Source organism: Eptesicus fuscus, chromosome 16, assembly GCF_027574615.1.
Source record: "Eptesicus fuscus isolate TK198812 chromosome 16, DD_ASM_mEF_20220401, whole genome shotgun sequence".
Classification (NCBI taxonomy): Eukaryota; Metazoa; Chordata; class Mammalia; order Chiroptera; family Vespertilionidae; genus Eptesicus; species Eptesicus fuscus.
The window spans coordinates 37,569,523-37,636,288 of NC_072488.1; the positions used below are offsets into that span (position 1 = coordinate 37,569,523).

A 66,766-nucleotide genomic window follows, 5' to 3' on the forward strand; every position below is an offset into this window, starting at 1 on the left:
ATATCTAAATCTTCTAAATATATACACACTTTAAACACACACACATATACATTTCACCCATATAAACCTAAGTAAGTCAGTCACTATGCTTTTCTTCCTCTATTCCCTCCCCCGTAGCCAACAGAAGCCTGCACATTGCCCAGGAGAATTATGATTCTCTTCACATATAACGAGAAAAACACAATTAACATTCAGTAGGTTTTTTTCTCTTCTAAATGGTGCTCTAGCAAATCAATAAGCAAGATTCTTGAAAAGTGAATTTGGAAGCGGACAGAAGAGAGGGAAAGACTACAGATGAACTCCACACCTGGACCACTGCCATGATCAGAGCACTTCAACATAAAGGGATGTTCCCAAACCTTTCAAAACACTCAGCACCATCAGGGGAATAATCTCAGGCCCATGATTCCCACAATCGACCCTGGACTCTGTTCCAGCATCAGAGCAGAGGTGATCCACTGTAAAGCCAATGAAGCTTTAAGATCCAGGGACTCTCCTTGCACTGGCTGCTCCATGGCTCTCGAAGGGCCCTAGCAATGGGTTCACATGGCCATATAGCTTTGTAAAATTGACAATATGTATGTGTGTATACAGTATATGTATGTAGTATGATATATGATATTATACAACATCTACACTAATAAAAGAGAAACATGCAAATTAACCATCACTCCGCTACACCCACAAGCCATGCCCACCAGCCAATCGGGAGTGAGTATGCAAATTAACCCAACGAAGATGACAGCCAGCCACGGAAATGAAGCAAGCAGGAGACTTGGGTTGCCCCCGGCGTTGGAGGAAGCCAAGCTTCCCACTTGCCCTGGCCGGCCCTGGCCTCCGCTCAAGGCTACAAAGTTTCAATTATAGAAGATAAATAAATCCTAGATACTTGCTTCCAGCCAGCCCTGACCTCCGCTCAAGAAGGCACTGAAAAAAAAGAAAAAAAAAAAAAAGAAAAAAAGGAGGAGCTGGGACCTTGGGTCACTGGGGAGGGGGGAGGTGCGGGGGGGGGGGGGTGATCAGGCCAGGATGGGGTGGCAGGGACTGTTGGGGGTGAGCAGACCAGCAGGGGAGCCAGTTTGGGGTGAGCAGGCCGTCAGTGGGGGTCAGTTGGAGGTGAGCAGGACAGCGGGGGGGGGGGGAGGTCAGTTTGGAGGTGAGCAAGCCAGCAAGGGGGCGGTTGGAGGTGAGCAGGCCAGCAAGGGGGCAGTTGGAGGTGAGCAGGCCAGTGGGGAGGGAAGGTGGGGACAAGCAGGCCAGCAGGGGGGCGGGGGCAGTTGGGGGTGATCTGGCTGGTGGGGGGACATTTGGGGGTGAGCAGTCTGGCGGCAAGGGGGCAGTTAGGGGTGAGCAGGCCGGCAAGCATAGTGGTTAGGGGCAATCAGGTAGGCAGGCAGGCAGGTGAGCAGCTGGAGCCAGCAGTCCCAGATTGTGAGAGGGATGTCCGACTGTCGGTTTAGGCCCGATCCCTGTAAACTGGCAGTAGGAAATCCTTCGAGGGGTCCCAGATTGGAGAGGGAGCAGGCTGGGCTGAGGAACACCCCCCCACCCCCCGTGTACAAATTTCATGTACTGGGCCACTAGTATAATATAGAACATGAGTGGATATATAGATTATGTACAAGTCACTAAGTCTACCTGTAACATATATTATACAACATACATTATAAATAATAAAATACATCTTACCTAATAATAGAGAAACATGTAAATTGATTATACCTCCACTATGCCCACAGCCAATCAGAGTAAGTATGCAAATTAACCCAACAAAGATGGCGGTTAATTTGCATACATACCTGGGTCCTGGGAACCTCCTCAGCACCCAGGTCACTACCAGCCAGCCATTGGAGGGGTGAGGAGGGGGTGTCCTTCCCAAGTCTAAAGCCTGGGGCAGAGGCTTTAGGCTTGGGAAGGGGCTGAGCCTGTGATCGGAGGGGTGGGCAGGGGGGGGCCCCACTTCCCAAGCCTAAAGCCTGGAGCGGAGGCTTTAGACGGAGCCAGCAATTGGAGGGCCTGGGGAGGCCGCTTTCCAAGCCTAAAGCCTGGGGCGGAGGCTTTAGGCATGGGCAGAGGCTGAGCCTGGGATCGGAGGGAAGGGTAAAAAAATCAATGGAAACATATCCTCAGGTGAGGATAAAAAGAAAAATAAAGAAGAAATGTCATATCTTATGAAAGGCACATCTTAAAAATGCCTAAAGAAAGTTGTCATTTTTTCATGGTGAAGGGACTGGAGTCCATATTGATGAAAATACCTTGGCAGCTGTGGTGACTGGCAGTGGCTGCAGCAGCGGGGTGATGGGGCTGGTGCCTTCCCCTGATCAGCCTGGTTGCCTTCCACAAAGGGTTGCCAGTCTATGGCTTAGGTCCGCTCCCAATGGGGAGCAGGCTTAAGCCATCAGTAGGATATTCCCTGAGGGCTCCCAGTATGGGAGAGGGGGCAGGCTGGGCTGAGGGACCCCTCCCCAGTGCACGAATTTTGTGCACTGGGCCCCTAGTCCTATCTAATAAAAGAGTAATATGCAAATTGACCATCACTCCAACACACAAGATGGTTGCCCCCATGTGGTCAAAGATGGCTGCCCCCATTTGGACACAAGATGGCCGGCACAAGATGGCCAGTAGGGGAGGGCAGTTGGGAGGGAGCAGGCCTGCAAGGGAAGGCAGTTGGGGGCAATCAAGCCTGCAGGGGTGGGCAGTTAGGGGTGACCAAGCCTGCAGGGGAGGGAAGTTGGGAGGGACCAGGCCTGCAAGAGAGGGAAGTTAGGGGTGACCAGGCATGCAGGGGAGGGCAGTTAGGGGTGACCAGGCCGGCAGAGGAAGGAAGTTGGGGGTGACTGGGCCTTCAGGGAAGGGCAGTTGGGGGGGACCAGGCCTGCAGGGGAGAGCAGTTGGGAGGGACCAGGCTTCAGGGGAGGGCAGTTAGGGGTGACCAGGCCTGCAGTGGAGGGAAGTTGGGGGCAAACAGGCTGGCAGGGGAGCAGTTAGGCGTCAATCAGACTGTCAGGGGAGTGGTTAGGCGGTGATCAGGCTGGCAGGCAGAAGCGGTTAGGGGCAATCAGGAAGTCAGGCAGGTGAGCAGTTGGGAGCCAGCAGTCCTGGATTGTGAGAGGGATGTCCCAGATAGGAGAGGGTGCAGGCTGGGCTGAGGGACAACCCTGCCCCCACCCTCCATGCATGAATTTTGTGCACCAGGCCTCTAGTATAATAAAAAAAAGCATAATATGCTAATTAGACCAAAAGACCTTCCGGACAACCACGTCATGACACCCCCTGGTGCCAGGCCAGCCAAGGCAGGTGTGATTCGATTGGTCGGGAGCCCGGCCATTGCCCCATGATCGCCCTGTAGTGGTAGGCCCAGGCCACTGGCTGGTGGGTAAATCAATTGGGGGGCTCCATGATTGCCCCAAAGTGGAAGGCCCAGGTCACCTACTGGCGTGCTATGGTGAGTGGACAGGGCCTCCCTCTGCAAGGGAAGCCAGGTGCCAGAGGGAAGCTGGTGCTGGCAGCTGGGGAAGGAAGGCTTACTCTTGCACAAATTTCATGCATCGGGCCTCTAGTACACATATAAATATAATGTATATACAGTTACCCTTCCACAACATGGATTTGAACTGTGTGGATCCACTTATACATGGAATGTTTTTTCCTTTTTATTGAATTTATGGGTTGACATTGGTTAACAAAATTATACAGGTTTCAGGTGCACAATTCCACAACACTTCATCTGTACACTGTATTGTGTGTTCACCACTGCAAGTCAAGTCTCCTTCCATCACCATTTATCCCCCTATACCTCCTCCGCTGCCCCTCACCACCCCTCTCTACATGGATTATTTTCAATCAACAATTTGGAAAAATGCACAGGCAAACCATATAGCCAAGAAATATTGAAAATTTAAGAAAAAGTTAGGTATATCATGAATGCATAAAATATATGTAGATATTAGTCTATTTTATCATTTACTCCTGTAAAATAGTCACAAATCTATTATAAAAAGTTAAAATTTATCAAAACTTACAGACAAAAACACTTACAGGTAATACATGGCTCCATTTTCAGTCAAGAGAAATATAAACCAAAGTAAAAATGCAGTATTAAATCAAAACGGCATAAAATTAACTGTAGCACATACTCTACTACTGTAATACTTTCATCGCCACCCCCTGTTGCTATTGCTATGAGCTCAAGTGTTGCGAGTATCCACTTAAAATGTCATGTGAAGCTAATAATCTCCACGTGAGCAGTTTGTCTCTCCAGTAAGTTGCCTATCATGGTACAGAGTGATCTCTTGTGGTTCTCATGTATTTCTCATTGTGCTTAGTTTAATACCATAAACCTTGAATCACACCATGAGACCCATACAAGATGCCACTGGTTATGCTGGAAGGGGCACCCAAGAAGCAGAGAAAAGCCATGACATGACAAGGAGAAGTTGAATTGCTTGCTATGGACCAAAGATGGAGGCCTGCAGGTGCAGTTGCCAGCCATTCCAAGGTAAATGAATCCATGATACGGACCACTGTAAAAAAGAAAAGGAAATTTGTGAAGCCACCGCTGCAGCTATGCCAGCAGACATGACAATCTTGAACTTTTTGGTAAATACCTTTTTTTTCTGCATACTGAAAATGCAGCTTTTATGTTGGTGCAGGAGTCCCATAAGAAAGGCGTGTCTATAGACACCAATATGATTTGAGGAAAAGCAAAGTCATTATATGACAAAGCAGTAGGAAGGTAAAGGATCAAAAGCTGGAGAATTTAATGCCAGCAAAGATGGTTGAATACTTTTAGAAAGAGGTTTTGCTCTAAAAAATATCAAGATAAGCAGCTTCTGCTGACCAAGAGGCAGCAGACGAGTTCCCAGACGCCATTAAAAAAATCACTGCAGTCCTAGCTGGTTTGGCTCAGTAGAAAGAGCATCAGACTGCAGACTGAAGGGTCTCCGATTCAATTCCAGTCAAGGGCATATGCCCTGGTTGTGGGCTCATCCTCAGTGGGGGTGTACAGGAGGCAGCCGATCAATGTTTCTCTCTCCCTCTCCCTTCCTCTCTGAAATCAATAAAAATATATTTTTAAAAAAAGAAAAAGAAAAAGAATATCGTTGAAAAGAATGGATATCTTCCTGAACAAGTTTTTAACGCAAACAAAAGTTCCCTATTCTGAGGGGAAAATGCCACAAAGGACATTAGTTAGTACAGAAGAGAAGCAAAGACCAGAATTTAAGGCAGGAGGGGATAGGCTAACTCTACTGTTTTGCGCAAATGCAGTGGGGTTTATTATCAGAATGGCTCTCATCTATAAAGCTCAAATCATATTGGGATCTATAGACATGCCTTTCTTATGGGAATCCTGCACCAACTAACCTCTGAGCATGGAGGAGAAGAGAGAAATACCAGCTGCCAGTCTTTTGGTTGTACAACAAGGAAGCCTGGGCAGTGAGAACGCTTTTTCTGGATTGGTTCCACTGATGATTTATCCCAGAACTCAGGAAGTCCCTTGCCAGTAAGAGACTGCCTTTAAAGTTCTGTTGATACTAGACAATGCCCTGGCAATCCAGAACCCCTTGAGTTCAACACCAAAGACATCGAAGTGGTCTACTTGCTCCCAAACACAATGTCTCTAATTCAGGGGATCATGAGGACCCTCAAGGCTAATTCCACATAGTACTCTCTGGGGGAAAAATGTCAAGACTACGAAAGACAACCCCAATAGAGAGAACATCATGAACGTTTGAAAGGATTACATCATTGTAGATGCCATCATTGTTATAGAAAAAAACTATAAAAGACATCAAGCCTGAAACAATAAATTCCTGCTGGAGGAAACTATATGCAGATGTTGTGTATGACTTCACAGGATTAATGACAGAGACAATCAAGGAAGTCATGAAAGGGATTGTGAATACGGAAAAAAATAATAATAATAAAAGTAGGAAGATGAATGGTTTCAAGATCTGGATTTTGGAGAAATTCAAGAACTTATAGGCACCATGCCAAAGGAATTTACAGAAGACAACTTGACGGTGGTGAGTGCTTCCAAACCAGTGCCAAACAATGAGGAGGAAGATCTAGAAGAAGCCGTGCCAGTTAACAAGTTGGTGTTGAACAATCTGGCAGAAGGGTTTCGGTTATTCAAGACTGCTTTTAACTTCTTTTATGACATGGGCCCTTCTATCATATCAGCACTGAAAATAAACCAATGGTGGAAGAATTGGTACCATTTAGAACCACTTTTAGAGAGGTGAAAAGCAAAAAATAAATCAGACAAATTATGATGTGTTTTTGTAAAATTATACCAAGTGTGCCTGGCTCTCCTGCCTCCCTGTTCCCCTCCTCCACCTCTTTCACCTCTGCTACCCCTGAGAGAGCAAGACCAGCCCTCTCTTCCTCAGCTTCCTCAATGTGAAGATGATGAGGATGGAGACCTTTAGGATGATCCACTGCCACTTAGTGAACAGTAAATAATCGTCATGGTGTACAATTAATGTCTGTTGTGTATGTGTGTGTCTTTGTGTAAAAATCTAATAACTATTGGCAAGAAATGTATGAGATGTGTTTGTGTCATCATCATCTTCATTGAGTAAGAATTCATCATGTATCACCGTTTCATCATCGTGTGTAAAACTTGTATAAAAGTGGGTAGCCTATCCTTATATAGGTATAAGGTGAGAGATATCTATATATATAAAAGCCTAATATGCAAAGTGTCCCCTTGGGAGTTCGACTGACCAGAAGTTCAATCGCTCACTATGATGTGCACTGACCACCAGGGGGCGGCGTGGAATGAAGGAAGGCCCTGGCCAGCAGCTAGCAACCAGGAAGGGAGGCCCTGGCCAGCAGTCACTAGGGACCCTACCTGTGCATGAATTTCGTACACTGGGCCTCTAGTCCTATATAATACAACCATAATATGCAAATCTACTGAACGGTGGAACAACGGGTCATTATGATGTGGACTGGCCACCAGGGGGCAGACGCTCAAAGTTGCCCCTGGTTGGGGGCAGCTCCTGTGTTGAGTGTCTGCTCCCTCCTCCCCGCCCCCCAAGAGGGAGGCAACTAGTGGCAGCAATCGAGGGGCGGGGCCAGCCAATGGGTGGCACCAGGCCGCCAGCCAAGGTGGGTGCCAGCGGAGGCCACCCGGTCACCCCGCCCACTGGTCACCCCACAGATGGCCCTGATCACTGGCCAAGCCTAGGGACCTTACCCCATATATTGGGAACAGTCTCTTATATTTAAAAATTAAAACCTGGCAAGGCTACTCTAACACTGAAAAAACAGGATGATGCAGCGATGACATGCATGGACTCTGGCTTGCACATTTTGTGGTCAGCCCTGATTCTGACACTTATAACTGTGTGACAAAGCCAATTATTTAACTTCTCTCTGCTTCAGTTTTTCCACCCATAAGATGAGGAAAATGGTACTACTGCCTCAGATGGATCATGTTATGTACTACTTTTTATAATCAGGGCAAAAAAATGTAGCTGCCCATACAATAGCAAGATGCCTTTCACCTGTCTGAAAAGTATGGTCACTGGTGCATGCAGCGTCCTGGATTGCGAGAGAGATGTCCGACTGCCGGTTTAGGCCCAACATCCCCTGAGGGGAACCGGATTGCAAGAGGATGCAGGCTGAGCTGAGGCACCCTCCCACCCCATGCACGAATTTCGTGCACCAGGCCTCTAGTTTAACATAAAATGTGTTAGTTTTTTGTTGTTGTTTTATAACTTTGCTTTTAAAGAATTACATTACTATAAAATATGCCTCTCTCTTGTTATTGAAGGAATTGAATATTAGCCTATCATCACAGGCATGTGATTTTTTAAAAAAAAATTGTTTCCAATATTGTATTACGAATATAACTGTAATAGTGTATGCCATAAAAATTTTATAACGGTTCATTTATTAGTAGTGTATAAGCTAGGCTACCATGAAGCAATTCCACCAACCACAGTGTGCTACCGTACAACTATCATATTGCTGCTCCTTTATTATCAATGCATGGGTCAGTATACCTGTAAAAATAAATACAAATCTTTTACATATTATCTTTTCATTCTTAATGTTTAATATTAGTAATACACATAGCATCTACAGTGTTTTGTATCATATAAGACAATACTAATGTAAGTCCTGACAAATGATTCACCTTGTAACCAAGATGACGTAAACTTACAGTATCAATAAACAATGCAATACTGTAAAAGTATTTTCTCTTTTTTATTATTTTCTTAATAACATTTTCTTTTCTCTAGCTTACTTTATTGTAAGAATACAGTATATAATATGTATAACTTACAAATTATGTGTTAATCAATTGTTTATATTATTGGAAGGCTTCCGGTCAACAATAGGCTATTAGTTTTGGGGGAGTCAAAAGTGATATGCAGATTTTCGACTGTGCGGGTTGATACCCCTAACCTCCACGTTGTTTGAGGACCAACTATATTTCTAACAGTTACAGTTTAAGATTACAGCCTCTTTACTTTCCCTCCTCTTCTAGCATGCATCTCCCAGGACATATAGCCCTGGAGTGGTCGTGGGCATTGGGGAATCGAGCTAAGGAGAATTCAAGTTGGGGATACATTTGATGTGGGCTTAAGGGAATATTTGTGGCCATTTCCATGTGCAGTTCAGGGATAGTCAGCCACTCCAATGTAGGAATGCCTTCAACAGCCCATTCTGCCAGCTCACCCAGTGTCCTGACTGAAGGCACAGAGGGGTTGTCGTGCTAGGAATGTGATCTGGGCTCCCAGCACCAGAACTGGTCAGGGGATGGAGAAAAATACACACACACCAGGAATAGAATTTTAAAGCCAAAGCTAATGTAGGGAAAAATTCTTCCAACTCTCACAGCTTTGGTATTAAAGAAACTCAATTACGGTTTCCCCAGACTTGACTACAATTTTTAAAATACATACATCACTAATAATGAGTTTGTGACGTAGAAAGAAACTTTGCTGAACTATCAACAGCTTAGAAGGATAAATTTCAAACACATTAGAAGGATTACTGAATTATTGGCTTTCTGTTCTCTCCAAAGAAAGTGACAGTACAAAATTATTATCACATGAAGAGAAAATCAGTGTATGCAGAGCAAAGCTATAGGGGGAAAAAAAGTAGTATAAATGTGTGTCAGGAAACAAATTAATAAAAACATTGTTATTTTTCTGGATTCTCTATTTATGATATTTTTCATAAAATAGGTAGTTTGTAATTTATTTTATCACTCTAAATAAACATTCACTTTTATATTTAATTTTAATGGCAATTTTATATTATTTTTCTTAAAGGAGACCCCTCCAAAGTGTCAGGCTCCACAAAACCAGGATCCACCTTGAAGGAGAGGCTATTTGGGATTCTTTCCCCTACCTGCCGCTCACACTCATGCCTCCTTTCCCACCGCCTCTCCTCCCTGCACCTCCAAAGAGATCTTCACAGAATCCCTAAGTGGCGTGAGAAATGAGTGTCATAGACAGCCTTTGAATTATAATGTGGGTGCTGGAGCATTTCTTGGGTCCACCATTCATTTTATAGATGAGGAAACTGAGATCCAGAGAGGAAAAGCTATTTTCACAAGATCATAAAGCAAGCTGGTGGCAGAACTTAAATACAGAGCCCCGACTCCTAGACCAGGGCTCTTTACACAGATGCTTTTAATTTGTTGTTATTCCAGCGGTTTGCAAACCAATAAGTGCATAAAAATTACCTGGTGGTTTGAAATGCAGATTACAGGGCCCAATCCCCAGAGATTGTTTCATGACAGCTGGGTTTAGAAATCGGTGTTTTTAAAAACCTCTCCAAGTGAAGCTAAGGCAGAGATGAATCAGTCTAACTTACCCCAGCCTTCTTATTCCCCAAATCCTACAATCCCTCCTTCCACTTAGGCCCCCCCGGAATAAAACAGGGGGAGGGAGTGCCAGATACCAGCGCACTTCTTAGCTTCTTACCTTAGTCCCACCTCCCTCCAGATTATAAAGATAAATACCCAGTGAACCCCAAGAATTGTCTGGAGTCTAAACAGCAAATAGACCGCAGGTCACATACCAGGATTTTTTGAAAATAATTCCTGGTAGATTTCACAAATGTTTATTTGTCCTCCATAGGAAATGTAAAATTCGGACCTGTCACATCCAGTTTCGTCATTGGCCATGGGGATAATCACAGGGCGAGCCAGAGAATAGCTGGTGTGATTAATTTCTGACTCAGGCCTTTAATACCATCTTGACGCTAACTACCGGTGATCTGATCTGTTGGCTCCAGAAGTCTGGGGCCTCGTGAGACTGACAACCAGAACAGGACACGCGGACAAAGTGGGTGCCATTTGAGGCCTTAACAGTAATGGCCCCTGAACTTCACCGGCCTCTAGTAGCCCAAATTAGGAGAGGACAGTCTTTACCTATCCCCCAGGTAAAGTGAGATAATGTATATGAAACTCTGAAAATTCTCAGAAATAATGTAAGTGTTCCTACTCACTATTTATATGAGGTCCAGACCAGGAAGTCCTCCAAAGATGTTCTTGAGCCTGGAGTAATCAGTTGGTGCTCCCCTAAAGCACATAATCAGGGACTTGACTAATAACCTGGTCCCCAAAGAACTCCTCATGGCCCTCCAATTTATTTTAAATTTATTTTATTTTTGTAAGATCTATGAGGAAGATTATTATGCTCTTTGTTAGTAATAATTGAGCTTGCAAAAATGGTTTCCTATGGTGTGCAGGTCCTCAGGCACAATTCTGTGTGGGGTTCCCTGAGACATGAGGGGTCTCTTGGGGCTCAAACCAACCAGCCTCCAGGAGTTGCTGGCTTCTTTTGTTACAAAAGTATTACCATCCTAAAAGCATGTCTATGTTCTGTTCTGTGGCCTTTCTGCTTCTTTTCCATGTTCAGTGTTCCAAAACTAACTTCAGAAGAGGAGCTAAACGCTACTTTTCTCTCTAAGTAGACTTGGATTATTACTCCAAGAAGAAATGTAACTCCTACCTTTGTAAACCTAACAGTCCTGCTTCTAGAGGTAATAGCTATTTTTTTTAATTATTTTTTTTCATTTTTTTTTTTATTAAGGTAATAGCTACATGGCAGCTTGTCCAAGTGGTTTAGGAAATGCTTTTCTTATTTTAAGGGTAAGAATGAAGATCACTCAGATCTGTGATTCTGTCTTGGCAGAGAGTTTCAGAGTCTGGGAACCAGAATCTATTGGATAAACATTCATAGGCTTAATTTCAGAATCTCAAATGACAGAGATTTTCTCGCTGACTGCAAATGAGGACCCAAATGCTTAGCTAGGTTTGATATTTTAAACTATTACCCTTAAAATAATAATGAAGATCATCTCTTGATCTGCCTTATATCAAAATGTATTCTCAAACTGCCTCAACAAATAAAAGTTGAAGTTCCATCATGGAGAAAATGACCTAGTAAATTATCGGTAAACATTAGTTGATATGCGAAGAATTGTGCTAAGTACTTCGGTGCCAGAAAAATAAATGGGACAACATTTTCATCCAGAGGACCTCGCAATCCAGTCATGGAGACAAAACAAGTACACTGACGAATACAAGTAGAATATGAGAAGTACCGCAAAAGAAGTACAAACAAAACTATAGGGTTTCAGACGCAGGAGATTACTTCTAGCTGAAGGGAGTCTACGGAGATCTTAAAGGAGGTGACATTTGAGCTGGGTCTTAAAGCATGTGCACAGTCTTGCTACTGGATCTGCCTTGTATTTCTCCAATTACTCAATGTCGTTTTCTTGCCAGTGTAGCTCATGGTTCTGACTTGTGTTCATTTTCTATGGCTGCATAACACATCACCGCTGACGTGGTGGCTTGAAACAATACATATTTAGTATCATCTCGCAGTTCCCATTGGTCTGGAGTAGCTGGGTTCTCAGCTCAGGGTCTCACAGATAAAATCAAGGTATCAACCAGCCTGTGTTATCATCTGGAGTTCTTCCAAGTTCAAGTTCAGATTGCCGGAGAATTTTCTTGCAGTTGAAGAGCTGAGGTTCCCATTCTCTTGCTGGCTGTTGTTTGGGGGGATGCTCTTGGCTCCCAGAAGCCACCCTCATATTGCAGCCACTTGGTCTTCTCTCAACATGGCAGTTTTCTTCTTCAAAGCAGCAAGAGAATCTCTCTCCGGAGGGCAGACCTGAACCTTCCTTTAAAGACTCACCTGATTACTTCAGGCTCAGCAAGGGTAATCTCCCTTTTGATTAACTCAAAGTAATTGATTAGGGACATTTGCAAAACCTTTTATCCTTTGCTATCTCATGTCATCCCAACATCCATCATGTTCACAGGCCCCACACACTTAATGGAGGAGAATTATCCAGGTGTGTACATCAGCGGGGGCAGAAATCTTGGGGTCCATCTTGAGGCCGTTCTGAAAAATATTTTTAGAGTAAAAATTACAAGCTTTAGCACCCATGTGATAACAATCCTTACTACAAATTCTGTCTCTGTCTATAAATTTAAACCAATAGGACTATAAGAGTATATACATGTACTCTACATTACTACAGTATAGTGCATATATAACACTACACACACACACACACACACACACACACACACACACACACACACATTATTCCTGCAATGTGACATTGAACACTCCTCTCATTGAGTAGTGGAGTCCATGTCACCCACTTTGGACTTGGACAGAACGATGTACCTGCCTCAGCCAATAGAGTATGGCCGAAGTGATGCTAAATGGTTCTGAGACTAAATCATAAAAATAACATGCACTTTCACCTTGTCTCTTGTGACATTCACTTTTGGAACCCAGCCACCATGCAGTGAGAACACCTATCACATAGAAAAGCTACATGTAGGTGTTCAAGCTGACAGTCTCAGCTAAAGTCCCAGCCAAGAGCCAGAACAAACACCAGACATCTGAGTAAATAAGCTTCCGATGACTCCAGCCCTCAATTGTGGAGTCACCCCTCACCTTCCAGCTACCCCAGCAAGATGCATGTGGGAGAAGAGCCCTGCCCAAATCGCAGATTCAAGGGTGAAATAAATGAATATCGGTTCAAGCCACGTAATTTGGGGGTGATTTGTTCAGCAGCAATACATGACTGGGACAGGTGTGGGACGGCAAGCTGTGGACCTGGCAGCCCTGGAGTCCCCAGAATCAAGAGGAAACCTTCCCATGACCAGGAAGGTGGAAGTGTTGAAAACTCTGAGGCCCAGCATCCTAGCAACTGTGCAGCCTCCTAGTCTTCCCTGCTTTGATCTGGGGCTCCCTCCATGCAGCAGCTCAAAACGCTGTGCTCCTGTCCATAGTAAAAAGAGAGAGCAAGGGGGTGGAGAGATAAATGAAGAGCAATAGAACCAGAGAAAAAGATGCAGAGCAAATAAGAGGTTGACTTTAAAATTGTAAATGCAGGTGTAAATAGTGGAACACGGAGATTTTAATGAAAGACACCCCTACACACACACACACACACACACACACACACACACACACACACCTTTAGCTGCCAGCAAGAGACAACACATCCTCTACCCTCTCTTGCCCTCTCAGGTTTGGGAAAAGGAATTTGGCTTCCAAATGCAAACCGTATTTCCTGTTGCCATGCCACGTCCCTGGCTCTCTACAAAGCATATAATTCCAGCTGTTTGGCTGCATCTCAAGGGACACTGAAATAAGAAAGGCTTTCCACATGTGTTCTTGTTTATTTGGCTGGGTGTAGGAGGGAGGACTTCTGAAGGATCCAGAAATCCAGCATAGATGGGGCAATGTGGGAGGTTGCTCCGGATAGCAAGAGTAAATAGTGCATAAACCATACACACATACCCATTGCACACATACTAGTATGCCACACACAACACATACACACTGCACATATACACCTCTACCACACACTATACAAACCCACATCTACATACACTCTATACATACACACTACATATGTACACACATACACTGACACATATATACAGCCATCTAAACTTCAGGAGGAGGAACCTAGTGATAGGGTTGGATTTAAACACTTTAATAATCTAAGTAAAAGTGCAAATTCTACATTTATAATATTTTGCAATCATTTACTACAACCTCTCCACTTTATAGGCAAAGAAGCTGGGGATTAGCTGAAAGGAGGAACTGTGTTCTCATCCCCAGGCTGGAGCTTTTTCCTCAGATCTCAGTGCTAACGAAACCCTCACGGTGCCTCTCCTTGAGTTTTAGAAATATCTGTGTTGGTTAAGACTTTGGCTCCAGTATCCTTCCTCCCTTCCTCCCTTCCTCCCTCCCTCTACCTCCCTCCCTCCCTCCCTCCCTCACCTGTGCAACTGTTGTTTTGACTTAAGTAAAAAAATTTAAAGAAAGGACGGAATCTGTTGCTTCCGCCCATCCCCATGCATAAAACCACTGGCTCCCTTTTGCTGTAGCATACACAATCTCATCGTTTATTTTTCAATTTGAGCTCCAAATCCAAATCTAAAAACTCCAAGGATAAAGTTGCTGTGGAAGCTGAGGCTCAGAGCACAGTGAGAAAAGACAGGCCACCACAGAGCCTCTCTCTTCACCCAGATCTCTCACTTCCCCACACTCAGAGGTCACCCTTCGCTCTGATGCCTGGGAGCCCCTGAACCACATGACCCAGGAGGCCTGGCTTTCACTGCATCCTCTACCCAGGGCTTCCTGGGACTCCTCAGGAAGGCAAACCCTTCGGTGTCACTGTGGATGGCTGTTGCCAGGAGCCGTGCTGGTCACTTGTCATTTCATAGCCTGCCCCTCCAGGCCACCTGAGTCTGGTTAGACAAGGCACGTCCCCACCAAGTCAACTGACAGAACTTGTGAATCCTACGAGAAGAAACCCATTTCCCCTCACCCTTGTCTCCCAGAGGCTCCGCCACGTCGCAGGCAGGTTAACCATAATCTAGAGATGCAGCTCTGTCCACCGTGAGGAACTTGTGCACCTGTGACCAGGAAGGTTTTCACCATGGCACAGCCCCGACCAAGTCCCTCTGCTGGCTCTTCCCTTCCACACCATCCCCACCCCTCTTGGGCCAAGGACCCTCTGTGGTGGAGGGGCTTACAAGTGACTTGGGCTGTTGTTGGAGTCTGTCCTGGCTGGTAGATCGAGTTCCTCCAAGTTACCGGGCATAGGAAGGTGTCTTTTCCATTGTTGATGGGAGACCCTGCCAGATGGCAGGTGTATTCATCTGCTAGGGTTGTCATAAAATACCACAGACTGCGTGGCTTAAACAACAGAAATTCATTTTCTCACAGCGCTAGAAGCTAGAGGTACAAGATCAAGGTATTAGCAGGTTTGGTTTTTCCCGGAGCCTCACTCCTTGGCCTGTGGATGGCTGCGTTCTCTGTCTCCCCACGTGGTCCTGTATCTTCTCTCTCTTTTTTCTTTTGTCAGTCTTGATAGAAGTTTGCCAATTTTATCAATCCCTTTGAATAAAAAAGCTCTTTGTTGTGTTGATTTTCTCTATTGTCTTTCTGTTTCCAATATCATTGATTTCTGCTGTTGCCTTTACTATTTTATTCCTTGTGCTTGCTTTGCTCTTCTTTTTCTAGTTCTGGGGGGCAGGGAGAGCTTAATTGACTTGAGCCTTTTCCTCAGCAACAGGGAAGGGGTGCTGCAGGAGGAGGTAGAAGTCCAGGGTCCCCACGTGGTCTTTACACAAGATCACATAGTCAGTCAGTTGTGGAGTTGGAACTCAGGCCAAATCCCAGGGTCTTAAGTACTCCATCATAATGCTATAAACTGTGATTATAACTTCATGCAAATATTTATATAAATAGCCAAAGACTGGGGAGTTGTGAAGGCATTGAGAATAGTAACTCTGTTAGAGGGAAATATAATGACCCTTTTTGTTTAAAAATTATTACAAAGTACTTCTGCCTCCAGGAAGATGAAGTAGACATACGTGTCTCTATCTCTCCCACTAGATACTACTAAAAACTCCGGATAAAACAGATATAAGAAAACTCTGAAATATAGAGATAAGAAGGCAGACAGACTAGGAACCTCTGAGCCCGAGGTTCATATGTTTAATCTTTCTGAGCCTCAATGTGCTCTTCTCTAAAATGTAGATACTAACAGTACCTCATGAGGTTGTTGAGAGGCTTCAGTGAGGTAATGCAGGTTAAATACTTGTCACAGGGCTTGGTCTGTAGGAGGTGCCCAGTGTTGGGATCACCCTTGCTATCAGCTGTCACATGCAGTTGTGGCTCCAAACACTCGCTCTCAAGGCACGGGACCCAGTGAGTTGTTTCATCATCTTCAAGTGTGTATTTCCATTTGGGTTGAGTTCATTAGTGTCCGTGAGACTGTAGATTGTGAAGCTTCTTTCTGAAGCCCGTGTTGTCCAATTGCTCCAAATGACAGTCAGCTGGCTCCATCGGAATGCTTTGGAGTCCTTGTTACAAGTACAGATTTCCAAGACCCACCCAACCTACTGAATCGGAAAGTCTGGGGTAAACTTACTATAATCCCTGTCATTCTTAACATTCCTGGACTATTTCCCCTGTGCGTATCCCTTTGACTTCTTACTGACTTCTGAGATGTGTAATGCTTCTTTCTTACTTGCTTTTGAAATTCTGACCCAATAAAATTTCCTTCAAGCAAGGAATAAATTCTTAACTATCTAGATTCTCTAAAAAATAAAATAAAGAAATAAAAGGTCAAGTAATGACATTAACATTCTGTTTTGTTTCTAGTTGAAGACTAAATGATGTAAATTAAACAGCTTTCTAATAATACTCAAAAGGTGAATTAAGGGAGACCTTAGATCCACACGCTTGAATCAATTTGTGAAGGCTCAGATAACCCAGCCACTCTAAAATATCGTAATGCCAGAATATCTATGCTGAATATTTCCCATTTGTTCTTTCAAATACATTCACCTCTCTTTTTATCCTGCTCCGGGCTTCAGGAGACTGACCTTTATGGATTACATGGACTGCCCTCTGACAGTTGGGCTCGGCCAATGGGAGGCACCCCAGGAAATCGGAGAAATCATCAAAGTCAGGCTATTCATATCCTGCTCCTCCCTCCCAGGTAACTCCAGGTTGACTGTGTCTCTCTTCCAAAGGCTGATGCCCCTCTCCGGGAGCCCTTTCCTATAACTAGCGCTCTGGGTTTTATGACCTGGGCCCTCTCTCTAGCACTTCAGTTCTAGGAACGGTACCATTATTGCTAGCCCTGGGTACTGTGCCGTCCCTTGTTAGCTTCTCTTAACATGACCATGCCCTTGTAAATAGTCCCCTTATTAAATGCTCCTCACCATGTTCAAGACTAAAGCCTTGACTGACAGAATATCCTACCCATTTCTTCATTTTCTTTCAACATTCCAAGGGCAACTTCCATAAGCTTTAAAAATGTTTAAATGTATTTATTTTTATATTTTTCAATTGCAGTTTACTTTTAGTATTACATACTTTGTACTGGTTTCAGGTATACAGCATCGTGGTTAGATAATCATATACTTTACAAAGTGTTTCCGCCTGATGTTTCCAGCACCCACCTGGCACCACACATAGTTACCACAATATCGTTGACTGTATTCCCTGTGCTGTACTGTACCTCCCCGTGACTATCCTGTAAGTGCCAATTTGTACTTTCTTAATCCCTTCGCCCTTTCCACCCAGTCCCCCGCGCTCCTCCCCTCTGGCAATCACCAGTTTGGTCTCTGTGTCTACGAGTCTGTTTCAATTTTGTTTATTTTGTTCTTTAGATTCCACGTTTAAGTGAAATCACATGGCATTTGTCTTTCTCTGACTGACTTAATTCATTGAGAATAATACCCACTAGGTCCATCCACGCTGTTGCAAATGGTAAGATTTCATTCTTTTTATGGCCAAGTAATATTCCATTGTATATATGCACCACAGCTTTTTAATCCACTTGTCTATTCTGAGGCACTCGGATGGCTTCTATATCTTGGCTCTTGTAAATGATGTTGTGATAAACATAGGGGTGCATATATTCTTTTTAATTCCTGTTTTAGATTTCTTCAGATGAATGCCCAGAAGTGGAATTACTGGGTCATAAGACAGTTATATGTTTAACTTTTTGAGGACCCACCACACCATTTGCCATAGTTAAGCCTTTAATTTTTAAAAGTGAACAAATGTGTCATCAACAAGTTTACCTTTGTACTAATATCAACAGGACTTTTTTTTTCCAGGAAGAGATTCAATCAATAAAGCAAACGTATGGGAAAATATTCAATATTTAATTCCATTTTTGATCAAAAGACAAATTAGGCCAGCCAGTGTGGCTCAGTGGTTGAGCATCAACCTCTGAACCAGAAGGTCATGATTTGATTCCCCATCAGAACACATGCCCGGGTTGTGGGCTCGATCCCCAGTGTGAGGGATATGCAGGAGGCAGCCAATAATCATTCCCTCTCATCGTTGATGTTTCTATCTCTCTCTCCCTCTCCTTTCCTCTCTGAAATCAATAAAAAAATATTTTTTAAAAGGACAAATTAAGCAACAATAAACTTTTTTTCTGTGAGTCAGTTCCCACTATACTGGCAAAAATATAAAAAATAATGAGATTACTAGTTCGTGTAAGGACACAGAGAGTCTGGTACACTTTACTTTGTTAACAGGTATATTTTTTAAATCATTCACTATTCATACCCTTTGACTCAATAATTCTGCTGATCATTCAAGAGGAAACAATTTATAAAAACTAAAGGACAATATTAGTGTTTAAGTTAATTAGATCATCATTTTAAATAAACAAAAAATAACATTAGAAACAACTTAAATGTCCACTGATTAGAAAATTGTTGAGTAAACAAAAATATAAATAAGCAAATTAAGTAACAATGAGAGAAGATTCTTAGAGTACAATGCTAAGTTCAAAGGCTTTTGAAACTGTAGTGATGTTAAAATGGTACAGTTAAAAGAATTGATTTTTAAGATAATAGAATTATGGTTAATTATTTATATTTTTCACTTATTTTGCCTATGCAGCTAACTTTTAATGGAGTCAAAGGGCACCTCACTAAGATAATAATAATATATAATGTAGTATAATATATATACCATTTTACATGGTATTACATTGGGCACTTACCTATAGCATGGAGACAATGTGATCCTCATTTTATACATGAAGTGTCAGACATCACGGAAACACCAACCTGCCGACGCTGGCAGCCATAGCTTCCATATGGATGCGACCCCCAAATCAGGCAGCTAAACAAATGTCGGTGCGCTATGTGCCTGCCTGAACTGCAATGTACATATATATCAGGCATAACTTTGGGAGTTCCTTCTATATATACAACATTTAACAAATTGCTTACCCAGGGATTGCCCAATATTCTTAAGATCTAGTTATTAACCATTTATATCAACTTTCAGTATATGAGATATGATATAAATCATATGTTTTGAAAACTGCAGTTGTCATAAAAGCTGGTCTGATAGAATTGCTTTCGCCCTGGGACAAAAGCATTGATAGACAGAGTGACGAGTATTTTAGAGAATTACATTAATTCATGCCTTTACACACAGCCTGAAGAGGGAAGGATTGTCTTCCTCAGCTTGCTGTTGCTAAATGTACTACAGTTTTTTAGTAGAACTATTTCCAAAAGAGTGCAGTGTGAGTTTACTTTGTATTTAACAACTTGGATTTAAGAACTTGTGCAGCTTCATACTTGACCTTCCCAATAAGGCAGACAAAAGAAATGTTAACAACAAATAACAGTGGGAAAAAATGACTTGCCCTAGCCGGTTTTGCTCAGTGGATAGAGCATCGGCTCTCAGACTGTAGGGTACTGGGTTCGATTCTGGTCAACAGCACATACCTCCGTTGAGGGCTTGATCCCTGGCCCAGGTCAGGGTGTGTGCAGGAGGTAACCATCGGATGTGTCTCTCTCACATCTCTCTCTCTCTCTCTCTCTCTCTCTCTCTCTCTCTCTCTCTCTCTCTCTCTCTCTCTCTCTCTCTGTCTCCCGTTCCCTTCTCTGAAATCAATAAAAATCCGAATATATTTTAAAAGTCAATGGAAAAATAACCTTGGGTGAGGATTAACAACAACAAAAAGAATGACTCTTTCCTTCCCGTAAAGGTGTAAGAGAAATAATCATTAAAGATACAATCATTTTCCAAAAAGCTTTATTGCAGTTTCATGCAAAGCTTTCTAGAGCTTTCCACTCGTGTGGTGTGATGGCAAAGCCAAGAGAACTGAGCTGGCATCCTTCCCCTGTGACTCAGGCCGGGCCGCTCTTTTCAACAGCTCTCGTTAATCTTGTTAAATCGTAAGTGCCTCTTGGTTTTATGAGCCGGGCTCGCTCTCCCTCCCAGCCCTCACTGACCTTGCTGTCTTTGTGTGGCTTGAATGTCATCTCGCGGAAGAAGTGTTCAGTTAGTTCCAGGACACCAGCAGGCTGAAGAGTATGTGTGTGGCCCGCATCACAGGGGAGAAGCACAGGAACCAGGGTTCATATCAAGTGCCCATCGAATTCATTTTAGACCTGTGACCAAACATCATTTAGAGACTGAATTTTGGTGACTTGGTGTTGCCTTTTTGTCCTTGTTATTTAGAAGGGGGAAACAAGTTGGTCTTAGGGTTGGTTCCGCTATGTGGAGACGCATCACACATGGGAATAGGAAAATGAGCCACGCTGGACAGAAACCTAGCAGTATCTATAACACTATCTGATGTGCCTATTCTATAATCCAGAAATTTCACCTCTAAGTACTCAGATGCTTTGATTTTCACAAGAATGTGTCCTGATATTTCTGTTGCTCATAGCATGCTATGAATAATACACTTTTTGATGCTGAATCCAGCTCTAGAAGAGATAAATGTCCTAGAAGCTGAGATGAATTCCAAAGGCAGTGTCTAAGGATTGAACATAGGCACTTTAAAGTCCTGAAACAACCCACCTTTTGATTGCTCTCTGAATAAGGCTTTTTTTTTTTTTCCCCACTGGGTCCCATGCACTATGACAAGCTGAACAAAATGACTGCAGAAAGACAGGTCAGAATTGGCAAAGGGTCAACAGGGTGCCTGAAGGATTCCAAGCTATATCCCCTCCCTTCTACCATTGCTCCAGTTCCTACCCGTAGGCCCGTGGTCGGCAAACTGCGGCTCGCGGGCCACATGCGGCTCTTTGGCCCCGTGAGTGTGGCTCTTCCACAAAATACCTCGGCCTGGGCGAGTCTATTTTGAAGAAGTGGCGTTAGAAGAAGTTTAAGTTTAAAAAATTTGGCTCTCAAAAGAAATTTCAATCGTTGTACTGTTGATATTTGGCTCTGTTGACTAATGAGTTTGCCGACCACTGCCCTAGGCACTGCCCTCTGCACTTACTGCTGCTTCTGCCTTCATAAGCCTGTCATGTTTGGGGAAAGATTCTTCAATAGAGTCCTAGAGTTCAGAAAAAAATTCATTTGTCTCCCACCCCAAATACAAAAACCATTTACTCCAGGAAACATCTATGTTTCATTGAACACATGCTCGTTTTCAAGAGGATGGCATTAGTAACAGTCTGTGTTCCAGACACACGAATGTCTCTTCTCATTCTCCCCATTTGGTTTGGTGTAATAAATCAGTTTGAGTAGCTTCTCTAAGCAAGATCTGTATGTGGCATCATGAGTCCTCTTGTAGTTGTAAATTAGATTTTAACATCTTCGTATTTGCTTCGTGATTTAGAGAATTGTTATTCTGTGGGTTTATAGGGCAAGATTCTAAGATGGCTTTATGTCATATGAATAGGGGCAAGTCGTGTTGAAATATCCATAAGAGAATGTAATAGAATATGTGACAAGGGAAAGGACCTGTTAACATAAGGGTCAGTGATGGTGACATAATCAGCTCAGTAGCAAGAATGACCTTTATTCAGATCCCAAGTAGAATCCTTTAATCCCTCTGGCTCACAGGACACATTTGCTCTGCTTGGGAAGTTTACATGTCATGTTGCTGAATTTTACCCCTGCTGACTATTTTTGCAGAGAGCACTTCCTACCAAGATTTTGTACCAGCCTTTTGGAGCATATTTTCATATACAAATAAGGGTAGTGAGGGATTAAAACAGAATTTCTCAATTGGACTCAAAGAGGGGATTTCACCAAACTCCAGAAAAAGAATGTGAAACCAGTTCATCCCACTGGAGCTAAAGATCTTAAAGATAATGACTTCTATTGCATGAACTCTTCTAGACTACAATAGCATTGCTAAATAGGAGGAAATGTGTATTCTGAATCATCCAAATAAAACGTGCCATCCTTGGATTTCCTCCTTACCTAAGCCTGATCTTTAGAAACCAAGAAGTCTAAATTCCATAATATAGGAAGTGGTTTTAAGATACATTTAAAGATTTTTTTTAAATGTGTAGTTCCAGAAATGGTGATGAAAAAATGTTCTGCTCTCACTGGATTTCCTCCTTCCTCCCCACTTCTGTCCAAGTCCCCACATCCACCCAACCCCCTCTGAGGATAAGCCTGGGCCCTTACCTTTTACTCCTCTTGTGCCCTCTGGTGCCGCACAGTGTGGTGCCATCTTAGAGACCCTCGAAAGAGTGTCCAGGGCCTACCCTGCTCACACCTGCTGAACCCTCTTCTCCCTCCTTTACCTTCTTTCCATGGTGCCACCTGCTTTTCCCTTGGGCCCTTTTATCTGACATCTCACTCCTGTGACAGGCAGAGCACAGAACTGGTTGGCCTTGTCCTACATTTTATAGCCTTTCTTCCACCTACTAGCTCCCTGCCCTGAACTTGGAAGGAGCCCTTCTTTCTTCATATGCAGGAACTCAAGCCCAGTCATTGCCCCTCAGCATCTACTCCTGATTCTTAAATTTTTACAGGCAGGATTCATATTTGAATGCAGTAGACAACCCCAAATTATCCTCTTTTGACGTTATTCTTAATAAAGGCACCAACACAAAGTGAGGCATGCACACCACACACACACACACATGCATGTACCAAATAAAAAACTAAAACACTCGTGTGAAAGCACTTTGCAATGTCTAAGTGCAATGCCAATATTGTTTTGTTATTATTATCAGGCTATCCTCAACCCTCTCTATGAAGTAATAGCTAGCACAGCATAGCTGCCTAGTGAAGGGCTCTCATCCTGGAGCCACACTGCCTGGGTCAAATCTCAGCTCTGCTATGACCTGGTATTAGCAAATTACCAATTTCTCTACGCCACGGTTTCCTAATCTGTCAAACGGACTTAAAAAGGACCTGCCCCATAAGGTTGTCATGAGGGTTGGATGAGTTAACATTTGTGTAGACACAGAGGTGCACGGCCCTGACTCCCCTTCAAGGGAGAACTTGCTGCCCGAGGCCGAGCCCTTCCTGGGGAAGCCCAGGTTTGGTGGCTGAGCAAGGGGGGTGTGGAAAGGCGAGCGATCGGGTCTGGTGCAGAACACCCTGACAGGCAGCGCTCCCCTCAAGCTTCCTGCCAGGCCGGCAGAGACTTTGTTGAGCCTGCATCGCCGTTGGACTTCTCACTGCTTTCTCTCCCTTCTCTTCAAAGGTGGCAGTCCCTACTACATACTCCAAGCTCTGTCCCAACTACTGCTTCCGGAGACCTTAACCTGCGAAGGCATTGTCAACTATTCGGAGAAGTACCTGGAGCATAGTGAATACTACGTCAATCTTGTTACATAAGAATAAACAGGTAATTTAGAAAGACAGCTCCTTCATTGCTCCTCCCACTTAGAGAAGATGTTATAGCTAATGTTCAATATTAGGTTACTGAGTCTACTACTCAGGATGGGGAAACAGTAATACCACCAATACAGCCACTGTACTGCTATGCCTGTGCTCTGGGCTTTCCCCCTCACTTTTATATTTTCTGTGCCTGATCTTACCAATTCAATTTCTCATCACTTACAAGGGCGTTTTCTAACATTTTAAATTTAGTTTCAACAACGTTGGCTAATGTCTAACGTGACCTTACATATAACCCCTTTGGCACCTAGAATCCAGACCTCTCAGTCTTCCCATGTCAACCCAAGGAGGACGGACCGGTCTCAGGCTGTCACAGGAGGAAAACGAGTGGACTCTGGCCTTGGGACCCCGGAGTCCTCAACAGCTCTTCGCCTGCAGATCTGTGGCTGAGCATTTATTCCTCAACCCATTCATTCAGTCAATAAATCTTCACTTCTCACAGCCACGAAGAAGAAAGACAAGCTCCTGCTCTCCAGGCTCTGACCCTCTGGTGTGGAAAGGCCACACCAGGTAATAAACGAGACAATTAGAGATGAGGTAAATACTGTGGAGAAGACTGCACAGTAAAGAGCCCTGGCCAGGGCCTATATTAAGGAAGGCCGCTCACAAGACATTTGATTTAAGAAATTAAGGGTGAGAAACCAGAAAAGTGCCTGGGGAGGCAAGTTTCAGGCACGTGGAACAGCAAATGAAACGAGTGTGCTTGGCTGTTGGAAGAACACCAGGGAGGCCAGTCTGGGCTGAACAGTAGTAAGCTACGGAGAATGTGGTACCCAGGTGAAGTTGGAGAGATAGGGCCGGATCCTGGGGGGCCTTAAAAGCCATGCAATAAATTAGGATTTCATTCTAAATACCATGAGAACCACCAAATGATTTTAAGGAGGGTTGACGTTACACAATTCATGTTCTTAAAAAGATCACACTGACTAAACACAAGCTCAACATTGAAGAAGGGAACTGAATTACAATCTACTGAAAGTTGTGGGTACTCTGAGATTCCTGGGGGATGCTCTATGTTAGCATTGTGTAAAAAATGTCTAAGGGCTTTTGGGCCAACCTGTGGCTGGTTTAAGAGTTGCTCTCAGGGCACTAAGAATAAACAACACTGTAGACTGATTAAAATCATCTCTAGACCCGAAAAAAAAAATCATTCTGCCCATACTCAGAAATTGTACCCATACTCTCATCTCACTAAGCTCATTCCTTCTTATTTCTATTTATAGCGTATCACCCAGCATTGGCTAATCTGTATAAATCTTCTAAGCCAACGCTTTGTCGTAGCTTCTCTAGAATAATTGTTAGCTAGATCACTTTGGCTTGAAATGGGATGGTACTCATTTTTTGGCCTCTCCTGGGTGTGGCATCAGTCTGTCAATGGTGGCCTCAACAAAGACAGGAACTCCTGCCAAAGAACCATATGTAAATGGGACATGTTTGTTTTTAATTTTCTCTTTCAGACTGAGAACGGACTTACCAAAGACAAACTGTGGAGGAGAGTGCAGAGCTAAGGGAAGGAGTAGGGAGGAGTCTGAAGGGCCAGGAATGAGGGGGGCCAGCCTGTCCAGGGGAAAAGCGGGGATTACCAGGGAAAATGAGCTATTTGGTATCATTAAGTGCCATTGGACTGATGTGTAAGTTGGGCAGAATGGGCCAGGAATCCAGTTACGTGTGGGAAGATTCCAAATTGGTGTCAAGGAGAGCAACTGTTAGCAGAGAAAGCTTTATTTATTTATTTTTAATTTCTTTATTGATTAAGGTATCACATATTTGTTCTCATCCCCCCATTCCCATCCCAAACCCCTCCCCACGCATGCCCCCACCCCCCTGTTGTCCGTGACCACTGGTTAGGCTTACATGCATGCATACAAGTCCTTTGGTTGATTTCTGAGAAAGCTTTAAAGGACAGATAGTTAATACTTGTATCTCTGCCTCAGTCATCTCAAAGAAAAAAAAAAAAAAAAAAAAAGGTAAGAGTTTCTTCTCTTCTCTCGATGGAGTTTTTCCTGACATTAAGTCGATGGGATCAAAAACAAGCACCGACAGCTAATTTGCTTCCTCTCCCCAAGTTACTTTTTTTTATTCCTGGTAATTAAAATGAAGATTGCTTTTCCCTCCCTCCCTACTCTACCCCACCTTCACACACACATACACACACGTGCACACGCGCGCACGCGCACACACATCAGGCAATCTGGAAAAGTCGTGCCCAGCCAAACCCGCCTGAATTTATAGAATTCCAACTAATTGGTGGGTTTGGAAGCAGGGCCGAGCCAAGCAAGGCCAAGTTGTGAATGAATGAAATGTGATGACTCTCATTAATAGAGTCTGCTAATTTGAACTTCTTCTGCAATTTAAAACATTTCTTTAACTTAATCCTTCTCTATTAGATAATTTAATCACTTGAACAATTCAGTTCAATCCCTAAAATAAATGCGTATCAGATAAACGAAATTTAGATAAGAAAACATGTAATCTGATTGGAGGTGGAATGGAACCAGCCTCTGAATTCAAGACATGTCATTTTTATTTTCTGGGCTATGTGGCTATGTTGGTGGGGGAACTCTTAAACCCATTCTGAATATTGTCAGATGGAAGAGGCAGTGTGCAGGGAGGAATATATAATATGAGAAGGGTAGAGATACCCCTAAAAAAACTCCTATCTTAATGGAGGGCAAATACTTGAAGTTCAAGTGTGTGTATGGCTGTTGCTGTTTTTTAAGAAAGTAAATAAATAAATGAACTCTTGTCTTCTCTGAATCACGTTGGTTAGTCCCATTTGGATGCCAATTTAAATTCCCAGGTCTCTCCTGGCTGGTGGTTCGTGCAGAAACTGTGCGGCGCTAATCCCTGCTCTGTGTCATTCACCCTTTAAGTCACCCAAACGCGGCACCTCTAAAAATCAAATTACCGCCTGGCAGCATGCCTCCCGAGTTTTCCTCCACCTTACTCAGGATTTCCAAATGCCTGCTACATCTGAATCTTGGTCTCCTTCCACCCGGCAAGTTTCCACGGCACTAGAAAACTAAGAAATCCTTTATGCCACTTGACAACAAGAAAATAAAATCACAGAGACAATAAAAAGGAGGACTACAAAGCAGCAAATGAAAACAGAAACTGTGAAGGATCATGAGGAAAGTGAAATTAGGCCTGGGGCACCGCCACCCAGGCCAGTCCCAGCCTTCCTGGTGAAGGGCTGGCGGAAGAACAGATCTGCCTGTTAGACTTGCCTACCGATGAGAGAAGGCACAGAAGTATGTCCTTGGCGCTCATTAGATGAACAAAGCCCTTCGGAAAGAATCTTAAAATATCTTTCACTCATGTCGCCAGTTCTGAAAGCTGGAAGCAGAGTCCTTTCTGCTTCCCCATCACCCAGGGCTCTTGTCACCTTCCACGGGAGCGAGCTCTCTCGGGAGGAGGTGCACTTCGAGGATGTCTCAGTCCCGCTGAAGGGCCCACAGGGCGGTCCCTGGGGCAGGAAGCAGCGCATACCTTTGAAGCCTGGACTCCTCCTGGGAAGGGCTCATTCCTCTTCAGTGTGGAGGTTTTCTGAAATCCATCCTGCCCGTGCTAAGTAATTAAAACACAAGCAGGAGGCTGGTTCTAGTTTCCTTATAAATAAACGGGAAATAATGAAATGTTAGGAACTGGCATTGACTGCCAAGTTTTATGGCTGCCCCCTAATTACTTTGCTACAACACCAATTTTTGTGTGTGTCCAACATAATTATTTGATAACCGTGACTATAGTTCCTCAAACAATTAAGGTCTTTAATCATGAATGGAAAGACAGGAAAAAAAAATCACTTGATAAATGTTTGCCCTCCTACCTAACCAGAGTGCTGAGTTTGTATATTTTGCTTGCCTACATGAATATTTATCATGAGCAGAGACGGGCCTGACGAAAACGATTATGGGAAGTGGAAAGCCTATAAAACTGCAGCGGCCTATTCCTCAGCGTGTGCTGCAACCACCATGTGGGGCCTGGGGTGGGGAGGGAATCAAACCACAGGATAAAGGAGGTAAATGTTTGGGATGCTTTAATTTTACTGCATTCATGGGTGTGGAGAGAACATTATGTTTATGCCAAAAATAAACATGGCAATATTGTGGAACAGAATGCAGCATTCACACAAATGTCTCGGTATTACAAAGACATGACATGCACAGGGGTCCTCCTTCATTTGGGGGGGTTCTCTGTGGAAGGTTTGTGAAGTGCTCATGCAGTGTCAGGAAACAAGGAGGAGCCAAATAAAAGGGAAGGTGTTTCTGATGTGCAAGTTTCTACTCTAGATTAGAATACTAGTAGATGAATTTCATATCTCACATAAATGTGAATAATGGGCATTTTAAAGCAACTTCTAGATAATTGGTTCTTTGCCCTCCCCCCGACATTTGTTAGTGTCTGAGGACATTTTTTTTTTTTTTTTTGTCACACTGGGAAGGGGGAATAATACTGGCATCTACCACTCAATATCCTATAATGTACAGGGCAGCCGCCCACCACAAAGAATTCCCCAGCCTACAATGTCAATAGTGCTGAGGCTAAGAACCCCAGCTCTAGCCAATGTGTATACATACACAGAGATAGAAAGCAGGTGGTCTGAAGGTCAAAGTCAGGCCTAGGGGATCAGGACCCAGTGGAAGCCTAAGAACACAGTCACAGGACAAGGGAAGGAGGCTCAAGTCTGCCTGGACCAGGGCAGGAGACAAAAAAGCAGTCCCTGGGGACAGGGTTCAGCCGGTTGCCAGGTCAAGAAAGGAGTAGGTTTAGAATTCAGACAATGTACAATGAGGTCTTCGAAGACTTGCCTCTCTGGGACTGTGGAAGACGCTGGTACGCATGTGGTCACAGATATCTGTCTCCTCCAGAAAGCTGCCTTCAGCCGTAATCCTCCAAATGGGAGTCTTCCTCCCCCACCTCCTCCAACCCCCACCCCTCACTCCGGTGCTCAGGCTACAGGTCTGAAGCCTTTATTATCTTACCCACCACTACATCCTGCCTTGGTCCCCAGAGTGAGTTGTAAGTTCCTCCAGGACAACGTCGTGTATCCCCAAATATCTTTTTGGTCCATGGTATCATAGCACATAGCAATACATAGAATGGCTGCTGCATTGATGTCAGTGCTGTGTTCTCCTCCCAATATAAGAAATTCTGTATGTATACATATGAATAAAACATATTAAATAGGAAGGAAAAAGGAAGTGATCTCCTCTTTTCATCTGGGAAGGTCATTTGGCAGTCTATCTTGAAAAACCTGTTCATGCTTTCTTTTTAGTGCTAATCTCATCTATTTGACTGCCGTCCCCCCTTCTTTAGCCTTTTTAGCAGTTTCCAGTAGTAATGCAGTCCATTTCATAAAAAAGTCACAATCTCGGTGAATGATTTTTAGAGACAAATGCCTATAATCGAAGCACAAAGTTTGGCTAGCCTTCACTATACAACTAAAAAAAAAAAGTTTTTAAGTTCTATAACTCATTAATCTGCTAATGACTTTACTCTGTAAGGGGTAGTTTGATTCCGTTCAGCTTTAATTATAACAAAATATTCATGTAAGCTTCCTTTCTGCTCTCCATATTCAAGATGAACCCATTCTATATACTGAGAAGGAATGGAGCATTTTTGGAATAAAAGGCAATTTCCCATGTTAAAACTTTTCCATTCGGGACAGGTTCAGCACTTTCCTATTCTTTACATTCCCAAAACGTAAGAAACTCATCTGAAGCAATCCAAATATCTATTGGCAACTCTATTTTACCAAAGAAATAAAAGGGTTATTCTTCACCCCCACAAAACCATTTATCAAAAGATTGAACCCAAGATTATTTTCACTCAGCAGCACCCACTCTCACCCATTTAAATGCAGATGCTACTTACACAACATTTCAGAAACCAGAATTTTGTAAGAGCCAAGAAGGCATAATGAATGAGCCCAACTCCTTAATTTTGTGGTGAGGAAACTGAGGCTTAGAAGTTGATATGAACTCTCAATGCTACCTAATGACAACAGCTGGGACTTACCGAGGGCCCACGGCTTCTCACATCTTCACCACTTTCACCCTGTCAAAGCCGGCATTGCGTCTCACCTGGGCTGATGCCGGAGCCTTCTAAGGCCTGCTGCTGCCCTGCCTCCCACATACCACCCTCCCCACAAAGACCAGTCCATCCACACAACAGCCAAGAGGGATGCATCTACAACAGATGGCAAACGATGTCTCTCCTTTGCTGAGAAACCTCCAATGCCTCCCCAGCTCTCCTGAGTAAAAGCCATCTTCACATGGTCTACATGGCCTAGTCCATTTCTAATGACTTATCTCTTTAGTCGCTGCACCCCAGCTGCACCCATATACATCACCCTGGAGGGGACTTTGCCCTTGTATTTCCCTATGCCAGCAACTTCTTCTCCAGACATCCGAATGACGCCCTCCCTACCATTAGGAATCTTCTCAAACTTTTCCATAGGTGGCCTCCCTGACCACCCTATGTCTCACCTCCCAGCTCTCTCCCCACTTACTTGCTTTACTATCTTTTCTAAAATGTTTACCAGCTGATGTATTACATATTTATTTATTGACTGCCTTTCCCACTAGAACGTAAGTTCAACAAAAAAGTCCCTGCTGGCCGAAACCGGTTTGGCTCAGGCAGGCGTCCTCAAACTACGGCCCGCGGGCCACATGCGGGTGTTTTTGCCGTTTTGTTTTTTTTACTTCAAAATAAGATATGTGCAGTGTGCATAGGAATTTGTTCATAGTTTTGTTTTGTTTTTTTAAACTATAGTCCGGCCCTCCAACGGTCTGAGGGACAGTGAACTGGCCCCCTGTTTAAAAAGTTTGAGGACCCCTGGGAGCGTCAGCCTGCGGACTGAAGGGTCCCAGGTTCAATTCCAGTCAAGGTCATGTACCTTGGTTGCGGGCACATCCCCAGTAGGGGGTGTGCAGGAGGCAGCTGATCCATGTTTCTGTCTCATCGATGTTTCTATCTCTCTCCCTTCCTCTCTGTAAAAAATCAATAAAACATTTTTAAAAAAAAAAAAAAAAAGTCCCTGCTGGATCCGCATCCAGTGCCTGGCACATGGCAGGCACTCAATATTTTTTGGAGCAAGTGCTTACTGTGTGTCAGGTACTACTCTAAGGAAGATACAGGAACCAATTTACTTAATCTCCCCAATAAACGAGATAGGCACTATCTTCATCACCATGACTGTCATCTCTGATTCACAGATGAAGAAACAGAGTCACGGGGAAGTTGAGTAACTTGTCCGAAATCACCCAGCTAGTCACTGGCAGAGCCAGGATTTGAACCTGGGCACTCTTTACCCATCAAGATGTATTCTAGCCCTCTTAGCTTAGCTAAGGACAGCTTCCATGATACCAGACTCTCAGAAACTGGGATTATACTGAATACACTTTCAAAATGTCAATAGTTTTCTATCACCGCCTAATATTTTAAAGGAATCAATAAAGTATGATTTTGAAGCTAAGGTTGGTAAACACACACAAAAATGGAAGCCACAGCTGTGCAGCACTTCAGCGTCTAAACTCAGAGAACACACACATGACTGTGGCTTACGGGCGTGTGCAGGTAATTTTTCCTACTGGGCTGAGGTGACCGCCATTAGCTCTGGTCCATACAGGGAAAGCTAAGACACAAAAGCCGCAGTGATGTTCCAGGCCACACGGCCAGCAGCAGCGAGGGGCCCCCTGGGGTTGCAGTAGGTCACACACGCTCCCTACTTATTAGTGTAAACACCCTGATGATTCACACAGTGGAATGTTTAAACCAAGATGTCACCTAATAGAGGTATGTTGGTACAGCTTTATCTGAGACGTTACATAATCATCCTCATGTGGAAATGCCACAAAGGAATTTGTGCCTTAGAATAAAGAGGGGTGCAGCCCCTGGAAATTACTCCTACAAAGATTTTCAGTGACAAATGGACTACCCTAGACTGGGCAGGTGTCTCATAAAAAAAAAAAAAAACAAAAAAAAAAAAAAAAAAAAAAAAAAAAAAAAAAAAAAAACAGGACCCAGTGGAGGCTCTTTGAGGACAGTCGCTCCAGTTCACCTTGGTAAGACTTAGCCAGACCCCTGCCTGAAAGAGCCTCCAGGATGCCCAGGCTTGTCCCTGCTGCCACAGGACAGAGGCCTGCTCTGTGGCTCATCTCCTGGGATATAAAGTGCCTCCTGAGAATCCTCCTGCCTCCGGCTTGGGGCCAAATATTTACTTAGGCAAGCCTGGAGACCTTTCATTATCTTTCTACCCCAGAGAGCCCAATGGCTCTTTTCCTCTCACTTTTTTTGGAATTCTCTGAAAGACATCTCAAGCTCTGGAATAATTCCCCCCCAAACCCAGCCTTCCCTTGGACCTGGCCTCCACTGTCCCACCTGCCCCAGGACGTGGCCGAGAAAGAAGGGGTTTGGCTGGGTGGGAGGGGCGGGGATGTCACAAGCACCTGTCACCTGGCAAGCCCCCTCACTTCCCCATCACCCCCAGCCCCACCCACCCTCACGCCCGAGAGGGCCGGCCAGGTCCTGGCCCTCCAGCGAGCCCTAACCCGCACAGGCCCGTCCCTCCCGCCCCAGCCTCTCGCCGCTGTCCAATGGCCGAGGGGCAGGGCAAGCTGAGCAAGCCGTGGCAGCCTCGCCGGGCCCCCGCCCTGTTCCCGGTTCCCGAGCCGGACCCCGGCGGCCTTTAAATGCCGCCCAGGGCCGGCGCGGTGCGGCTCCTGGCACCTTTCATCTTCGCGCAGCGACAGCAGCGCCCTGAGGCGGAAAGCAGCTCGACTGGCCAGTCGCCGTCCGGGCAGCGGCGGCCACCTCCGACCTCGGGACCGGCGCCGCCTCTCCCTTCCCTCCCCCACCTCCCGGGCCTGCCTGCCGGGTCGGCGCGGGGGGCCCCCGGCGTACGCGCGCGCGCGTGCCCGCGTGGGTGTGCGCGCCCGAGCCATCCTCGGACCCGCGCCCCCGCCCGGCGCAGGACCGCCCCGGGATCCCCGCCCGCGCGCCGCGTCCCACGGCCCCCGCCACCGGCCTCCAGCCGTGCACCCGCCGCACTCTGCAAGAAGATGGCGGGATCGGTGGCCGACAGCGATGCCGTAGTGGTGAGTGTGGCGGGGCGCACGCGAGGCGCCCCCTTCCCGCGGTCCCCACGCCGCGCCCCTGCTCCCGCCGAGCGGCGGCGGAGAGGAGCTGAGGCCCAGCCCGGCGCCCCCCGCGTGGGAAGGTGCCCGGTACCTGTTAGCGGGAGCCGCTGTGCGCGGCCGGCGTGGGGGCGCCGGGGGTGCCCCGGGCTGGGGGCCCGCTGGCCCCGGGAGGTTGTTTGGGCGGACGGCGGGATCGGGGGTAACCGACAGCCCCCTCCGTGCCGTGCAGCCCCCGGCCAGGTGTGTGCACGTTGCACATGTGGAGGGTGCGCGTGCGTGAGTGTGTCGGGGCGCGCGCACCCCGCGTCCGCCCCCCGATCGGGGATTCCCCCTCGGAAATGGGTCGGCGCCAGTGGCTCCCGGGAGAAGTTGAGCGCGGCTGCTGCACTCCAGCCACGTCCGGGAGGACAGGCCTGAGAGACCGCGCGTCCAGATGCGTTCGCGGTGAGAGAGGGGCCTACCCTCCTCCCGGGCTGGGCTCTGGCTTCCCGGTGTGCCTCGACCTTGATTTTGATCTAGATCTGAAGGGCCTGGGGATCTTTAGAGACTTAGCTACCAGGTGGAAAGAACGGTTTTGATCCGAGGATTTAGGTGGTTATTCAATGGACTGTGAGGCGGCAGCATCTGCAGACGCTGCCTGTCTTCTGTAAGGGCTGCTGGATTCCACCAGATTTGTGTAGGTTCTTCCCCAACTCCCACCCCCCAAAACCGCCTTTAAAAAGCCAATCTGTGTGCTTCTATTTTTAGAAACTAGATGATGGACCTTTAAACAACTCCTTGGGCTCTCCAGTTCAAGCCGACGTGTACTTCCCACGACTGGTAAGTGATTTTTTTTTTTTTCTTTTTTCTGTGCTCTGTGTCTCTGCCTGTACCCTCTTTCTTTCTGATTGCATTTTCTAATGGGTCAGGTCCTCAGGATCTGAGGGCTTGGCTCTTCCCTTACCGGCTGTAAACTTCCTGTTTCCCCTTGCAGATAGTTCCATTTTGTGGGCATATTAAAGGTGGCATGAGACCGGGCAAGAAGGTGTTAGTGATGGGCATCGTTGACCTCAACCCTGAGAGGTAAGGCAGAGCTATCAGGCAGTTACAAGGCCCTGCCCACTCCTATGTCCTGCTCCTCCTCTTCCTCTCCCTGTGGCCAGTGTTGCTAGTTGGAAGTGCCAAGAAAGTACCATGTTCCCATGAAAAGAATGTGTATGAATCCCAGCCATCATTTCTCCAGACAGCTATTTATATCTAGAGATTATAAATATAGGCCCACATCATTTTTTCTCTTGACCCTTAGGGAGGCCAAAGGACTTGTTTTTTGTGTGTGTGTTTTTTTTATGGTTTTTAAACATGGTGCTTGGAGTGAGAACTATCAATATAAATGAGAACCAAATTTACAAGTTATTATTTCCCCTGGTCAGTTTTTGGGGCTGTTTTTGAGAATTCTGAAATGGATTAAGATAGAAGATGTGTGAATGGTTTGGGGTATCTAAAATCCCCAATGTTAGTCATTTTCAACTCCACCGGAGCCTCCTTTATGTAACAAAATAACTGGTTTGATTATAATCCTACTTCTCCATACCTAGTCTAACCTGTGTAAAGAGTAGTGTCCCGTGAAAAGCAGACAAATCCCGAGAAGAAGGAGAAAATATGGGAGCCTGGGTCATTGTTAAATGTTGTTATGTCCAATCTTGAATAAATGAGATGATTTTCTTACCAGTTTTGCCATCAGCTTGACCTGCGGTGACTCAGAAGATCCTCCAGCTGATGTGGCAATTGAACTCAAAGCTGTGTTCACAGACCGGCAGCTACTCAGAAATTCTTGTATATCTGGCGAAAGGGGTGAAGAACAATCAGCTATCCCTTACTTTCCATTCATCCCAGACCAGCCATTCAGGGTGAGTCCTCGAGTGCGTCAGCTCCAACCCCTGGCAGGGTGAGGATGCTTTCCTCCTCTAGTGTTGCCAAGAACCCTTTAAGCAGCCAGAATTCTTGCATGTCCAGGAAATTTGTCACCCGATGGTGAAAAAAAGATCAAAAGAACTCTTTGCTGATTTGAATTAATACTCGCCATGGTAGCTCTTAGCTAATACATTTAGTAAGTAAATCCATATTTATGTGTCCTGAATGTTAAGAATACTTTTCTGTGTAGTGCTTAACAAAGTATTAAGTATATCATAGATACCTGTCTCAAAAATAGTTGATTGATTAATAAAGACGAGTTTTCCTCATTGTTTCTCAACCTTTAAGAAGCACTAAATCTTATTAGTTATAACTCTTTAAAGAATACAGTGATTGGTATTTCAAGGCCTGGCTATGTCTCTGTTTCCCCCTAGGGGTTAAGTAGCCTCAGTCTATGTCTTCGTCACAGGCTGCGTGGCTGACAAATGTTTCCCTTGGACCTGGATGAGTATAGATTTGCTCCTCACTATCTAGCAGGCCGGAAGCTCAGCCCAAACTTCCCATCCAATTAAGATGCATTAGCAGCACCTTCCTCTATGAAGGACGGCACCAAGTCAGAGATGCAAGTCAGTAATGTGTTAAGAAAGGACTTACTAAAATGTGAGACCCGGTGATGAAGTTGTCCACATTATACCTTGTTAACAAAAGTCACAATAGTGACAACTCAGTTGAAAGCTCTCTGTGGCATATACTCCTAACAAAGCAGAACTCCCTACCTTTGCTCTTCATCTAGACATTTATAAGGGCCTTGTGGAGAAGTAATTATGTTCTGGGGGGAACATAAGGATCCATGACTTTTCATACCAGTGGTAGAATTGAGATTGTTGCCCTTCTAATCATAGTCTGGGAGAGGCACCCCCACCCATTATCCCTGCCCTTCCCTTTCTCTAGAATGGTAATGACCCCTTCGGCTACTCTTGACGGTGACAGTTTCTTAATTATGAATCTTAATGCATAGCTCAGGAGTGTGAGTAACCAGGGCTTCTGACTGCCAAGAGGAATATAATGCTTCCCAACAACAAAATTGAAATGAAGTCGGCCCTCCTTGGTGATATAATTTTGGTAATAATACGAATTAAATGTGACTAATATCACATATGGAGTCTCTCCTTGCATGGTGAATACCAATGCTTTTAATAAATACATAGCATAGAACCAATGATTAAACTCCATGGTGAATTACTTAAGGAAAAGAGGAAGAAAAACCTCTTACCATATGGAATCAGTATTTCTGTTTGTCTTAACAAAGCCTTGTTAATTATACATCCTTGGTCCAATGGTAATTACTCTGTAACCTCTTTGCTTTAGTGTTTACCGGGTTTGAGTGTCTAGACTAATATTACATGCTACTAATGCGTACCAGTTCTGCCTTATGAGAGGTTCCTTTGAAGGTGGGATGGATTGTTCAGGGGGATGACAGTGGAGGCATTAAGTGCCATATAAATAAAGCTATGCTCTCTGGAGTGTTAAAGCCTGAGCAACTTTAAATCTTTAACCTTTTGCACTCGGATGTTGAGTGTGACTCGACACGGTTAGCATTAGAATAAAGGAATCGAGAAAAAAGCAAGCGAGTGCAAAGGGTTAAAGGATATTAAATAGTGTAGAGCAATGGTTGACAAAGTGTGTTCCTCCTTCCAGCAAAAGCAGCATCCCCTTGCCACTTGGTGAAAATGTAGATGTTTTAGATCTCACATTAGACCTACTAAAATGAAAATTTTGGAAGTGGGGCCCAGCAATCTGTGTTCTAACAAACGTTCTGTATTATTCCAATGCATTCCAACATGTGAGAACCCCTGAAGATGTTGCCTTTCTTTCTCTAAAGTGAAAGATTGTTTGTTTTTCCCTAGCAGGGTTCACTGAAATTGTGAGCTGAGATTTATCATTTTGTTTCTTCCAGGTGGAAATTCTCTGCGAGCACCCACGTTTCAGAGTGTTTGTGGATGGACATCAACTCTTTGATTTTTACCACCGCGTTCAAACGTTATCTGCAATTGACACCATAAAGATAAACGGGGACCTCCAGATCACCAAGCTTGGCTGATGTTGTTCACACCACCTCCATTTCCAATCGGATCAGGTGCCACAACGATCTGACTGTTGGTCTGGAAGAAGTGTCTTAACAACATCTGGAGACTTAAAAAGGAGACAAAAACAAAAGGCAAGCTTCACTGTCTCTTCTTTGCAGTTTAAACCCCAAATGACAACTTCAACCAAGGTTTGCCCTTAGGAAGCTGTCGGAACAAAGACACCGAGCCATTATTCCCAGAACAAAGTAATACATTTATGCTGGATTTTCTTCAGACTAAACTGAACTGGATTTGTGATAATTTGTGATTTGGTAGCAAGTTATTCATCTTTTCGAAGCAAGGTGATGTTTAGAAACAAAAAGTGCTAAAGACTTCAAATAACAACAATAAAGACGGTACACCGAAATCAACTCATTTCTGCACTGAAGTGGAATTGCGTAGCACAACCAACATTTTAGTCAGGGTATTAACATAGAATGTAGGTTGTTCAAGGTTTGCGTGGTGGTTTTTTTGTTTTGGGGGTTTTTGTTTTGTTTTTTGTTTTGCACAGGATAATGTTAATTCAGATTTTTTAAGCTTTCTCATATTTATTTATGCTCAACGTATGTATTAGAAAATGATTAATATCTCAAGAACAACAAGTTAGGAACTTTTGAATGTACAAATATCTTAGGTCCAAGGGGGGGGAAAGATACATAGTACAATCATGTAACAGGTGAATTTCTACCTTAAACAATTGAGTCATATCCTCCAGACCCCTATATTTAGGATCTCTTGATATAAATTGCTGTAAGTGCTTTTAGAAAGACTGCAACATTTTGGTAAAACTGGTTTTGGAGTTATTGACAATTAATATAAAATTCTATTTACATTGCTTTTTCTCCTTACTGTGAATTAGCACAGTATTGGCTTCCGTAAGACTGACTAGCTACTTTTTCCTAGATTTACATAATGGCTCCTTAAGTTGCTATTAAACTAATTGACAACATATAAGAGGTGATTGCGTAGACAATTTTTAAATGACTATTATATAAACATTTAAGAGTACAATATGAAAATGATTCTGGAATGCAATGTAAAGCAGGAGCCACTGGCCCCAAATAACTTACTTGCAAATAATTTATATCAACTTAAGCTATTAGCTCATTGCATCACTTTTATTAGGTGACCCTCACCAGTATCCCTAAGCAATGCCTTTGCAGCTGCAGAGTAGAGGATGCTTCCTACTTGGTTGGCTCTGCTGAGATACTAGGATAAGACAGGATCCAGATTAGGAAACGATCCAATTAGCTTATCTGAAAGGTTAACTCCCAGAACTCCAGGTCTTTGAGTCCAACCAATAGGGCGAATGCTCCCGATTAAGCTGTAGGAGTTTCCCTGCACTTGTGGAGCTGATCAAACAGCAGTGCCTCTCCAGGAGGAGCCTGCACTACCATCCATGTCATCGAGAGGCAAGGGATGGTTGGCGTCCTGGGTGCTGAATTTCCCAAACCCCGTTGGCCCTAGAGAGAAGGACCTTTGGCATTGCTTGGTCAGGTAGAACGGGGTAGAGGGAACGGGGTGCTGGGGTAGGGGTGTATTTATATATAATTTAGGTTTTGTTTGTACAGCATACCATGTCTTGTTATGACACGTCCTTGTCCTGCTTTGCTTTTGAGGTTTTTTTTTACACAACATGCAGAGGCACTGAAGTGGCCATGTCATTTTCACGTGTCGAGAATGTAGACAGTGTTTCAGTACCAAAGTCTAAGAAAAAGAAAACTAAAATTGTGACCTTTTTATAGGCAATGTATTTGGATTCTTCTAACCTTTGAAACTGTTTAGCACAGTTCCATTGTGTCATATAAGAAGATCCTTTACCCAGCAAGACTGGCTGAGCATTGAAGAGCTTTATGGACCAGCTGACTTAATCAGCCAAGAGGGCTGTCTGTGGCTCCAGGTATTTTCAAGCCTGTGATTAATTTCTCATGGTTCTGAAGTGTATGTGTTGGGTTTTTTATTCTACTTATGGTGGAAGAACCCACGGGAGGTTTCCTTTGAGTGGCCATCCATTCCCACCCACTGCATAATTCAGCAGAAACCAGAGGAGTTGGGAGTGTAACGGATTGGAATTGACACTGTACTCTCTACCTATCGGCTAACTGGTTAGCAGCCAAGCCCTTGGGCAGTTTAATGTAAAGACAGGCTGTTAACCTTTCGTTTCTCTGTGAGGTTTTGGTTGAGCCTATTGGAAATAATCTAAAGAATGTGATCGTTGGGTTCAGCTGTAGGTAAATTAGCAGGGGCCTACTCCAGCTGTTCACGTCCTGTCATGGCCAAGTGAGGCCCAAGGTGGGAATTCAGTATGGAAAGTGCAATTTAAAGCTTCACACGAAAGCACTGGGTGGGTACGTGAGGAGTTATTTCTGACCAGAGTCCTCCTTTTGCAATGTGACCAAAACCAAGGAGTGGAATGAACAATTCAGGCTCTGGGGGAATAAAGGCAGGCTTTAGACAATCTGTCCATTTCTGCATCAAAATTGGAGTGAATGTTTGTACATACTTAAAAGTTAATAGAAATGACTTGTACTTCCCTGGGCTAACCCAAAATTGTCTTAAAATTCTTTTTACTTGAAACCCCATTTTAAATCTTGCCAGCCTCAATTCAAAAATCACTCTTAGAATTGATGGTGATTGGTTCAAGTGGCAAATCCTTTCATTTGTATTAAAAAGAAAATATCCAAAAAAAGAGAGGGAAACAGCCTTGGCAGCTTTCTGGCATTAATGAAATAAGGTTCCTCTGATGAAATATTTTCGAAGAAACACTTTCTTATTTACTGCGTGGTGTAAAATGTGCTAAATGTGTCCTTACATTATTATGTCACTGCTGAAAGTTATTTGCACTATAATAAAGGAATTTTCTACAACGTGGCTTCCAGTTGATCACATGCTAAATTTGGCTCCAGTTGTGATATACTGACCATAGATGTGAATAGCAGTGTTCCCTCAGTTTCACACTCATACTCCACGACCATGTGTTTCTGTATGTCCCACATTGACAAACTGATTGATCAAGGAAGGAAATTGTCTCAGGGCCCTCAGAGGCCTAATGAGTTTATGTTGTGTATGCAATGGATTATTTTTTTTAAATATATATTTTTTATTGATTTCAGAGAAGAAGGGAGAGGGAGAGAGAGAGAGATGGAAACATCAATGATGAGAGAGAATCGTCAATTGGCCGCCTCCTGCACATCCCCTACTGGGGATTGAGCCCACAACCCAGACATATGCCCTGACTGGGAATTGAACCGTAACCTCCTGGCTGATAGGTCGAAGCTCAACCACTGAGCCATGCCGGCTGGGCGGATTCTTTTTAAATATAATTTACATTCAGTAAATTCACTATTTGGGGTGGGGTACAGTTGTATGAGTTTTAACACATGCATAGGTTCATGCAGTTACCACCTCAACCAGGATACAGAATTGTTCCATCACCCCAAAAATTCCCTGGTGCTACACCTTTGTAGTAAAACTTGTCTCCCACTCCTAACCCTGATTAGACAACCACTGATTCATTCCCCCTTCCTTTAGTTTGGCCTTTTCCTGGATGTCATAAGAGGATCCTACAGTATGTGGAATCTTTTGAGGTTACATACTTTCCCGTTAGCATAATGCATTTGAGATTCATGTTTTGTGTATCAATAGTTTTTCTTTGTTATTACGGAGTAGCATTCCATTGTATAGATTTACCGGTTTTTTAAACCTCTTACCTGTTAAGGATACAGTGGGTTCTTAATAAATTGTAAAATGCAGTCTTAGCACAGTATGTTCAAAAGCAAGTCTGCATTTCGCTTGTCCTCTCTTTCCTGTGGTTTGAATGATTATGAAGAAAACAATCCCTTGACTATTCTACCTACAAGTGAAATATGGCTTATAGAAGTTTCCCTAGCTTCAGTTTTGGGTGGTGAGCAGAGAGAGATTTACATGCTGGATCTAGGGTCCTATTTTTTCCTTAATTCATTTTATTAATCCCTTTATTTTTTAAAAGTTTTAAGGATGCAAAGCTGTGAGGCTAGTCTTACAGCTTTTGCAGTTAAGTGCAGGCAGGGAGAGGTCTGTTAAGGTGGGGACAATTTGCTGAGGCTGTAGGGCAGAGATAAGAGAGCTTCCCCTGCCCCCCCCCCCCAGTCTAGGTAGGAAGGTCCCTTGGGGGATATGACATTTGTGAAGAAAATAATGTTCCTCTCCCCTTCTAAACTCTGCAGGACTTATAACCAAATTAACATGAAACAGATTAACATTAACAGGTGGCAATGTCTACGAATGTACGTTGGGGGGTGCCATAAGAATGGGACCGGAAGATGCACTGAGCAGTTGAGGTTCATATGCCATTTTGGACAAAGGAGAAGGAGGCAGGGGTCTGGGATTTCAGATGGAAAGCAGGTAATTTACAGGTAGGTGGGGAAAGAGCAAACATGTAGACAAATTTTTGCCGGACCACCCAGAAACAATGGGACACAGAGGCAAATACAGCTAACAAGCTTTGCTAGATTTCTTTAGTTTATATTAGGATGCTAAGTGATGTTCCCTTCCTTTAAGCAGGTTTTTTACAAGCAGTTAAGGGTCAAAGGTTCTGAGTCTTTTGTTCCTTAATAACCAGTTTAAAAATCAATATCCCAAAAAGCACATTTTTGGGGTGCAAAACGTTGGTGTCTCCTTCACATGACACTTGTTTTATGACATCAGTTGGATTGGATGGTGTGGAAGATATCCGTAACTGTAGCCTCCACGGGCCTCAGACACTTGGGACCTTCATTCATTCAACAGCTATTTATCGAGCTGTGTCAATTGCTGTTCCAGGCACCTGGATACATCAATAAGTAAAACAGACAACAGTATTTGGTGGTTTAAACTTTATGTGCTTAAGAATCACCCAGAAAGTCTCCTTACAGAGCAGAAGCCCGGCCTCACCCTGGAAGATTCTGTTTCAGTAGGCCTACAGTAGGTCTTGGGAGTGTATATCTTTAAGAAATATGCCCTGGCTAGTTTGGCTCAGTGGATAGAGCGTCCTGGGTTCGATTCCAATCAAGGGCACATGCCTGGGTTGTGGGGCTTGATCCCCAGTAGGAGGTGTGCAGGAGGCAGCCGATCAATGATTCTCTCTCATCACTGATGTTTCTATCTCTCCCTCCCTCCCCCTTCCTCTCTGAAATCAATAAAAATATATATTTTTATTAAAAAGAAATATCTGGATGCTGTGGGTTTTCCTGGATCTCAAATTAAGTAGCTCTGCCCTCAGAAATTCCATAAACATTTACTGAATCAAACTGTTGAATTGTGCAGGGCTGTAATATTCTGATTTGTGGATATTTTTATGTGAAAACTTTATTTCAACACTAGACAGCCTGCTTTGCCAAAAAAAAAAAAAAAAAAAATCATGTCATTACAATGTTACAGCTATGTGTTATTATCCCTGATTTAACTTCCTCTTCTCCTGCCCCTGCCTCAAATAGAAAACATTGTAGTAAAAGAAAATTATTTTCAGCCAAGTTTTGTAAAAGTCCTCCTTGTCTGGGTTGGTTTAGGACCTCAGCAGCACTCTAACACCTGTTTTAGATTGAAATTCTGGGGCAAGCCTGCCTTCCTCATAGGAAACACTTCAATTAGTTATTTATCACCAGGGAGGCTCCCCGGGGTGGGGCCTAATTGTTCTATGAGGCAAATACACCAAGTGGCTTATAACTTGTAAAGAGGACAGAGGGCAAGTGGTAATGGCCCAAATGAGCTGTTCATGGCATTTTGGAAATGAATTTAGTCTTCCTTTCACAAGAAAAGGCAGCTGAGCTTATACAAGATACTTTATGCTTGCCTTGCTTCCTAATCACCATGTTAATTTTACAATAATTTTTCCCTAAAGTCTTCAAAAAGCAAAGAACTGCCTTGCAAGATAGACACTTCATAATTAAAATGGGTGTATACAACAAGGTGCCGAAACAATACTCAACCGAGAGAGAAGGGGAAGGAATAGCCACTGATGATTTCTCTTGCTTTGATACACACTTCCATCTCCTAGGGAAGGATGGTGACTAGGTGAGCAAGCACAGAGGTAAGGAAGTGTTATCACCATAATTGCCTAGTTATTAATATTAATAATGGGAAGAGAGGAAAGGGGAGGCCAGACGTTGTAAGCATGGTCATACAGGCAGCTTCACCAAGAAGCTACAGTTTCACCAGCCCCAGGGAACCACCAGTTCATTCCCTGCAAATCAGGGATCAAACAGAGGGGGAGATGGGCATGCGCAGTGAAGTCTGGGTGATGTAGAGAAGGTGCTTGCCTGTCAGTTTAGTCTGGGGAAAAGATCCCATTGGCTAGGAGGGTGAAGCCACTGCAAGCACGTGAAATCTTGGAAAGGTAAAATCCCCAAAGAGTTCCCCCTCTCTTGCCTTCTGGTTCCCCCTTCCTTTCTCTTGCTCCATGACCTTCACTTGCCCGCCATGTGGCCTTAACCAGCCACATGGCTCTGACTATGCGGACCCCACACGCAATGGACTAAAGCTGGGAACACAAGCTAACCTAGTCAAATGCTGGACTGGACTGGACTTTAATATAGAGCAGAAATTCTGGGCAGTGGCCTTAATTCTGGCTCTGCTGAATACATGGTGGGACTTTTTTCATGGCGGGACAGACGGAGATGGGACCTTGAAGGGGAACCCCCTTAATTTTACATCATTAATAACACTTTCCACGAAACCCAGTCCTCCTGTGGAGGTCTCAGGAGATTCTTTTCCCCGTGGCACCTCAAGAACTCCACTTCCATGATAACAGAAGGAGGCGTCATGGTTTGATAGGCCCTGAAAAGCGGCAAGCAGGCCACTGGCTGTGGGGATGATGTGGGGTTTGGGGGTGCCTTCCAAGCTTGTATGAGTAAGAACGATAACAAATATGTGCTAATAACTCCAGCACCTCCCTTCCGTCACTAATCTGTCACTAATTCTAAAAAGACAGAAGCAAAAAACTCAAGTCTTACCTAAGCAGTTGGTTTGGGAATGGGAGGAAGAGAAGCAGTGAGCTTTCCATCTTTTATCAGAATGAAAAATGATGGGAATGGGATGCCGGGCCTCAGGGGTTTGTTGTGTGTGATCTGGCGAGCACTTTAAACCTCCTGCCTTAAAAGGATATGTGACGTGTTTGGAGAACCAAGGGTGACAACCAGTTGTACAGGAATAAAACATTTCTTACAGCTGGTAAGGCCAGAGTTATATCATAATCATGATACCAATTTCTATAATAATCCTCCACAATTTTATAATGAAACAGTATTAAAAGTGCAAATCCTGAGACTGTCTAATCCATTAAAATATGCTCTTTGTATAATTTCATTGAAGTCTGCTTTACTTAAATTCTAGCCCAAATTGACAGTGTATTAGATAAATATTTAGAATGTTTGTAAAATGTGCTTAGGAATTTTTTTATGCCGAATTATTATAGCTGTTCCAATATTACAAAACACAGATTTCTCCTAATACAATAAAAAATGATCTTTAGTTCAGCCTAAGAGAATTTTTTAATGTTATTTTAAAAAGTGAACAAGGTAGATATGCACAAAATGATGAGGAACTGCCAAAAACAATGTTTTTTCAATGAGTAGTGTGGTCTGTTATGCTAAGATTCTAGTTAACCATTCATTTATCCCACATTTTTGAATCCTCAAATAAAATAACTTATACGCACTACGGGGCACAAAACCACAGTCTCTTTATTTGAGAAGGTTAGAAATAGACACACTCTCATAAGGCTCTGATTTAAGTCATATATTGGGGTTACCTCACAATTTGGGTTTGACTTGAAAGTCCCCTTGTAATGCTCAGTAACTTCAAAATTAAGTAAACAATTTAAAAAATATTACTTGCTAAGTTGAAAGGGCAAATATTGGTCCTTGTATATAGTCTGTGCTCTTAAAATATGTCCATATAGTCAGTTCATGATCATCGTTCCTCTCTCCTTTAAGAGAATCACTCCTAACGGATGCTAATGAAGCTAGATATGCATGGAGCCTTTTTATATGAAGGCAATGTATTAGACACTGTGGATTATAAAAAGAGATAGATGGCATATGCCATCTGCCCTTGAAGAATTTATGACCTAACTGGAAAGACCGGCCATGTACACATGAAATATACATAAAGGTGAATGTCAGTAAGTAGGGCCAGACCAAGTGGGCAGAACGTTGCTTGTTGCAGGAGTTCCAGAGGCAGAGCTTGCTGGTCACGGGGGTGACTTGAGGGGGTGTCTGGGTCTGAAGGACTTCAGCTGAACTTCCAAGGCCTGGGAGCCACTTGCACCCTGTGCTGCAACACAACTCCCCAGCATGTACCAACTTCAGATTTGATCTGAAGGGCCACGTGCTGTTCTTCAAAGCTCAGTGGCAAAGTTGAAATCTGGCCTCCCAAAGGAAGAGTTCAGGGAGGAACTTGGTGTTCCTTAATCACAAAGCACATGGGTCCCTCGGAGAGAGGAGACCCTTTCTTTAATGAAGCCCTGAGCAACTCCTAAAAGAAAAAAAAAAAAGGCAGCAAAATCACTATCTCTCTTAGCAACATTTCTTTCTGATATATCTCCTTGGGCAAGGGAAACAAAAGAAAAAAAAATAAACAAATGGGACTACATTTAAACTAAAAGTTTTTGCACAGCAAAGGAAACCATCAATAAAATGAAAAGACAACCCACTGAATGGGAGACCATATTTGCCAATGATACATCTGATAAGGGGTTAATATCCAATATTTATAAAGACACTATTTTATCCCCAAGTCCCTCTTTGGCTTCGAGCTCTCTCCAATCCCCTCCCAGGCAACTTCTAAATCTCCCCAATTCCCCTCTTATGGATACCTATTTGACCAGTACTAGCTTTTCCAGGGGCTTTTTTTTTTTTTTTTAATCCTCACCCTAGGATATGTTTTTGATTTTAGAGAGAAAGGAAAGGAGAGAGAGAGAAACGTAGACATGAGAGAGAAACCTCGGACAGCTGCTTCCCGTACGAACCCACAACCTAGAAATGTGCCCTGACCAGAATCAAACCTGAAACCTTTTGGTGTACGGGATGACGCTCCAACCAACTGAGCCGCCCGGCCAGGGGCTTTTTAAAGCATTAACCCAGCAGAGGCCGTTTTCTCTAGAGAGAACATTCTGCCCCGAAGAAAAATAAGAATTGTCTATCATTCCATTTGTTAGTTTCTTTAACACCCTGCAGCAAGCAGTGAAGACATCAAGACAAGTGAGGAGGAAAATGCCAGAACCTCCTGGTTCTTTCTATCCTCAAGACTCAGATTAATATCTCCTCTTTAATTTCCCCAACTTAATTTTAAAGAAGGTGCCTCCTCCCCCTCAATGTTTGCTTGCTTTATGTCCATCTCTCCAGCTAGATGATCATTTCCATCAGGGCAGGTACCTTGCTAATCTTGTTCCCTGCATCCCAAACATGTGGCATGGTACTTGTCACAATAAAAAAATGAATAGATGTTTGTTGGATGGATAAATGATAGCCAAGGTGCTGTGTTAGTTATTTATTGCAGTGCAGTAAATTATCTTAAAATTTAGAGGCTTAAAACAACAGTAAACATGTATTATCCCACACCGTTTCTGTTGACCAGGAATTTAGGAGCAGCTTAGCTGAGTGGTCCTAACTCAGGGACTCTCCTGATGTTACAGTGAAGCTGTCAGCCAGGGCTGCAGTCATCTGAGGGTTTGATTGGGGCTCTGTAATTGGGATGCCTTCTTTGTATTTGAAGAGAATCAGTTTCTCTCCACTCAGAGATATGTACAAAGGAAAAGAGCATAAGAACAGACAGATTGGGGTTCAAATCCTGCCGCTTGCCAGCTCTGAGATCTTTCTAAGTTTTGACCAGTCTGAGTCTCCTTTTTCTCTTCTGTAACATCAAGCTGTAAAAATATTCTTTGCAAGATTGTTGTAAGGTTTAAGCCAAAGTAGGTCCTTAGGCATTTAGCAGAATTCCTGGCATGTAATGAGAGTTTATGAAATGGTTGCTCTTCGGACTATATCGGAGTAACGATAACTTCACCTGGTATTTTATATTCTAGACCTCAACTTAGCCGTTTGGAGGTGACCTGAATAGTAGAGCTTGTCAGGTTATCATGTTGCAGAGGAGAAAAACAAGTCCAGAGAGCTTAGGTGACTTGTCCAGGGTGTGACTTTGCTCCTCACTGCTTGTCAGGCTCCTGGGCAGGGCTCTCTGAGGAGACACAGCGGGAAGCAGCCTGGGAGGGTAATGAGTGGCCCAAGACAGCAGGGCCTATCCGGGCTCCCAGAGGTCATCCTGGGGTGAGCTGGGACTCTGGTTACTGTCTTGGTTAATTCTTCAGGGGAGTCTCATGTGCCTGACCCACCTCCCAGCGATTTTCGATTTTCGAGGGGATTAATTAGTGGCTGATAAAGCAGCAGTGACAGGGCATCCTTATTCCAATAAGCCCCTTGAGTGCATCCAGCAGCTATCACCCGATGAGAAAACAACCATTTAGGCCTTAACGAGCTTGTGATTCTGTAAAGTCCTGAGAGCCTTACTAATTATCCCATCTTTTTGTTGTTGCTTTGGTGTTTTTGCAGGAGGGTGGGGGTGTCATGCCATGCTTTTTTTTTTTTTTTTTTAGGTTTTCCTCACTGGGAAGGCTCCTGCTTTGATTAGTCATCCATACTGTCACATCCTACTTTCTGGGTAGATTTTCAGTCATTTGCAAATGTGAGATTATGAGACTGTGTTTGTATTTGCCTGGTTTCAGTCTCCCTTTAATTCATATAAATGTCTTCCATCTTTAGCCCAAAGGGCACACACTTCTTTTTTTTAATCCATTCTAGAACCTATTACAACCTACCCAGGGCTCTAGAAGTTATCCTTTTCTCTTTTTTAGATTTTCGTTTTTCTACAGAAAGTAACTCCTCGGTAAAGCCCTTTTTACGTCTGGGGATGGAATGTAGTGCTCTGCCCCTTTTATGAAAGACTCTGTAAATGAGACAGCACCTGCCATGCCCACCATGAAAGTTAAGTGGAAAGTTTACCTGTGTTCATACTACAATAAGTTCAATATACACCCTACCCCAGCCCATGGACTAAAAGAAAACTTATACTTATGCACTAAGTTTGCTAGAAGTGAAGTGTTTGGGTGCAAGAGAGGACCAATTAGACAAGGAGCTCTCAGTGGCTGACTGTTTGCAGTGGGTGGTGGATGCCACAAAATCATGCTCTAAAATCACTGTGGGTTACGGTTGATGCAGGACGTGGTGTTCCCATTAGGAGAGTCACACTCTGGAGATAAGGCACCTGGGAAGAATTCAAAGAAAATATCTGGAAGGACAGCATATTGGCCTTGTGGATTGGGACTTAGAAGGCAGGTCTAAAGTGAGAGAGGGAGTGGACAGAGGCATAGAGCTCATTCTTGAGGTGATCTAATGTTGCCATCTTACAGAGGAGAAAATTGAGGCTCGGAGATGAAATCAACTGCTTAAACTCAGTACAGTTTGTCAAAGGTAGATGCTCAGATAGAATCCAGATCTCTTGCTTCCTAGGCCAGGACTCTGTAGGAGAAAAACCAGGATCATGAAGAGACAGCATAAGAGGGAGAGCTGAAATGGGAGTTTCCAAGGCTGCTGGATAGCCACTGAAAGGAAAGGAGTTGGGCACTCCAAATACTTCACATGTTTTCCAAGGATTATCCCAGCTTAGGGAGTCATGAAGGCGACCCTCCAAGAAAGTGAATTTTGCTTCAAGGATAAGGAACAGATACAGAAAGAGAGAGGGCCTACTCAGTTTAGATGCCCCACAAAAGAAGGGCTGAGATGAAGGTGAACTTGGAAAGCTATGTGCAAATATAGTAGTTTGCTGGAAGCATTGAAGATGGTTCAGATCTATAGCATCTCTGTAGATTAACAGAGAACAGAGATAAATTCACCATCTGTGGTACCTAAGAATGACATAGTTATCCAAAAATAGGTGCCAAGGGCCAACTTTGCGGGGCATGCCCACTGCTCACACTCCCAAGAGGCATTGATTTGTAGAAACAGCTCACCCACAGGTCCTGGGGTCTCCCCCTTTGAAATGGGGAAGAACAAGGGTTTCTAAGAGGCCTTCTAAATTAAGTCAGAAAACAGGAATGTGGACCTGAAGAGGATATGGAGTGGGGACAATAAGGAAGATGACTGGACCCCACGTTTTCCTAAGTATATTGAAGCTCCCACTCACACCCTGAGCCGTCCATGTGTGGGTGGGACAGCATGGGTATCTGGCTCCTTGGTGGGCAGGAGGCTGAACTGCAGAGCCCAGCACAGAGTCAGAGCCGAGGGCTGAGGAGAATGGAGGGCACTGGATGCTACAGCTCCACATGCCTCCTATTTGGGCATCTGTGGTTCTGTGAGGAGGACATTTATTCTCATAGCCAGGCCTTCTAGTTTCTGAGCTTCTCTTCACCACCACACTCCCAAGAGGATGAGCTCTCCAGTTCTTCCAATGACCAATTACTTAACATGGGAGTGTTGGGTGGTATTAGACATCAAAGCCAAGTGTAACCTGGGTCTTGAGGGGGGAAAGTGCTAAGAATCGCTGGGTAATTGCTGCTGGGTAATGTTCCCTCACACCCCTCAAACTCCCCAACCACCTCACTTTAGATAGTATACCACGTCATAATCAACCCCTGAGTTTTATTGAGTGAAAACAACAAAGATTTATTTCTTGCTCATTGCTACAATTCTATCTCAGGTTGATAGCAGCTCCATCATTTAGAAAGTCACCTGTCACCCTGGCAATAAGTAAGCACTTAATAAATGGACCTGGTGGGGGTTTTTTTCTGGTGTCAGTTTCCCCCCATCGTGTGGTTCTGTTGAAGATGGTGTAAGCAGGGAGGGAGAGGATGAGAATATTCATCACAGGGCAGCAGAAAAAAACAACAGTCAAGATTCAGGAAACTGAATCCTAATTTTAAAACTGCCAGTTACTAGCTCTGTGACCTAGGGCACTTTACACATGTTAAAAACAGTTTCTGTGGCTTTGATTTTGGTCGTTGTGATCCTTGAATTATCCATAATGCTAATGTGCATTAAGACGTAGGCTTTGTTATAATACATTTTGGTTGTGAATTCATTGATGGTTCTCTGGTCCTTGACAATGAGCCTGGTCAAGCAGGACTTGGGGCCGTCTCCATTCCCAGGCCTTGTGTGGTCCTGGGACTCACACCACACTGCACTTGATTGATGTCATGTCCCTGCAGCCATCATATCTGTGGCCTCTGGTCTGAAAAGGGCTCAGTTCCTGGTGAAAACATGGTAAGAAGTCCCTGTGTTTGTCAAACAGCACTTTTGTGAACTTCGGAGTATGTGAACACGGAGACTTCCTTTTTTCTGCTCCTTGTCTGATCAACAAAAGGCAGCTCCTGGGCCAAGAGGCTGTTCCAGGTAAGAACTCTCCTGATAGGCTTCTCATGTGCCTGCCAGCATGCCGCCTCCTGAAACACTAGGACGTCCAGGCCAATCTTTCTTGTCAGGAATCACCTGGACAGGAAGAACTGACAGGCTTCCTAAAAGCACTTGGTAAGGCAGAAGAGAACACTTTTTTTTAAAAAAAAATCAGACATTCAAACAGGGCTGGTAGAAATGTGTGCCAGAGCGGTCTTGCTGGCAGGCCATTTTGGCAAAATGCATCAAAAGTGCATATGCCTTTTGAGCCAGGAATTCCATTTCTAGGAACTTACCCCAAGGAAACAGTCTAAGGTATGCCTGAAGATTGAGATGCCAATTTTATTCTTTGCTTCACTTCTGTTTTATGTGCAAAGGTAAGCCTGGGGAAATGCCACTATGTTTTTATCATAAATTTCCCAATTTTGCTTACGCTCACTTAAATGGTCTCTGTTTCTCATAACTAACTCACAAACCTGGGGTGGGGTTCTAACCAATAGTCTTGTTCATAAAGCTCCTATGAGAATCAAATAGACTCATTTTATAGGAAACATGTGAAAACTCATTTACAAAGGCCATCCCCTGACTTTGCAGGGTTAAGGGAGTATCTCAGTATTCGACTGGCTTATAATCCCCAATTCAAACAATTCTACTAATTTCAACACCACCTGCACCCCATGTTCAAAATACATGCTGCATCAAATTCTTGAGCTTTTAGAGTGTCTGTGGCCCAAAATAACATGATGCTTGAAATCTGTATTGGTTACAATAAGTACGCCTGGCTGCTATAACAAACAAACCCCAATTCCCAGTGACTTCGTGAAATAAAAAGTTAATGCCTAGCTCATGTCAAGGTCTGATGACGTTGGCAGGAAAGCTCTGAGAACCTATGTTCCTTCTACCAAGTGGCTTTGCAATTTCCAGGGCCTCAGAGTTTTCTACTGGATCCTTTGAACTCAGCCAGCACATAAAGGTCTCTACTTCTCAAGTGAGAACATGGCGGTCTCCTGGGAAGTTTTTAAGGCCTGAAAGTGGCATACCTTATTTCTGCCCATATTTCACTATTCGGAGCTCAGTCAAACTATGAGAAAGGCTGGAAAAATATAGGCTCCCCACGTGTCCATAAGGAGAGGGGAAAAGGGGTTTAGTGACCACATCCCAGACCTTGACTCCATTTTCCAGCCCCACGTCCCCACTCCTGTTTCTAGTTGTCTCTGGCCTGCTGACATTTAACCAATAACACAGGGACTGGCAAACAGCCGCCTGTGGGCCACATCCAACCCCTGGCCTGTTTTTGGAAATGAAGTTTTATTGAAGCACAGCCATGCCCACGTGTTTACTTGCTGTGTCTGTGGATGCTTGCATGCTGTAATGGCAGAGCTGGAGAGTTTTGGCAGAGACCCTGCAGCCTGCCACGCCTAAACTATTTACTATCTGGGCCTTTAAAGAAAAAATGTGATGACTCCTGCAAAGCTGCCTCAGCTTTCCAGGTTCCAAAAGCGTGTTGTCCTCTCTTGACTGAGTGAGTCTTTCCCTCCCCGACTCCCTTGCCCTTGTGGGTCCGCATGCTCCCCCAGGGAAACCAGCAGACGAGAACACCTCGAGAGAAGGGTTCTAATCTCCCTGGGAAGAACTCTGATGTTTGCTTATTCCTTGGGTCTATGTTGGTCTTTTTCATAACACTGCTGAAGTTTTTCATGACTTTGGGGTTAAGGAAACTCTTTGTGAATTTAAGTCCTTTCTCCTATTCAATGTCCAAATGAAATTTCCATATCACCTGGAAGTGCCATATATGTTTTCAACTAATAGAACAGAAAGCAAATAATATGTATGTGGCCAATTAAAGGACAAAAAAAAAAAATGGTTTCTAGGAAGAGCAAAAACTGGAGAGCGGTGAGAAATGTTATGTCTCACAATCTATAGCCCCAACTCTACCCCTCTAATATCATCTTATTGTTGTCACTGAAAAAAGACTAATTGCAAAATCTGAGGTATTGCCTAAATTGTGCTCTTTGTACATTCAGAGATTATATGTCTCTTAGATTATTTAAAATTAATAATGACTATATGTTGCTTCACTGTCCTTTATTATGTATAATGTCATTAAACTTTGCTGTGTTTAAACTTCCCAGATCCTTTTTTTAACAAAGATTTTGAGACTTCACAAAACCTGCACCCCCTCTCTTGTCGCCTAGGATTCCTGTGATTCCCAGCAGCACCACCCAACTCCCAGGGGCTCGGTCAGGCGATTCTGTGGTGTTTCAAAGGACATAGGTTTGGTTTCCAAAAGCACCGACATCTCTCCGCCCCTTCCAGTGCTCAGAAAATGAGTTTCCAACCCCTTGGTTTGCTGGCTTTGGCCAGAGCCCAGGCCCTGTGGTGTGGAAGGCAGCCGCGAGCTGGGGCGGAGGCGCTCTCCTCCCCGCCCACTGGAGTCGCTGGTGGGGAGGTGGTGTGGACGCTGCCCTCCCACGCCTCAGGGAGCCTCTGGCGTCGGGGCCCAGAACATTCGCAGGCTCTTCCCCTGGGCCTCGCCTGAAAGAGCAGGTCTAATCTCCGGAGCAAGTGCGGACTTTGGGCTTTCTGCTCTCTGAGTCTTTTCCATTAATCCCTCTTTACATGGGTCATTGAGCCCATCTGAGAGCAGAGCTCAGTGGCTCCTGCTGAAACCAGCGAAATCCTCCCATCCTGCCACCCTCCCACTCTTTCACAGCTAGAAAGGAAGCGCCCTAACACAGGGACTTTAGTCTTTCCACTGATGGGGCCTAGAACAGTCCCAGTTCATATTAGGTGCTCAAATAAATATTTGTTGAATGAATGGCTGTTAGATAGATGGTCTACCTCTATGACACTTAGAAATACTTCTGTGTCTACTTATTGGTGTCCTTTAGAACTATGCCTTTTAAAATTTCTTAGTCAAAAAAAAGGTTTTATTTAGGTAAAACTTACACACAGAGATGTGCACAGATCTTCAGTGCAAAGTTTCATGAGCTTTGAAAAATATATTACCTATGCCACCAGCACTCCCATCAAGATTTGTAATATTTCCTTCTCCCCGGGAAAGAACAATGCCTTCTATTAATCAGCCCCTTCAGAGATCTTATTTTATGTTGCCCTATTATACGGGCTCGTGTCTGCCTTCACCTACCAAAGTATAAGCTCATTGAGGCTGGGGATACCGTGACCCGTCACGGCTTCTCCAGAGCCAGGTAACTAAACAAATGTTGGAGTATGCACTCCTGGATAATCTGAAGATAAAGCCTACATCAAAGATGCGCCGAGGAGCACCTGACCTACTTCTGAGTGCAGTGCCGGGTGCAGAGGCCTGGGGAGACAATGCTGGGTGGAGGAGAAGGGGAAGCGTCCTTAGTTGAAGAAAGAGCAGAACAGGGTTCAAGAAGGGCTAGACAATGGGACATAGGCCGGTCACTTTTTTGCCTCAGGGTCAGATCTACTTACTCGTGCACACCGAAGGATTCCCTTCCCAATCATTCAGTGAAAGATGAGCATGTTTTATTTCCACACCAACACCCAGACCCCAGGTTTGCGAGTTAGCAGTGCCTTGTCCCCAGGTGATGTTCAACACATGACTCTTGAATAGAATTTATTGCATACCCTTCTCTCATGCTACAGCTGCACCTGACCGACCCAAAGGACCCTGCAGGAAATGGGCTAAGGTCTGGAACCAGCCAACAGCAGCATCACGGTGAAGACACAGCCTCTGAGCCAGGTTGACCGGGTTCAGATTCCAGCACCACTGCTGGGTTTGTGACCTTGTGTGCATTATTTAACCTCTGTTCCTCAGTGTCCTCATTTGTAAAGCAGAGAGGACAAGAAGGACATGCTTCTTGTGAGGAATGAAGAGGATTCGCATAAAGAGCTTAGCATAAGCCTAACATATACTAAGTGCTCAATAAGGGCACTCATTATTAATGACTCTTAGGGTAGGGAGAGTCTTACAAGAACACAGCAGGAGCTGAGCAAAAGAATTATGTAATCCATTCCTGGGCCAGCTGCAATATTGAAAAGGTGTGGCCTCAGCAGGTCATAGTCCCAACAGACAGGGAGCCTTGGAGAATCTGGTAGGAGGCAGCAGAACAGCTCAAGGAAAAGCTTGGAATTTGGGGGCAATTGGAATCGAAGACTAGCCTGGGAGAAATTCTCAAAGTGAGGATGAAAACTAAAAACGGGAAACTTGTCCCAGAAATGATGAGACAGTTCTGCCTTCAAAAGTCATACAACCAATGCCTTCCCCCAGTTGTTTTTTAATTAGGCTACACACCAGGAATGTGTTCAGTACTGGTGCATGTACAAATGCATCATATGCTTGTCATGAGAAAAAGGTTATGGCAATCAATAAAGAATCTTGAAAATACAAATGAAGGAACGAGAATTTGTGATACATTTCCATGCTAATGGTCTCTGCTGAAATGTGCATCTCAACTCTATCAAGACTGAGAGCTGGGATCTATTCCTGGCATCCCTGCATCCCTACATCGAAGCAACGCAGGAAGGGAGGAGGCGTGTCTTGGGTGAGAAGCTGGTTCCAAGTAATTTTTTCCTTTTTCAGGCCACTTTCTCAACATCACAATTATTAATTACCCATCCCTATTAGAAGGACCCTCTCCAGGGAAAAAGCGATTGACCTTTAAAAAATGTATTTCCTTTAAAGGTTTAGACTAATGACTGTCCACTCTGTGATGCTCTAAAAACATATCCCTTGGCAGTCCAGCTATGACTCACACGGCACTGGATAGCATTTCAGGGAACTTATTTTTCTCTCTCTCTGAAACTAGGCCTGTAGTCTAGCCTCTGTTATAGGTTTTCCTTGTTCAGCTGATGAGATGTTCTGACACTGTGTTGGTGAAGAAGTCAGAGTTATAGCTTTCCACTCCATCGGTTATCTCCATTGGTGTGGCAGGAGAAGTCAAAACTAAGGTCTCCCACCCCTTGGTGTGGAGGCCTGGGACATCCTCTCTGGGCTTCCAAAGTCCTGGCTGGCCTTCCCCACTGGGGCGGGCAGCCCCCCCTCTGTAAACAAAGGCTGTCCCAGGCACCTGTGGGAGCAGGTGGCACTGCGTCCTCCCTGGCATGCTCAGCCTTCAGTTTAACACAGGAGCTATCTGACCTGGAGAGTGAAAAAGGGACTCCTTCCCGGGGGACTGGGTTAGCTGGCAGCAGGTCTGTTTAGAAATTTACCTGTTGGCACAGGAAGAAAAGGACAGAGTAATTCTGTGAAAGTCATACAGTCAAACTGGTCGGCCCTCTCGGTGTGAAGGCCTGATGTTGGAGTCCGCCTCATGCCCCATCGGCAGGAACAAGTGGACTCATTATTGGATAAAAACAATTACCTGTGTGCCAGGAGGCAGGCAGCATGCCACCGTGGCATGGACATGCTTGGCTGTGTCTCAGCACTGCCACTTCCTGGATAAGTGATCCTGAGCAAGTTATGTCAAACTCCCCCATCACTGCTACTTTCTTAACATATTTCTCTTCCCTGTTCCTTTCCCTTTTCTGCTGGCTGTTATGAAAGCATAGAAAATGGGAAGGAATAAAAGGTATGAAGAAAAAAAAGGGTAATCCAGGCAGAGAGGAAGACAGAGCTGGAAGGAAACGTCTGAGAAGGGAAGCTCAGGCGCCCAGCTGGCAGGCTCAGTGGTTGAGAATCTATGAACCAGGAGGTCACAGTTTGATTTCCATCAGGGCACATGACCGGGCTGCGGGCTCGATCCTCAGTATGGGACGTGCAGGAGGCAGCCGATCAATGATTCTCTCTCTCTCCCTCTACCTTCCTCTGTGAGATCAATAAAAATATATTTTTAAAATAATTTTTAGGAAAAAAGGAAGGAAAGCTCAGGACATTCAGAAACCAGAACAATGGTGGTATTTTGTGTTCGAGTAGGTTCTGTGGTGGCTTTCCTCCCGGTACTAGTTTTCTGTATCAAATTACCCCAGAATTTAGAAGCTTAAAGCAATACGCATTTATTATCTCCCAGTTTCTATGGGTCTGGAATATGGGTGTGGCTTCGCTGGATCATCCAGCCCTGGGTCTCTCACAAGGCTGCAATCAAAGAGTTGGCCACAGCCCGGCTGGGGAAGCATCCACTTCCAAGTGGATGCAGCTCCTTGTGGGCTATTGCATTGAAGATCTCAGTTCCTTGCTGGCTATTGGCCAGAGGCAACTCAGTTCCCTGCCACGTGAGCTTTTCCACAGGGCAGCTTATGATATGGGAGTTGGCTTCACCAGAGTGAGCAGGGAGGATGGGGAATCACAGATTTTGGTAAAACAATGTTGAAAGGGACTTCCCGTCTGCCCTATTGTATTCATTAGAAGTGAGTTACTAGGTCAAGCTCACACTCTAGGTAGAAAGGATTACATAAAGGCCTGGTGATCCCTAGGGACCACATTAGAAGGCTGATTACCTCACTGCCCTTCTGATAAAAGCAATCCTCCTTCCTCTTTAAAGGAACATATGATTCTGGTGGGGCTGATGTTCATAATACCTGCCATTCCCACCCACCCCCACACTGGGACAGCATGAAACTCCAGTCTGGTCAATCATCATAGCACATCTAGCTGGCTACAGTGATTGGACCAAGAAGTAGCTACGTGACCCAAGCTTGGCCAACCAGAACCTTTCCCTGATATTTATATATACTACAACAAGGAGATTGAGATCTCTCTGTCTCATCTTAAATCACTGAAATGGAATGATGTAACTTGGGGTTTTCCATGGCCATATCTCTTACCAACTTTATAAAGAATTCCACCTATACCAGAAACAATTGAAGCCGTCACGTTCTGAGATAAAAACGAAAGATTTGAGATTAAAGAGAGAACAACAATAAACTAGAGACTTTTTTTTGAATCCCTAAAGTGAGTTTCACCCTTGAAAACTAATCTCTGTTTTTTTTTTGTTTGAGACACTTTAAATTAGATTCTGTCTCTTAAAGTGAAAAGAATCTTGGTTAATACAGCCTCAGTTTTTACAACTGTAAAATCAAGAAACTGAGCTAAATGACTCCATGTGTGTGTGTGTGTTTTCATCCTCCAAGCTCTAAGATTCTTACTTAAACTGTCTGATCCTTTACAAAGAAATAGACTTTTCAAACTTGGGGAAAGTGGGGAAGGAGCAGCCTGAAGAAAGCGGCATGCATAGGAGGGAGACATAGACCAAGTCTGCCTTCTTCAGAATGTAGGCAAGGCTCCACGTTTTAACTCAGAACACTAAGAATCCACCATAAAAGACTCCTGTCTCTAGTGATCCTGGGTAAGGCCCAGACACATTTACTTCACATGTTTTTGCAACCACGATAATATAGTAGTCAAGGGCATGGGCTATTGAGGAAGTAGCCCTGGGTTTAATGATCATCATCATAAAATAATAATAATAGCTCATGTTTACTGAGGGCTTACTATGTACCTGCAGTATCTCAGGTCCCAGCTCCTTGACTTACTCGGTGTGTGACCTTAGGCAAGTGACTTAACCTCCCTAAGCCTCTGCTTCCTCATCTGTAAAATGGGGGTAAATAATAGTTCCCTTCTCACAGGGCTTTTGTGAGCATCACATATGAATCTCACCAAGCAAAGTACCTCACACTGTCCTTCTTAAAATGCGGTTCTTCTTAAGATGTTCTCCCTTGCCTCTTATACCCAGCTCAAACATCAACTATTTCACAGACCCTCCCAATTGCCCACCCCTCCTCTGTACTCCCACATCACTTTACTCCTGCCTGCTCTTCTAGCCCTATGTTGGCCCTGCATTACATTGTCCTGTTCACCTACTTATCACTCCTCATAGACCATACCTTATTTAACTTTGGGTTTCTGAAGCCTAAATCCATGTCAAACACACAGGAGGATCTCAGCAAATCTACATGGATTGATAGACACAATATTTACCAGTCTCTTAAGAAGAAAAGCAGACAGTCTGATGGGTACATGGCCACACCTTTTGGTTTCACCGCCTCATTGGGCGTTAGGGATTTTTGTCAGGCGAAACTCTGAGTGTGTTTGTAAAACTGCTCCTCAGGTGAAACACCAATTGCTCAAGTTAAAAGTAACAATTTCTCACAAACTGGCAGGCCAGTCTGTCAGTAACCAGCGTGGAGGCCCATGGTAACGGGTGCGGTGCGGCTGGTTTGGAAGACGACCAGAGACAGTAAATATGACGGTTGCCTGGGTGTATAAACATAAAACCAGCTTCTCTTCGCCTCATCCCTGAGAGACTCCAGACATGGCGTCGGTGACACCCACAAGTGGTTACTTGTCAGCTCCTGTCAAGTGCAGGGCAAGGGCCAACCACTCCAAGATGCAAATATTGAGGATGAGAACGGTAACAGCAGTTTTTATAAGAAGCTAAACAGTGCATGAATGTTCAGAAAAATGTATTTTTCTAATGTGAGTATAAGACAAGGGCCTGTGTTAAAGGAGGAAATATGTCTCAACTTCTGAGACCGTATTCTTTTCTCCAGCTAGAGGCTGGGTAGGGCTAGAAGGGAAAACTAGTTGGAAGTATCCATCCAAATGACTACTGAAAGGCCTTCTGGGGGGCCGTCTGCTATCTACATGGGGCTGACCATGTGGCACCTCATTTCTCATTAGTATAAGTCTTAGGGAAATAGTGCAAAGTGCTTTAGGGATTTATAAGGAGAGTAGGGAAAGAAATGAGAAGCATGCCTGATTGGGGTGGCATGAATAATGGATTAAAAGATCTTAAATACAATTTTGATTCCCCTGTGTTGGTTAGAATTCAACTCTAGGGCAGGATCGCAATGGGTGTTCTCCTACATGACAGGAATTCAAAAAACTCTCTTACCCCCAATTCCTCTCCCCAACCAGTTTGCTTCTACTTATTCACTCATTTTTTTATTCATATCCTGCCTTGTTCCTGAAAGCAATGCAGCCTCATACCCTATGGCAGTAGTCGGCAAACTCATTAGTCAACAGAGCCAAATATCAACAGTACAACGATTTAAATTTCTTTTGAGAGCCAAATTTTTTAAACTTAAACTTCTTCTAACGCCACTTCTTCAAAACAGACTTGTCCAGGCCATGGTATTTTGTGGAAGAGCCACACTCAAGTGGCCAAAGAGCCACATGTGGCTCCCGAGCCGCGGTTTGCTAACCACTGCCCTACGGGCACTGGGGACCTATCAGTGGTTTTTAAGCAGGGGAACTCCATGTTCAAATATGATTTTTGGATCATCTGGAATCAGTGTTACAGATGGAATTATCGAAGAAAAGGCCAGTAGACATCCAGATGAATCCTAACTAGTGGCCATGGAGGGGAGAAGATAGAAGGTAGAGATAAGAAGTAGCATGACCGGGATCTCCTGGCTGGCTGGATGTGTATGGTAGAGAGAAAGTAAAACATAACTGGGAAGGTTCTTATTTAGAAGACTTTGTGAATGATGACGCTACTAAAAGCAGACTGACAAATACAGGAAGAAGACTAGGTTTGGAGAAGGGGTGATAAAAAGCTTGAGGAACGACTTCAGTGGAAAGTGCCATATAATGATGCCTAAGATTTCAGTCATGTGTCCAGTAACCAGTGTAGGAAACAGATAATGTTGCTAATGTTAGTTGTCGCTCCAGTGGTCCACTGTGAGTTGATCTCCAGCCGTATGGCATGAAGTGCTCTGACCTACAGCCACAGCTTGACCCTATGGCATGGTTTGATGAGCTCATGGTTCGCTAGATGAACTTTGAGAGAGTGTGGGAACAGAGCAGTACACGCCTAGGGCCACCCCTAGAGACCCAACCAGTAGGCTTCTCCTACTGACAGTGGCCTAGTATGGTACCATTTTCACATCTTCTAAATATCTAGAGGTTGGACAGACATCTGTTGGTAGTGGGAAACTGGGTACACTAGGGTAGGTGATCTGACTATTGGGATAGACCTCAGGCCCTGCTTTGAGTCTCTGCCCAAATCTGACCAGCTGGCTTAAGGGATGGAGGAAGGAGAGGAATCAGCCTAGTCTTCTCTCTTTTCCCCCAAAACACCTTTTGCCCATCTCAGAGCCTCGGCTGCTCCTCCTATGAAGCCATAATGCCTTCTTTTTCCACACCGGGCGACTCTATTCAATGGGAAGCTTCGTGAATGGGAAAGTTGTCATCTGTTGTAACAGTCTACCTGTGGACTGTGTAGGCTGTCCGCTTCTGATCGCTGTACAAATAGAAGGTGTTTGTTTAGCTTGGGAATTTATTTTGTGTGTTGCTTATTTATTTTTACCCTGATTTAAATAAAGGTTTAAGTCATCTTGCAATATAACAGATATTTATTTTAAGAAGAAGAGAAACTGAAGGGGGTGGAGGGTGCCTTGCTTGGGGCTAAGAGCCTACGGAGCAAAGGTAGAGGCTCCCCCTGCTGGCTCGTTTTTGCCCCTGCAGCCCTCTGCCAGTCAAAATGCTTTGTGAAGTCCTGTGTGGTTTCACAGGGGAGAATCACCCAGCTTCAAAAGATACTCCTGCTTTCAGAAACAGTGGTCAGTGTCCTTTGTGGACTGATCATGTCAAAACTTGTTCCATCCCTTTCCGCCCTTCTCTTTCACTAGCTCTTGCACAAATACTGGAGGTCTTAATTTGTGGAACATTTATTTGGCCCCATCACTGAGCCATCCAGCACTTTGCTAGCAGCGGGAACACGAAGGGGAATGAGACACACTCCCTGCCCTTAGGAAGCCAGCATAAGCAAAGCTGCCTTCTTGGGGTAGTAAAGCCCTAGCAAGCCCAGGTTGGGATCACTCAGCCTAACAGGACTCTCAGCTCAAGGTCCAGACCCAGCTCCATGAGGCAGCTTTAGCATCTATCTAGGATTTTCAGGAAATGGGAGTATTTTATCAGAAGTTAACTTCACAGTTAATCCAGTCCTTTCCTCAGGCTGAGGCAGAACCAGGCTGCCCCCTACAGGTGAGGCTCCACTCAACTGATCCTCACCTCAGAGGGCTCCTTCCACTGGGCGGGGGGAGGACGAGAGCAGAGGCTCTCATCACTTGATCCCCAGACTGTGCAGCCCAGCATCACCTGGGAATTGTTAGAAATGTAAATTATCAGGCCCCACCGAGCCCTACTGAAAGGCAGCTCTGGGGGTGGGGCCTGCAGTCTGTGCTGATTTAGCAAGCCCTCCAGGGGATTCTGATGCATCCTCAAGTTTGAGAACCACTGGTCCCGAGAGAGGGGTAGCCACCTCTGCCTGATGGCGTGGCTTCCTGAGACTTGGCCCCTCCTGCCTCCTGTCAACCTCAGGAGCACAGCATTTCAGAGGTTCCTATTGCCTACCCCTTCCCTTTACAAACGAGCACAGTGAGGTGAAAGAATGCATGGTTTGCCAAAGGCAATCCTGCCAGGGAATCCCCCCATCCCCCTAAGCCAAATTACCTGAGACGAAAAGGGAGACCATAAAAGGGGCCGTCCTGGGCTTCCTCTGGTTTTTAGGGCTCTTCGCTGCCTCTGTGTGGGCCCACCTCTCCTAGTCCTGTGACTGGGGTACCTCAGAGCTTGGGGCCCACAGCACAGGCTCTGGGGCCCTCACTCTGTCTTCCTCTCCTTGGGGGTGATGGAACATTCAACTGTCTCCTCTTTGACCACACTGGCCCTGCCTGCCACTCCCTCAGAGATGGAACATGGAGGGTCCAGCTGTGAAAGGATCACAACAGAATTTGGTTTTGTTTTTAATCAACCTCCAGCATGTAAAACTGCTTGTCAATCACAGAGAGATAGGAAGTCACCGGAAAGACAGGAAACGTTCCAGGATGGAAACCGATCCCCCGCAGCCTGGTCGTGTGGCACAGGTGTCTTTTCAGGTAAGTGCCGGGGACTTTTTGACAGGCTGGGATTAAGGGAATGCTCTGCCTCTCCCTCCCCATAATATTCACGGGTGTTAATTTTCTAGAAGGGAGGTGGGAGGAGGAGAAAAGAATAACATCTTCGTTAACATGAGTGTCCTTATGAACATCATCAAAAGGGTTGGGTCTGAAAGGAGCGATTGCACTTGGAAGACACATGTTTCTCTCAAAGAGCAGAAAAACCATGGCCCCCTCCCTCTTTCTACGTACTTCCTTTCCCTCTCCACTCGTTAGGGCAAGCATGTCAAACTCAAAGGCTAACACGGGCCAAATAAACAAGGTTTAAGTTTATGCCGGCTGCAAGAAAAACAAAAGCTTTAATTTTCATAGAAACGTAGGTTTATTTCAATAAAGACATGCTGAATATAAAGGGCTGAAATAAATGCGTAATCGTTAATGAGTATTTGTTGTGGGCCACATGCGGCCCGAGGGTCTCAAGTTTGACATGCTTGCGTTGGGGCCTTGGCAAGAGGTCCTACGCTCTTTTGTTTCAAAACATCGCCGCATTCCCCATCCCTCACCCAGTGGGCAGGAGGGTAGTGGGGGAGACTTTACACAAAGGAAAAGCTATTCTTTCTCACCAAATGTGGAGTCACTTTCGCAGGAGGCTCTCATCGAAGGCAACAGCTGAAGGTATTGAGGCGAAGTAGGGAAATCACCCAGTGAGAGACCCCCCTTGCAGTGGGACCTCCACTCCCTCCAGCGCTCTTGGCAGGTGCGCTTCGTTGCAAGCCTGTTCCATCCAGGGGCGTTTCAGCAGGTTTTGGTAGCATGGCTGGATTTCGGGGCTGGAATGAACAGAAGTGAAAGAGAGAACCTTGCAGCCGGTATGGGAAGGGGAGCTCAGGGTATAATAAAAAGCATGCTCATGCTGAAACTGGTTTGGCTCAGTGGATAGAGCGTCAGCCTGCGGACTGAAAGGTTCCAGGTTCGATTCCGGTCAAGGGCATGTACCTTGGTTGCGGGCACATCCCCAGTGGGGGGGGTGCAAGAGGCAGCTGATCCATGTTTCTCTCTCATCGATGTTTCTAACTCTCTATCCCTCTCTCTTCCTCTCTGTAATAAAATCAATAAAATATATTTTTTTAATAAAAAGCATGCTCATGACATACATGCACACTCACTCACATTCGAAGCTAATCCTGTTCTGTTTTCTGGATAGTTCACCTTCTCATTCCAGGAAAGTGGCCCGTCTATAGTTCTTAGCCTGGGGAGCACTTGCTTGGTGGAAAGCTGGTGTTTCTAGAAGATAAACTCTTTTCCTGGCCTCCATGAAAGTTTAATCTGGGTGAGGGTACGATAGGATTCTGGAAGTGGGCGCTGCTTAGGGAAGGGCTGAACTGGAGGAGGAGGAAGATTCAGGGGTTCTTTGATGACTGGGACCTGCGCTCTGTGCTCTGTCAGTGCCCCGGGGATACGGCAGTGCCCCTGGAGGAGTGATGTGCCCGGAGGGGCTAGATCTAGATCTGGGCTACTCAGTTGATGCAAAGACAGTGCAGTGGTTAAAAATGGAATCAGATGGCCTGGGTTTGAACCCAAGCTCTGGCTATGTGACATGGGATGGTTACTTCTCGTTATGTGCCCCTGTGTCCTCATCTATAATAATGAGTGTTTATGTATTCCACACCATGTATTGAACTATGTCAGGTACTGTTCTGGGGAGTTGGGAGACAGCAGTAAACAAAATAAAGATCCTACCCTATGGAACTAACATTCCAGTGGGGGCAGGCAGGCAGAAGGCACTGTTACTATGTAAAACATACAGCATACTCTGATAGAGGTTACGTGCAATGGGAACAAAAGTAGAGCAGGGAAAGGAACAGGGAGTGGTGGGGGATAAGGCCCGGATGCAGGTAAATGGGACAGGTCTCACTGAGAAGGCCATATGTGGCAAAGACGTGAAGGAGATGAGGGAAAACCATGGTTATCTGGGAAAAGTATGTTCCAGATCAAAGAGTAGTTGGCTCATCTGAAATTATTTATGGAAAGCACAACTATGTTCCTTGGACTTTAGTAACATTCCATAAATGTTGATTGCTGTTGTGTTCATGCCCAAGCGTGACCAGCAGCTACCAGACACCTGGGTACCGAGTAGACTAGGAAAGTAAGCATATCCACAGTACTCAGCATGTTCTGAACTGGGAGCACCCCTCAAATGTTCTGCTCTGGATAAGATCCCCAGGACCTTTATCTGACTCTAGAATGAGGGGAGGAATCTCTAATAATGACTAAGACTGAATTTCCCACCAGTCATACCAAATGTGGACTCAGATTAGACTCAAATCAGACTCTATTATGATTTAAAGAAAATAAAGTCGCTTTCTAACCTGAGTTGATCAAGTAAGTCTTACCTATGCCATGAAAAGAGATTGCCTTGCCCTGGCTGGTTTGGCTCAGTGGATAGAGTGTCGGCCTGCGGACTGAGGGGTCCCGGGTTTGATTCCAGTCAAGGGCATGTACATTGGTTGCAGGCACATCCTCAGTGGGGGTGGTGCAGGAGGTGGCTGATCGATGTTTCTCTCTCATCAATGTTTCTAACTCTCTGTCCCTTTCCCTTCCTCTCTGTAAAAAATCAATAAAATATATTTTAAAAATAGAAAAATGGAAAGAGATAGAGAAGGGAAGAACAATGTAAATACACAATAGGAATGAAAGGTCTAAAAATGTCTGAAGGCTACATACAGATTAGCAAGTAAAAATGACTTTAGCAGGACACGGAACAAGAAGTGGGGTGGGGGAGGCAACAAGGAGTCGGGGTCAGAAGGAAGAAAAACGTGCCAAGAAGGATTATGTTGGAGGACATACCTGGACATACTAGAAGTAAAATACCAGTGTCTCTGCCAGGGGCAGGGCCTGAACACGTGGTCAGAACAGCCAACCCCCATAGGAGGTGGGAGCAGTAGACACTTGTGGTGATGGGGGCAGAGTGTGGCTCCAGGAAATCCAGTTCACTCCCAGTCAGAAATGTTTAGGATCCACAGATCGGGACTTAACGTGAGAGAATTTTGAAATGTAAAAATCCTGGAAAACGCTTTTGTGCTTATCTAATACGACCCCCTCTTTTATAAGTGAGGAAACTGAGACTCAGAACATGAAACAGCCTGCCCAAAGTCACATTAGACTTGTCAGGACTCTTAATCACAGTGACAGAAACCCAACTCAAACCACCTCAATAGCCCAGCCGGGGTGGCTCAGAGGTTGAACGTCGACCTATGAACCAGGAGGTCATAGTTTGATTCCTGGTCAGGGCACATGCCCCGAGTTTCAGTCTCAGTCCCCAGTAGGGGGCATGCAGGAGGCAGCCACCAATGATTCTCTCTCATCATTGATATTTCCATCTCTCTCTCCCTCTCTGAAATCAATAAAAATATGTTTTTAAAAACCACCTCAATAAGCAAAAGGAAATGTAGTGGCTTGTCTAACTGTGAATGAGGCAGGATAGAAAGAAGTTAGGGGAAGATCTCAGTAAGTGGCATGAGGAAGTAGGAGCTGACTTCCTCTCACCAGAGCCCCCACCTTTAGGCATGATCAAAGGGAAACAGTTAATGGCAGGAAACCCCTGCCCTGGTCATGGAAGTCACAACAAGGCCCCCTCCCAACCAGAGGAGGAGTCAGAATTTGGCTCCACAAAGCTTGGAGACAACACTCCCACCCCCCACCCCCCACCACCGCCCTTGGAAACCCATTAGATCCCAAGATCTAACTGACCACATGGGCCACAACTCACTCTCCAGTTGGCCACTGTCCACTCAGACGGACACATAGTTTTTGCTTCTTTCACAGCGCCCATGCCCCGGCCTCTGTCTTTTTCTCTACCTGAATAAAAACTTGCTTTGCTCCCATTCTGATTTGTCCTTGACATTTTTCCTGGGCAAGTCAAGGACCTGGAGGTCACCTGACACTAGAAAGGTCCTGCATGGAGGCAGTACAGTAACAGGAGGTCTGCTCACCAGAATGGAGACAGAAATTGGGTGTGAAGGCCGGCCGACGTGCCTCAGTGGTTGAGCATCAACCTATGAACTGGGAGGTCACAGTTTGAATCCCCCCGTCAGGCCATGGTTGTGGGCTCCATCTCCAGTGTGGGGCGTGCTAGAGGCAGCCGATCAATGATTCTCTCTCTTTCTCTTGTTTCTATCTCTTTCTCCCTCTCCCTTCTTCTCTGAAATAAATAAAAATATATTTTTAAATAGAACAGAGAAGAAATTGGGGGTGAATGAATTAAGGATTCAGAGAAGAGATGGGATGACAAGTAGACTGCTGTCACAGTGTTCTGTGAAGACACAGGCAGGCATGAGGCTCCCTGGAAGTCACAAGACTTTTCCTAAAAGTCATTGTGGTCCATTTCCCAGAGCAAAATAAATCAAATGTCTACTTTGTGGGAGGCAGGAAACTGCTTGCAACTCTCAATGGCACTTTTCTCCATGGTCTGCTCAATAATGGTCTCATACAGAATTGTAAACTGATGGCCCATGAACTGAACCAAATTTCCAGCTGAGCTTTGTCTGACCCACACAGTGGGGTGATTTTAAAAATTCCTTTAATTGACAAATAAATAAATACTGAGCACTTTCTATGTGCCAGATACTACTATTCCAGGCACTTGGCATGCTAAGTGAACAAAACAGGACAAAAAAATCTTGCCCTCATACGCTTTGATGATAGTGGTAGGAAATGGGTTGGCCAATCAATAAGTTTTA

The 66,766-nt window shown here is 44.6% G+C and overlaps 1 protein-coding gene across 1 annotated transcript; it reads left to right on the forward strand.

Annotated features, from left to right (window-relative positions):
• The first annotated feature begins 32,188 nt into the window (after positions 1 to 32,188).
• On the forward strand, positions 32,189 to 37,196 carry LGALSL (galectin like). Its single transcript, XM_008147549.3, has 5 exons — positions 32,189 to 32,767; positions 33,557 to 33,628; positions 33,783 to 33,871; positions 34,518 to 34,695; positions 36,657 to 37,196. Exons 1-5 carry the CDS (start codon positions 32,363 to 32,365, stop codon positions 36,798 to 36,800), a joined length of 888 nt encoding a protein of 295 aa, XP_008145771.2. The 5' UTR covers positions 32,189 to 32,362; the 3' UTR covers positions 36,801 to 37,196.
• Positions 37,197 to 66,766: the final 29,570 nt, after the last annotated feature.

Bases quoted from the DNA above. Each gene is read 5' to 3' on its own strand.
- LGALSL (XM_008147549.3), top strand. From the start codon at position 32,363: ATGCCGCCCAGGGCCGGCGCGGTGCGGCTCCTGGCACCTTTCATCTTC. The intron at 32,768-33,556 runs GTGAGTGTGGCG...TTCTATTTTTAG, and splicing joins CCGACAGCGATGCCGTAGTG to AAACTAGATGATGGACCTTT. The intron at 33,872-34,517 runs GTAAGGCAGAGC...TTTTCTTACCAG, and splicing joins GTTGACCTCAACCCTGAGAG to TTTTGCCATCAGCTTGACCT.